We start from the raw sequence: 72,089 nt of genomic DNA on the forward strand, positions 1-72,089 counted from the left end.
ATGGCAGTCCTGTGAAATAGACAGCAAGGAAACCCAACATTCTTGGGGTTTTTTTTAAAAAATAAAATTGTCTGGTGTATAGGAGAGTTAACAGCTTGGAAGCTGGATCCACTGCCCATTCTTTCTTATTTAAATTCCTAGGAGCCAGCTCCTAGGGGCCATGGGAGCTTTGCCCCCCCCCAATAAAATATTTGAGGGGGTCAGGTTCCCCCAAAGTTGATGGGCACTCCTGTTCAAATGGTGTGTGCGCAGTGCTCCGCTCTATCCTGGCACAGGTGTGCGCTTAAGAGCTCTGTGTCTGAGCACTCTTTTTCTTGTCCTTGGTGCAAACATCAGTTTGGATTTTTTGGGAATTGCCCTTTGTTCTGATTGTGCTTTAAAGAGGAGATTTTCATGGGGAAAGCTCAAGGGCAAAAAAAAGAGGGCACTCAGACACAGAGCTTTAAAGCAAGGACCATGCCTGGAAAAAGCAGAGGAATGGTAATTGTGGATAAACCCCAAGTCTCAACCCTGCTCTTTACTGACCAGACGGATGCAAAGTTATTTATACTCAACAGAAATTTGGTACCTGACTAGCCTTGTCTCCTAGGTGCCAACACATGCACCAGCCACACCCTTCAATTGGTATCGGTCTAAAGCATTGCTCAGCTGCACATGTGATTAGTGGAGCACAAATCCAGGGTTCACATCCTCATGGAGGGAACCCTTTGCATATCCCATCATATACAGAGCCCCCTTGCTAGCTGGGGTACGTGTCCAATGTGTGTGATCAGTGGCATTGAGAGGGCAGGGCTGGCTTGCTTACACATGAGAGCCTCTTCACATCTTCATTCTGAATGCCTGAAGAGGGCTAAAATAATTTGCCTGGGTTCTGAGTTTGGATTTTCTTTAAAAAGCAAAACAAAAAACCTTTTACTTATGCAATTCTAACAGCTTTTATACGCACATTATACCATATCCGCTGAGTGTGGTTTAAGTTTCATGGTCCATTTTCCTTCTCATAGCTGTTTCCCACTCTGCCTTCAGAATGTCTGTTTGCCCATTATTTCTATTGCCTATAGGAAATTAATGGGAACTCAACATGTACTTGGAGAAAATGCACACAATCCTATTGCCTGCTTACAAGAGGCCGCAGGAAGTTTTGTGAAAGGGAATGAGTGCGTGTGTCATCCTCCCAGGCCCTTCCTGCTCATCACATTCCTTTACTGACTGCTGCTGGCCACAACTTTTAATGTTTATACATGAAGAATATAATGGAGAATTTGCTATGTAATAAAGCATGAATTATCCACATGGCTTAAGCTGCGAACATTGCACTTTTAGTGTTAAGTACCTATTTAGTGTATTGTTAACATGATTCTAGGCATGACAAATTAGCAATGGAAATAAGCCAGTGGAGGCATATTTACTTGGCAGTGTGCTGCCCACTGGGAAAGCAAAAGGCTGTCTGGTGTGTGTGTGTGTAGCTACATTTTCATAGGCAGAGAGAAAAAGGGAGCATTTGGGTGTTCAGAGCCAGCATAAAATCAAAACTCAAGAACAGCCTGCTTCTAATGTGTCCATTGGCAGGATGTTCCCCTAAGGGTTTACTGGGAATGTCTGAGTTTATGAGGGGGTCAGGGGATCTGGATACGCAACTGTAACTGCCAATCCTCCCTCTCTATCTCTCTCTCTCTCCCACCCACACCCACCCCAATAATTTATGAGTGACAGACCTGAACACTTTAACATATCCTTGTAACTCTTTCATCTAGAGATGAAATGTTGATGAGGGCCACACACAAAAATGTCTCAAGAGCTGCATGCAGCCCTCAGGCTGCGCTTAGGACCGCCCTGACTCAGACTCTGAGGTGGTCCAAATAGATATCTCCTGTTTTACTTGGATTCATGCCTCAGCCAAGATTAAGGGAAAGCCTTACTAAATGGCTGGTATCTGGGTAACTTTTTTGGTGGCAGCAGGGGGTTGTGTTTAAGAAATTATATGGTGGCAGCTTTCTGTTTCACTGACATATATAGGTGTCATAATCCTCTCCTCAATGCTGACACTTTGGTGTATGCTTCAGCATGCCCTGGATATTCCAGCCTGCCCTTTTCAGCATTTTCCACACTCAAAAAACAAATGTTCTCTTTCCTTTCATTAAATGAAGGAAATTGTCATGCTGAAGATCTTGCAATAGTTTCATTCTAAAGAAGCTTCTTTGCTAAAAGTTGCTACCAAGTTCCTGAATATAATTGAAGTCCGGCTGTGGAAATCATGCTGACCTTGTATGTCAAAGATGCAATTGAAAAGATTATCCAGGTCGAAATATATTTTCGCCTGAGAATCTTTTGGTTACAGGAAGGCATGATTTTGTTCCTGCCACTGAATTATTTTAAAAAATACACATCTCTTAAGTTCCTTTGTAAAATGGCTCCTAAAAAGAGCTAATTTTTTTTTTTTTTATTGAACAATTTTTAATATAACAAAAACAAAACATACATAAACAAACATCAGACAATAATAAAACATAAAAACAAGTACCATTTCATAACCCAATTTGTAAACCTTACTTCCTCGACCTCCCCTTACTTCCCGTTTCTGTATTCCAAATTCTTACAGTTATTCAGCGAAATCTTGCCTTATTTTATTATAAATTTATAATATTCACCCTTATTCTCTTTATCATAACCCTTACTGATAGTAACCATTTATTTTAATCCAACATCATTCTAACTGTCACCAATTTTATAATGTTTCTTTAAATACTCCTTAAACTTTTTCCATTCTTCTTCCGCCGCTTCTCTTCCCTGGTCTCGGATTCTGCTCGTCATCTCCGCCAAATTCATATAGTCCATCACCTTCATCTGCCATTCTTCCAGTGTGGGTAGATCCTGTGTCTTCCAGTACTTTGCAATGAGTATTCTAGCTGCTGTTGTAGCATACATAAAAAAGGTTGTATCTGTCTTTAACACCCCCTGGCCGACAATACCCAAGAGAAAGGCCTCTGGTTTCTTGGTGAAAGTATATTTAAATACCTTTTTCAGTTCATTGTAAATCATTTCCCAGAATGCCTTAATCTTCGGGCACGTCCACCAGAGGTGAAAAAAAGTACCTTCCTTTTCTTTACATTTCCAACATTTATTATCAGGCAAATGGTAAATTTTTGCAAGCTTGACTGGGGTTATGTACCACCTATAAATCATTTTCATTATATTTTCCCTTAAGGCGTTACACGCCGTAAACTTCAGCCCGGTGGTCCACAACTTTTCCCAGTCAGCAAACATAATGTTATGACCAATGTCCTGAGCCCATTTAATCATAGTTGATTTAACCATTTCATCTTGTGTGTTCCATTTCAGCAGCAGATTATACATTTTTGACAAATTCTTAGTACTGGATTCTAACAGTTCAGTCTCTAATTTTGATTTTTCCACCTGGAAGCCTGTTTTTCTGTCTAGTTTAAACATTTCATTTATTTGGTGATAATGTAACCAATCTCTCACCTTCCCTTTTAATTTTTCGAAACTCTGCAATCTCAGTTTGTCCCCTTCCTTTTCCAAGATTTCCCAATATCTTGGCCATTTCGACTCCATATTTAGCTTTTTAACTGCCTTAGCTTCCATTGGTGATAACCATCTTGGAGTCTTATTTTCCAGCAAGTCCTTGTATCTAACCCAGACATTCAATAGTGCTTTTCTGACAATATGATTTTTAAAACTTTTATGCGCTTTAACCTTGTCATACCACAAATATGCATGCCACCCAAAAATATTGTTAAATCCTTCCAGATCCAAAATGTCTGTGTTTTCAAGAAGCAGCCATTCTTTTAGCCAGCAGAAAGCTGCCGCTTCATAGTACAATTTAAAGTCTGGCAGGGCAAACCCCCCTCTTTCCTTTGAGTCCGTTAATATCTTAAATTTTATTCTGGGCTTCTTGCCCTGCCAGACAAATTTAGATATATCTTTCTGCCACTTCTTGAAACAGTCCATTTTATCCATTATTTGTAATGCTTGAAACAAAAATAACATTCTTGGCAATACATTCATTTTTATCACTGCAATTCGACCTAACAAGGAAAGCTTCAAGTTTGACCAAATCTCTAAATCTTTTTTCACTTCTGTCCACGTTTTTTCATAATTGTCTTTAAATAAGTTCACATTCTTAGCTGTCATGTTCACACCCAGATATTTCACTTTTTTAACCACAGCCAGCCCCGTCTCATTCTGAAACCTTTCTTTTTCAAACTGTGTTAAATTTTTCTCCAGTACCTTAGTCTTTAACTTATTCAATTTAAATCCTGCCAGTTGACCAAACTCTTGAATTATTTCCAAAACTCTTTTCGTGCTAGCTTCTGGCTCTTGCAGTGTAAGTACTAGGTCATCTGCAAATGCTCTCAATTTGTATTGTTTAACTCCGACCTGAATCCCTTTAACCAACTGGTCCCTCCTGATCATATTAAGCAAAACCTCCAGGACCGATATAAAAAGTAAGGGGGAGATAGGGCACCCCTGTCGTGTCCCTTTTTCAATCTTAAACTCTTCTGTTACAACATTATTTACAATTAATTTTGCTTTCTGTTCAGAATATATTGCACCTATACCATTTTCAAACCCTTGGCCTACCCCCATCCCCCGGAGGTTCTTCAGCATAAAACTCCAAGAAATGTTGTCAAAGGCTTTCTCGGCATCCACAAATATCAAAACGGCCTTAGTGTTTATATTCACTTCCAACTTCTCCAAAATGTCAATTATATTCCTTACATTGTCCGACAAATGCCTTTTCGGGAGAAAGCCCGCCTGGTCCCCATGAATCTCCTCCATCAAAACTCTTTTCAGTCTAAAAAGAGCTAATTTTTGTCCAAAATTGATTTTACAATAAAAATAGACCTATCTGTACTCAGTGAGAGTAGATTATTTTTTATTATTATTATTTGATAAAAAAGGTAAAGGTAAAGGACCCTTGTATCCAGTTGAATTCGACTAGGGGGTGTGGCGCCTCATCTCCACTTTCAGGCCTATTAACTGGTTATTAATTAATGTTAGTGACTATAGTTTTGAAGGAATAATAGATTTTTCAGTCTTCTTTTTTTTTTTTTTCTACATTAGTTTATAGCCAATACATCTATCAAAATGAAAATGAAAATGAAAATGAAAATGAAAATGAAAATGAAAATAATAATAATAATAATAATAATAATAATAATAATAAATATTTTCCCTACGTTTGTTAATATTGTTTTCAAGTAGGATATTTCATCAGCTACATTGCTGTCAGACAGCATGCATCTCTGGTAATGTGAAGTATTGATCAAGTCATATTTTCTAATGTTCTCTTGTGATTTGCTCTGGGGAAACATGCTCAGTTTTGCTTAGTTTTACATTTACCATCTTATCTCTGCATCTCACACAGAGTCATCCTAGAGCATCTCGGACCAATGTTTGTGTCTTCTTGTAGGCAACTGAGTCACTCAGGTTGTGATCCTAAACACACTTACTAAGGAATAAGTCCCATTGGCTATAGAGACTATATGAACTTTCAAGTAAATATGGGATGGTATTTAACAAGGTTGTTACTCTTGCTTCCATTCACCCAACAGAACTTCCTCTCCCTCTCATCCCCCTGCACATCCCCAGCACCCTCCCAAATCTCCTCAAGGGGGTGCCCCCAAACCTCTGAAGCAGATGGGGGTAATGGGGGGGGGGAGGAGAGGGAGAGGAAGTTCCATTGCATAAGCAGAAACTATATTTTGAGTGCAAAGACTTCATTGAATATAACCCATGCATAGTAATGCCCGTTCAGAAAATCATATTTCTCCCTAACATCTTTGTCATTCAATTTTGATTCTTTCACACACATTAAAAAAATATGCTTATTTAGATCTTGGCCTGATGCCAACATTATATTTAATTCAGCGCTTCCCACTTTTTCAGTGCTTGAACCGTGGCTGACCGCTGCTGAAAAAATTAACAAGCGACTCAGCCAATTATCGAATAACTTGTTGTTTTTATGGGGAATAATGCCTCTGCCAAAACAATCGCCACCAAAAGGGTGTTGAAAACACGCATGCACACTTTCAACTTAAAGCACACAGATTTTATGATCTCATGCTCAATCAAATTCAATTTTGTTTTCAATGCCGTTTGCACCCAAGGTTACAAAAATGAGACAGCAAGCTCCCTGTCTCATTTTGCCTGGTATTTTGATCTCTAGTGCCCTGAGGCAGATGATGTTTCACAAGACAATTCTCCCCCACCCTATGAATGCAGGCCATAAGTCTGTGACAGCTCTTGTCCTGGTAATAGAGTCAGCATTTGTAAGCACAGAATTTTATGCCAGGAGCTGCAGTCACGGCAATGCTACAGAGTCAGCCAAACTGCTCTTCCTGCTTCATAGTATTTGCATATACACAACTAAACTCCTTCAGGATGTGAGGCCATACAAGTTAATGAAGTCCATCTGTGCCTGTTATTGGTTGTGATGGTATAGGAAAGTTTAAAACTTCAGGAAGCTACTATTGATGAATCAGCGGGTGGCACTGTAAGCTCTGAAACCACATCGAACAAGAGCGTAGTGGGCATTACGTTTGCCTTAAAGATGATACCGAAGCAAATTCTGTGTTTTGCTTTCTCACGGTATTAATTCGTCCTTGGCTGGGCTATGGCTGGCTTTCCCCCCTCCTTGGGGCTTCTTAACGGGCTCAAGATTTGGCATAGCTTTACATCAGTCATATTTACACCAGCATGCTTTGTACCAGCTTCTTGTGTATATGATTGCCCTGTTAGGCTGTGTGTGTGAGAGAGAAAACTTCTTGTATAGGGATGAAAGGGATCTTGAGTCAGCCCGCAAACACCTAATTTGCACCTCCTGCATTAATGTGCAGATCAGAATTTAATTATCCTTGAGATTTCACACTTCTCTGTATTTTGCAATGCAATTTTTGGCTTGAAATGTACCAAACATGTATTTTAGGATAAACACAACACTGAGATGAAATATATATTTAGACAATATTATGTGATAACATGTTAAATATGGGGTTTTATACAGATTTTTTAATATTAATAATTTAATATTAAAAAACCTACAGATTAATGCAAAAATGGTCAGGACAAACTTATTAATGAGCACATGGGACAGACACAGGCTGAAAGTAATCTGATGTGCCTGTCTTTAGTCTTGTGGACAGCCAGAATTATTGAGACACAATTTTTTGGGCTGCCCTTAACCTTAAGTTGCAATAAATTTAGGGTGCTAACCAGCATCAGCCATGCTTAGAGTAGTCCCAGTTTTCAGTGGCTCTATTCTGAATATGGCTTAGTTGGATATCACTTTGATGTTAGGATGAAAAAGGAATAAAACTGGATCATGCATGTGAGGAGTTTTTAACTGCGTGAAAGCGTTATGTGAAGCATTATATTCAAACATGCTCCGCAGGCATGTAATTACCAGGCATGGTTGTTCTGGATTCATAATGCAGGAGCAGGCCTTGGTGAATGGCATGCTGTGCCAAGCCAAAATTTGGCTTCTGCCCCAATCTTCATGCCACCTTCTAAAAGCAAAGGAAGGACGGTGCCGGGCTTTGGGAAAGAGCCATGAGGCTCTGCCAGGTCCTAGAGCCCTCCCACCTCCTTCCCAAAGCTGGGAAAGCACTAACTAGGCTTTGAGAAGGAGGTAGGAAGAATCTAGGACCCAGTGCTTACTGGACTGTGGGAAGAAGGCAAGAAGATACCCCATTGGCTCCTGCACCCTGTGTGGGAGAACCAATTGTGTTGCCCTAAATCTGCCTCTGACTGATGGATACTTCATGTTCCTCCTTGGGGTGTGGCAGAGGTTTTTGCCCAAAGGTGGCAATGATTCCATGCCCTCTGCTCAGCCTTTTAGACTAGATGTTCCTTTTCGGTTACAAGCACTATATGGCAAGGACATCTTCTCAGGAATGCAAGGCTGTTTGCACCATCTTGCAGACCCCCCATCAAGGTGCCTTTAGCAAAACAGGCACATCTGTCCTGAAATGTGACATTCTCCTTCCAAGGAAGGTTGTTTTGCCATCTCATACTCTTTTTAATTTTTTTTTTAAGTCCTCCTTATTTAAGATTGCCAAAGAGGGATGGCTGCTGTTGGTTCTTTTGCATAGAGCTTGCATTCGTTCCAAAAATTGTCATTCATTCATGCAAAAAGCAGTCATATTATGTAAGTAAATTCACAAAACATTCCAGCTCATTTTGCAAAATAATATGGTGTGTGACAGCAGGTGCGGGAGAGGAGAGGCTGCAAGAAGAAGGTGCTTGCAGATGCCTCCACCAGATCAAAATCCCATCCATGAACATAAGGACAGCCTATGTCTGCAGAAAGAACTGTACTGGATCCAACCTAGAATTTATTTATTTATTTATTTATTTATTTATTTATTTATTTATTTATAAATAAATAAATAATTTAGAGGCAGAACTAGCAGCAAAAACCCAAGTTTCAAGTTTCTTCATATTTGCATCTCCTGGCACCTTACTCTAACTGGAGTCATATTGAACAGATGAACCCTATCATCACTTTAGTACATCTTGCAATTATTACCTCCCCCTTTCAGGATATACATGGTATCAATGCTCTCTGTAAAGAAAGCAAGAAGGTATAGTCCAGTCTCCCTCCCTCCCTCCCTCCCTCCCTCCCTCCCTTTCTCTTTCTCCCTCTTCTCCCTCTCTCTTTTTCCCAGTTTCACCCATTTTAATTACATTTTGAAGACCTTTCATTATATTACTTCAAAAATATTTCTCCCCCTCCGAACAGATTTTTTCCTCTCATCCTAATATATTGAATGCTTTCATCAAGTAAGAGAAATATGGGAGAAGGAAGATATATTTTATTGAAGGGTGCTGAAAGAGATCAGTAGCTATAAAGCAGAAGTTTAATGGGTGAATAATTTTGCCAACATTAAAAAAAAAACCAACCCAACTCTATTCAAATTAATTGGATTTTTTTTCACTGAGTGAACAGGTAGTTTGTTGGATCTTTTTTCTATTAATAGAGGTGTGCAGTGTTGCTTGTCTGCATAACTTTATGTTTTATCTGGACAGAAAGGAAGTTCTGAGGAAAGAGGTAGGTTTGCCAGCATGGCAAAGGCTGCTGCCTGTCTTGGATAGTTTATACTGAGGTAATGAAGAACAGGGAAACATACTGGACTGAGGTTTTGGTACAACCTGAGCATGCTCGACAACGGTGGGGAAATCTAAAACTGTGGTGAAATTTAATCCTGCAATAAAATCTAACAGACCACAAAGAGTTTCCTTTGTCTATAGACCACTAGTACGCATTCTCTCACTGTTTGCAATTCGGACCAATCACAGGAAGACAGCATGTACATACCAATGAGCTTTGTAAGAGAGAGGGAGAAACAAAAAGATCTGATTGGGTGACTGAATTTGTAATCTCTGCAATGAATATAAAAACTGTTGGATCCTTTATTCGAGGTCCAGTCTTTGCGAAGAAATCCCAACGGCTCAAACTTCTGCGCAGAAATAAACATTGGACTTCTTTTTCACCCCACCTCATGTGCTTTCTGGTTTACTGATGAGACAGGGGCAGGTTTTCCTGCAGCAGTATGTCAAAGATATGTTCTGAAATGTGAAGGCCCCAATCCAACTGAAGTTCGTCATGCTTAAATTCTGGAGAAATGAATGGAGGTTAAAGGCTGCAATCTGACGCCCTTTTACTCAGTGGTGACCTCAGGGTCAGATTTAGGTTTGATGAGGCCCTAAGCTACTGAAGGTAATGGGGCCCTTTGTATGTCCAGCTGTCCTTTGTCAACAAATTGTCGCTTTTTTGTGTTGAATATATGCTATATGGTAATTTATGGACCTAATAGGTATCTAAAGCCATTTGCACATAACAAAATATGTATTTTATCAAAGTATTTGTTGAACTGAAATACAATTAAGAAGAAGTATATTAATAGTGAAATACAATTAAGAAGAAGTATATTTTTGGGGGGGCCCCAAGAGAGTGGGGCCCTAAGCTATAGCATGTTTAGCTTACACATAAATCCGGCACTGGGTGACCTCCATGGAACTTAGTGGGCCTGACGGCCAATTAAACAAAGCATAGAGGAGTGTACATAAAATGTGCAAGCACTTCCAACATATCATAGCATAGGAAAATAAAAAGCTCACTTGTTGGAAAGGTTGTGATGGTATAAGAATAATAACTAACAAAGTTAAAGTATACCTCTGTTGTAGATATTTCTATTAGATCAGGTTGTCCTGTATGATGGATGTGTTTCATTTGGGGGGGGGATGGGGAGGAATGTGTCTATGTGTATGAACAGAATAGTATTTAGCTTATTTTTATAGCTATTTTATTAATGTTTTATAGACGATAAATTCTTCATTGATTATTTGTTAATTATATCATAGGACTTACGCTGTCATTGTAATGTTTAGCCCATTTCTTGGTTAATGCTTTGCTAATGCAAGCAAGTACTATTTTAGGCGCTGACCCCGAAAGTGGCTGGAAAAGGGGGCCTAATGGGGGTGGGGGCTGCCATCAACGCTCTGCAGGGTCAGGCATCTGCCAAGGGTCCACACCCCAGCCTACTGACAAGAACTACCCATTACAAGATGGGTTTCAAATTCTGCAAGAACCAGTTTCAGCAGCAAAGATACTACATTTTTTATTTAGCTTCCCTTCTGAAGAGCCTGCGTTAAAGTACATGGCAATAACCCCTCCTTCTATTCTTCTATACAGCTACTTTGTAAGTTACGGGACTGCCTTTCCACCCTTTATGGAAGCAGACTTGTTGCAGAAGACTTCCCTATCGTATAATTGCATAACCTAAATTTGCCAATATGTGAGTGGAGGCCCCATAAAACATCTGCAGTAGAATTGCATGATAGTCCCACATTGAGGATATAGTGCCATGTTGGTAGTTCCTTGTTTGTGCATGCACATTGCATTTCAGCGTGTCCCTGAGGCCTTCAGGACCCTAAAAGGGTCTCAATTGGCTTCTATCACAAGCAGAACTGCACAGTCATCACAGACATAGATCTCCTTTCTTGCAGCTATTTCCAGAGAAGAACAATGGCAGCCTCATAGCTGTTGCCAGGCGGGAATACATGGGCCAAGCTGATCCCTTAGGTAAACCGGAGCCAAGTTGTTTAGGGCTTTAAATGCCAAAAACAAGATCTTGAACTGTGCCCAGTGGCATATTGGCAGCCAGTGTGGATCCCTCAACAGAGATATTCTATGGTATGGATGAGATAACCCAATCAACCAATTTGCTGCTTCTGGTTTAAGTCCAAGGGAACCCCCACGAAGAGTGCCTTGCAGTAATTCAGTCTTCAGGCGATGAATGCCAGGACCACAGTGGCCAGGCTATCTTGGTCCAAGAGCTGCTTCCCCACCTGAAGGAGTATGTGCTACAAGGATCTCTGTAGCAGAGGGTACCTATGCTTGCTTCCCATAAATCAAGAAACTAAAAAGATAAAAGTTGAGTCATGATGAGTGGGTTTAACTTTTGTGTTAACAGTGATGGAACAGGATGACTGCCCAGTCACTCTTTATCTTTTTCGTGCTCCCATGTGTCCCTTTCTTCTTTGCTGGCTAGCAGCATTGAATTATTCTGCATTCAGTGAATTTTACTACCCGTTTGATCACTAGTTTTTATAGTTGCCATTCAAACTCATTAAACACACATTCAGTACAAAGTAGTACAATTCTGTTCCCCCAAGGGGAACACCAGATGGCCTTTTGCTCTGCCTCCTGCTTTCTTTCCCCCCCAGTAAAAGCTCTCATCAGCTTCCAAGGGCTCTTTCATGGCATTTTAACTCCATGAAGCTTGAAGCACTCACCCTGCCCTCTTTCAAAGGTGTCACTTCTCTGTCTGGGAGAGAAGGGTACGGGGGGGGGGGGAGCTTACTTTCATTTATAAAAGTCAGTGATCATTCATTACCTCCCAACTTATCAGGAAGTGACTCAGCCTGTTTATGGAGTGGTTTCCTCTGTCAGACAACTTTGGTAAAGTTTGAGTTTGTTGGGTGGGGGACAAGTGTGGAGCTACCGAAAAACTTATTGCATGCTCTTCTTACATATGATCAGAATTGGCTGGTGGAGAAGGGGTGTTGTGATTCGAGGACCATACCCCCTTTGCTTGGGATAAGAAAGACACATGGACACAGCATTTTAGGTTTATGGGCTACAAAAGGCTACAACTTTACTTGATTACAGCATGTGAGAGGTATTGGCTTAGGCATTGGAATAACAGCAAAGTTGACTCCACCCACTCAGAGAGGGGTGAGTCTAGCGGGGGTTAATCACCAGTAGGGGGAGCCTGTTGATGCAAATACAACTGTAAGCCCTGATGTCACTGGGGGTCGTGCCATGGCCACCAGCCCAGCAGGGCATCAGACAGAATCCACGACCGCCGGAACCCGATGAAGAACCCGGCAGCGCAAAGAGGGAAGGGGCTGCTGCGGCCGCGTTTAATATCACTGTTACTTCACTCCTCCTGCTTCTCGTATGCTGTAGTGATGCTGCTTCTGGGAGTTGTAGTCCAACAACATCTGGAGGGCACCACATGGGCTATTCCTGTCCTAAAGCAGCAAGAGAGCTGGCTAGTTGTGCATCCTATGAAGCAGTTGCCAACCAGAGGTTGTCATTCCTTAGAAGACCTAGGATGTACCTGCCTCAACTGTTCTTCCATTAATATTTTGCTTGTAGACCATGACAATGTGACTTTAATGTACATAGAGTTAGTGGTGAGGATCTGAACAGAGCCTCTCTTGCTCGCTCTGAGGACAATGGTTATAAGGCTTCAGGCCTGGGTCTTGAGGTAGGTATTTGCAGGGAGTTGGAGTAGATAACTCTCAGGGTTACTTTCCAACTCTACAATTCTATGATTTGCTGTGCTTTTGTGCTCGCCCCCTAGGTTACGAACATTTCATCTACAGGGGAATGCATACAATAAACAGATCTTTCGTCATTAATCTGCTTTGTTCTTTGAAAAAAAAGAAGGCTTTGAAGTCTCCAGCCACACTATGGATGTGTAAAGGACTCGTCTGCATTGCAAATCAGAAGGCCCTAATCTGCATTGGTAAGTACATTGTGTCCACAGATGGAAAGTATAGCGCTTAATGAAAGCCACAGTATTCATTTTGTTACTCAGATGCACAACATCAGAGAGAACTCTGAGCTTCCCCCTAGGGCATGTGTGACTTTTCCCTACAGCAGAAAAGAGTGGGTGGGTAGGGGAAAGAGAAAGGCAACACTGAAAGCAAACCAGGGCCTATTTTTCTTCTTTTCATCAGGGTTTGCCTCACATTGATGGCAAAACTCTTCCACTTATGTGACTTGAGCTCTGCTCTGACAAAGATAAAAGGATATGATTTTCAAAATCAATCACCGCACTGTGACATTATTTAACTACATTTAATGAATTTCCGCTTGTCTTTTATGCAAATGGAAGAATTAAATGGCCAGGCAGGCAATGCTGAAGTTCTGCTGGCAATTTGTTGCCTCCTCAGTAGAAGGAAGCATAGCCTTTCCAAAAAGGTGGTGCTTGATAGCCAGTGTTTTTAAAAGCCCATTGATTGCTGTGGGCTTATGTCTGCTGTGGATTGTTGCCAACAAGCATGCCGCTAGTACCTTATAATGGGTTCCATTAATCCAGCCTGCAACGAAACAATGTGCCCTACCATGCTGTTATAGAAAAGAGCTTTGTCTATAACAGTGGCAAAGAATGTGTGTCGGTTTTCTACAAAGCAAACACTTCGAAGGGAACTGCTTCTCAACTCAACACTTAACTCTCCCATGGAAATGGCTTTAATCTATTGTCAGATGGGAAGCCAGGGCTTACCCATCGGATAATAAAGGAACTGTGCTTCCTTTAAATCCAGTTGTTAAATCTTAGTTTTGCCATTGTCAGGCCACTAGTGTAAATCAAGCTTTGGGATGATATGGTCACTTCCAGAAATCAAGGGGATAGGTATGGCCATTTATACAGGCACCCATGAAGTGGGTGATAGAACCTATTAAAGGAGGAGCTCAGTCTTGTATGGGAGACTCCTCGGAAGCATTGTAGCATACCCAGGAATGATATAACAAAGCTCACAAAATTAACAAATTATTTCCAGTTTCTGAACTGAAGATGAATAATATCTACTGTACCTCCAATACATGTGGAAGATGTCATTGTTTCCCCACCTGCTCTTATTCTCATTGAAGAGTTTCTTTATAGGATTAGGAAAGATTATGATCTGTCAAGAAGCCTGAAAATGCAGAAAAGATCACATTTCTTCCCCAAACCCCATAAGTCTACCAAGGCTTCTTGTAATAGGTTTCTAATAACTACCAGTTGATGTATTGCCCTCACTCTTTTGCTGCTTCAGTGATAGCCCACCTGCGCAGGTAGAGTTTTCTGATGCTGGCTGTCTTGTGCTGCTGCCCAGATGCCTTACATGGCCTTTGTACAATGGCTTCTCCGTGGCTGATTTATAGCTCACCTAGCAGAGGTGATAGCATTGTTTATTGCGGCATGGCTGGGTTCTCTATTTCTTCAGATGTGCTTCGATGACAGATAATGGCTATTTTGAAAGGTGCAGCCATATAATAAAAATATCGTTTGCAAAGGGTACTGGCCCTTTTGACCTTTTTGTGGAACTGCAGTGAAGATGATCAACAGCTGATATAACACAGGTAGGATGTTGTTGCTGTGATCTGCTGCAGAACACTTGATGCAGGTCACCAGCTCTTAACAAATGTGCTCCTCTGGCTAGATCCTTAGAGGGTAACCAAACATCAGGCTTCCACTAACCAGATCTAACCACCATTTGAATGGACAAAAATTCCTGCGGTTTTAGTAGCTGAATAATGCAAACCCTCCAAGTGTCCTGGTTTTCCAGGAACACAATTCCCAGAATTACAGAAGCCATCCTGATTTCTGATTTGATCCTGGAATGTCCCCATTTTCCCTTTTAGTGCTGCTGCTGCAGAGCTCAGGGAAGCGGGTGATCTGGCACTCATCCTGAGCAGTCTTTAAAGCCACAGTAGGTGCTGTAACTCTGCAAAGTACTGGAAGACACAGGATCTACCCACACTGGAAGAATGGCAGATGAAGGTGATGGACTACATGGGCTTGGCAGAAATGACGAGCAGAATCCGAAACCAGGGAAAAGAAGCGGCGGAAGAAGAATGGAAAAAGTTTAAGGACTATTTAAAGAAATATTACAAAATTAATGACAGTTAGAATGATGTTGGACTAAAGTAAATGGTTACTATTAGTAATGGTTAAGACAAGGAGAATAAGGATGATTAGCTTAAATTTATAGCAAAATAAGGGAAGATTTGCTGAACAATTGATTAGAATTTGGAATACAGAAACGGGAGGCATGAGGAAGTCGAAGAAGAAAGGTTTAAGAAATTAGGACATGAAATGGTACTTGTTTTTTGTTTTGTTTTTGTCTTCTGTTTGTTTATGTATGTTTTGTTTGTATGAATATAAAAATTGTTTAATAAAAATATTATAAAAAAAAAACAAATCCCTCGCAAGGTGCTGGACTTTCCTTCATTGGAAGTTTTTAAGCAGAGGTTGGATGGCCACCTGTCATGGGTGCTTTAGTTTAGAGTCACAGGGGGTTGTACTAGATGACTCTAAGATGGTCTCTTCCCGCTCTACAATTCAATGATTTAGTGCCCTACATATGAACAAATATTGCAGAGCTATGCAGTGTTCCCAGCTATGCAGGTCCTCCAGTCTAATCCCCGCCCCCCTTTAGAGGACTGCACATTAAAACTCAGGGTGTCTAAATACAGTGCCAAATTGTTTTAAAATAAAGCACTGTCATACTAAAAGTTTGAGGAGGCTGAAGAGAACATGGGTATATTTCATTACCGTACTTATAACAACATGAGAAAATGCAGCACGTCAAATGCTTTCAGCAAAATTGGCTTTTAAAATGACTCACATACTTAGCCTTCTTATAAACTACTCAAACCATGTAAGAAATGTGTTTGAGAAGACACTCAAGCCAGCTGATTACTTCAGTTGTCAAACTGCTGTGTTGACTGACATTACACTGCACGTGAGGTGGTGCCAGATCTTTATGCACAGTTTGAGTGCATGAATCTATTTCCCTTTCTCATTTTTCCATAACTTTCCCCATCTATCGGAGGGTATTTTTTAAGTCCTTGTGAAAATTTATCAGCATTTTAGTGCAAATGTCTCCTGGTATATACACACTTTTGCAAAGCAAATTCCCCCAAATGATTTCTGTGCTATTTTCAATTAGCACATGCATTTTGATCCACACTTTTCCCTAGTATATACATTTTTGAGTACATTACTTGACTAGAGAACCACACTGCAAAATCTGGAGAAGTCCAAATTCTGAAGGGTGAAAGTATATCAGAGAGGTTTGCTTTTAATGTTGCTGGAACTGAATTTCTCCTCTCCCCCTTTGCACAGCAGATCAGAATGACTACACTGTTTATTTGGAAAGCTATCACCTGGATCTGCTTTCCTCCTGTGTCACATACTTTCCACCTTGGACATTCCAAAGAGATTAAGCACGTTTGCTTCACACATTACATTTTAAAGTCATTATCTCAGTAACGATACTGGCAAGCACCTACCACCCATTGTAAATATAGAGTTGTGGAGCTTACTTGTTTCTGAGTGCTGCTACAGTCATGTGAACATAACTGCACAGTATTAATGCATCTGTAAGGCTTATTGAGGGAGCTGTTCCATATTTTAGTATTGTTCACAAACTTTATACCCAATTTAAGGACATAGAAAGTTGTGCAAGCAAATCAGGATGAATGGTCAACAAACAGGTCATCTGGTGGAGTCCTTCATTATTTTACATATCAGCTTCCAAACACGTGTAATATTGGCTTGATGTCTGCTGAAACAGAATAATACTAAGCACTAAAGAACATTAATGAAGCGTTATTTTCCTTATCTGCAGAACCCTACTCTCCTTTGTTGCTCTCTTGGTTGATATGGCAAGACACAGAAATCATTATTATTACACTGACAGGAGAAGTTACCTTCAGAAAAACAGTTGCATTTTAGGCATTATCAGTGCAACCCTTCCCCCACCCTCTGCCAAGTTGCAGCCATGTAGTCTTTGTTGATAAGCGTTATATGCGATGATAGACACTTCAATAAAGTTCTGCTTCACTTGCAATCAGGTGACATGTTCATGTCAGCTTGATTTGCAGTGATAGGATGTAGCAACAACAACAAAATCTTTGAATGAAAGTATTTTAGCTTCAAACTTTTCAATTTGGGCAACCTTTGAAGGAAGCATAGATAAAATGTTAGCTGCCCAGGTTTCCCCAGGAATTAATGGGAATGCCTCTATCTGCAAATTGTGGATTAACTATGTGTCTGCAGGACACAGCCTCCTACTGTAAAACTTCATTTTACGTTCAAATTCTAGATCTCACAGAGTGGTTAAGCTTTGCCAGAACTCAAACGATCAGTGAGTAGACCTCAGGCGGAATAAAATGAAATAAAATAAAACTTCTTGCTTCCTGTTAAATCTGCTTCCTACATATAGACTATGATCGATCATAAACGGTTGTGATGTAGTTACCTCCTTGCTAACAAAATTAAGTTCTCTACAAAGGGAGCATAAGGGCACTGCATGATGCTGATGTAGTAATTTAGTTTATATCAAATCAATTATTCAAATTAATGCTCTATAATTGGCAATAATTCCCTGGCTTGGTTTTTTTTCCCCTTTTCCTTTTTTGCTTTAAACACATCTTTAATCTATGGGGTTTTAAACAGGAATCAACAAGAATAATAAAAATATTCAGGTCAATCATTATTTTGTGTTCTATGCATGTATGTGTGTCTGACTTTTTCCTGCTTGGAACAATTTTCAGCTGAGATATATTATAGCGGAGCAGTTCCTTAAAGAAAGGTCAAAGTTTGCATGACAAATGGGGAGGGGAAAGGGCGTGTCAGACCATTGCCAATCTGACCTTCAGATATGCACATTTGTAGCTATGCCCGCAGGGACCAAGGGGCTGACATGAAAGGTCAAAGCTGCAGTATTTCTTGTTGCGTACATGGCCACAGCCTGAAAACCAGATTCGTGTGGCAGAGCAGAATTAGTCAAATCCACAGAGAGGGTCAGCTTAGATGGGAGCCTCAACCCACCAATATTTCACAGATGAAACCAGGAGCACTCTTGCATACTTATTATACCTGCATTGGCAACCCAGGAGGTGCTAGTTGACAAATCCACAACCCCAACCGAACCACTTGCCACATAATTATTTGTATTTATTGTATCTATTTTTATTACAAGATCTTGAGTTGATTAATTTGTTGTATTGATTCTTGTTTTTATTGGCTATATTCAGATATAACCACAGAGGAAATTACTAAAACCAGTCTCATATGATAAAAATAGATGCAATGCATATAAATGAATATGTGTTTTGTCCCAGGTTCAGCTGCTTTATCCTCCCTTTCGCTGCTCTAGTGCAGCCACAATGTGGCTTTATGTCTCAGCCCTAATCTGTGGTTCATCATAGCTATGGTTTGTTGGTCTCCATCACTGTTAAATTTCAGGAGGAATTTGAAAGCATCCCTGCTTACCCAGGCATTTGATGGATGAAGAATACTGTTCCTTGAAACCCCAAGTTGGAATAGAGTTAACTGTCACCACTTTTAGACGTTTTTAACTGTGACTACTTTTAGAAAGCTTTAACTCTTTTAGTATGCTTTTTTCCCCACCCCAGACATCTTTATTGAAAGTTTAAAAGTGCATAATTATATGTGCACTAATCATGGTGAGGCGTAAATAAAAGAGAGAAAAAGAAAAAGAGAAAATGCACCCATGTAGAAGGGAAAGTAAAGGAGGGAGGGAACCCCAAAGCTGTATACTTTATAAAGTTGTTATTGTACTTCACCAGATCTTAACCTATTACAGCATTTGTAAGAATGGATTCCAAATATCATTGAATTTCCGTTTATATGCAAGTTGTTCATATGTTGCGAGTTTGTATAAGTCTTAAATCCAACCGTAGAAGGGAGCTGCATTTTTATTTTTCCAATTCATCAGTGTCAGTCTTTTTGCCGTGGTAAGGGCACAGACAGTCCACTCATATTGTCCTTTTGTGAAGTTCCATGTGCTGGACATATAATTCTAAAGGATATTTTGTTCTGTAAATGTAAGGTTGTTCCATGCAGTTCTGTTGATAGTTTCAGCTACCTTCTGCCAAAAATCTTTCAGTATAGGACAATGAAGAACATTTTTGTTTCTTTCAGTTGTGAATCTATTGGCCACCCTGGGCTCCTTCAGGAGGAAGGAAAATATATAATTTAATAAATAAAATTCAATAACAATAAGATAGCCTGCTGTCCTCAGAAAGATGCTTTCCCATTGCCAGTTTCCAGATAAGATTCAGCTGATATTCCCATCAGTTTCTGTACATGAGATGGCAGGAGTTGCCATTTTGTCCTTTCCCTCAGGCAGCAAAATATATTGGGCTTTGGAGACGTGTAATGGCCAATCAGCAGCCTGGAAGTAAGAAAAATCAGTCTAAGATAGGGATCGTCTCTCACAAGCTCCAGCATTCATTAGGGCCTTTTTTCTCTCTAGATACCCCCTCCCTGCCCCCCGCAAGTGCCATTTCAGTACTACAATAAATTATGAAAATGGAATTACAGCACTGGATCAGCTGTATGAAAAGCATCTAGCAACACTCAGCCTAAGAGTTATTCTGCTGCTCAGGATAATACAGTGGGTGCTCAGGTTGTGAACGTGATCCATGTGGGATGCACGTCCACAACCCACAGTGGCACGTCTGCACACGCGCTGGTTGCGATTCGGCACTTCTGTACATGTGCAAAGCACGATTTAGCGCTTCTGTGCATGCACAACCGCCGAAACCTGGAAGTAACCTGTTCCAGTACTTCCAGGTTCCGGCGGTCCGCAACCCGAAAAAACGCAACCTGAAGTGTCTGTAACCCAAGATATGACTGTATGTTTGTTTTGGCCCCAGTTAGGTGGCGCTGTGGGTAAAACCTCAGGGCCTAGGAGTTGCTGATCGTAAGGTCGGCGGTTCAAATCCCCGTGGCGGGGTGAGCTCCCATCGTTCGGTCCCAGCTCCTGCCCACCTAGCAGTTCGAAAGCACCCCTAAGTGCAAGTAGATAAATAGGTACCGCTTTATAGCGGGAAGGTAAACGGCATTTCCATGTGCGGCACTGGTGCTGGCTCATCAGTGCAGCTTCATCACGCTGGCCACGTGACCCGGAAGTGTCTTCGGACGACGCCGGCTCCCGGCCTCTTGAGCGAGATGAGCGCGCAACCCTAGAGTCGGTCACGACTGGCCCGTACGGGCAGGGGTACCTTTACCTTTACCTTACTTTCCAGGGCTGGTATACAACTCTACAATAGTATTAAGAAAAGAAAGAGGCTTGTGAGACAGAGCCAGTATTGAGTTCACTCAGTAAGGCAAATAATAGATTTTGCATACAATCAAATTTTATTTACTCTTTATTTTATTGAAGTACTTAATCCCTCACAGCTAAATTTCCTTACCCAGAGGATCCCGTAGGAAAGGGGAAAGGAAATGCAATACTTTTGCTGAAACACATTCGATTCCAGATGAGCACTGCTAGGCCTAGGATTATACAGCTTCCGTGCAGGAATTAGCAACACTGGTATCCTGTGGGAGGCAAGGCAAATATTCCACTACAAACATAAATAAATTTAATTACAACAAGGGTGCTACAGATAATTACTGGCAAAGCCAATTGCTTCTTGGTCAGTCATTTTAAATTGCCTTTCTAATGTCTAACCTTTTGATATTTATGATGGAGCCGCAGTAACGTTCTCTTTAAATATTGATTTGCTCTATAATTGTCTTGTCTTTTGTTTTGTGTCTTCAAGAAAATTGTGAGTTTAAAAACAACTCTGTAATAAAATATATGGCAGATTGGCAAGAGTGCCATTTGGCTTAGTCACGTGATAGCACTCATTAGTCAGCTTTCCATTTCTTTTGGCGTCTCTTAAATGAAACCTGCGAAGCTTATCTTGTAATTGCACAACATAATTATGCCGTGCACTGTTCGTATTGAAAATGTGCGATAAAAAGGAATGCCGATAATCAGCCTGTAACTTTTACATTTGGATATCTGGGCTGCTGGGCTGCAGCAGGCGGCGGCTGCCATCTGCAAAAGCAAGGGCGGGCTCTGTTTATACAAATAATGAGGTCCCAGCATCACTTCCTGCTTCAGCACAGCAGAGAAAAAGAGAACTCAGGGAATGTCGAATGTTGTTCTTGTAGCCATGTGGATGAAGGAGCATCAGGTGCTAACGTCCTTCGTGCCATCAGGCACACTGTGTTGGTTCTGCTCTCCGGTCTTCTTGAGTAAGAGTGCAACCTGAAAAGTGGGGGGGGAGTGATCTCTCCCCATGTAGACACATTTGTGTATGTTTCCCTTTGTTTTATTTTGAGCTTGGGAAAGAAAGAGGAGAATGATTCCAGTCAATTAAATTTGAGCTACAGCCCTGTAGCCAAATATGTGGCCTTTTAGTTAGTTCAAATCAATATTTGAATTTCAGCCTCCCTTTTGGCTCCTTTGTGCCCTTGGCCTCCTAAGCGGTTTTTGTTCATTTCCTTCTGGATAAAGAAATTCTCTTTCCCCAGCTTCTTCCTAGGCTTTGTTTGTGGTTTATGCAGTTCCCCATTGGCTTCCTTGAACCTTTCTCAACCCCCTGCCTGCTCCGGTTCTCTGCTTCTTATCCCACAGCAGGGCTGAATTTGTGCCAAGGCTCATGTAGGGCTCAGCTACAGAATCTGATGTCAGTGGCTTAACTCTAGAATCTAGGGCCTAGATCATATGAACTAAGAATGGGTCGAGGGAGCCCTGAATATTTATTTTTTTACTTTTTTTATAGACCTTTTAATCAAGAACAACAAAAATCTCTAAATGGTTTACATGAAAGACTGCACTATGAAACAGTGGGAGGAATTCAGTAACATGCTCTTCTGATGGTCCCATCACTGCAACATTCCCTCCCCCCGAGACAAAATGAACTCCCTCCCTTGCCCCCTGGGTGTTGCTCTGGGGGTTCTCATTGTCCTCCATAATTGATTGGAGGAGGTACAGATGGGCATGGAGAGAGAAGGGGGAAAGCCCTGTTGTGCTAGCAGGAACCCTTGTCCTGGCTTAGGCTAGTTTGTCCCAGGTTACTTGAATCCAGCCCAGTATGTAGGTATATTTTATAATTTAAAATTCCTGTCCTTGAAAAGTTAGAATAAGTGGAGTCTAGCTGTACATGATCAGGATTGTGCCATCTCAAAGCTATCAAAGGTGACAATGACAGCCATACTGTTGGAGAGGTGCTTTTCATATGCTACCTGCATTCAAGGATCAGAATGTTTCTTTCTTAAGTTATATATTTTGGTCCTAACTCAGAGCCCCATATGATTTTATTGCAAGCCCTGCACTTCCTATTCACTTCAGTGGCAAGAGCAGCTTCATGTATGTACATGGTTGTGTTTGGAGCTTTCTCCCACCAGGAAAGTTTGTAGGGAAACTTTTACAGGCAAGAGGTTTCTGTGTACACACTGGAGTTCCTGAATCCATAAGGAGTTGCTGAACTGAATATATGCCGGTATAACCATGGCCTTAAACTTCGAAGTACCATGGGAAAATGTGCACAGGCATGTTTTCCAGTTTCAGGCTTCTCCCTTGGCAATGGAGTGTACGGCTTTTGCGTCTTGTGAGAGCAATAGTATCAGAAAGGCGATGTATAAAAACTACAAATTGTCTTTTGAAATCTAATCTTCCAGTGAAACATGTATGTTCTCTTGTGGCTGCCACCAAAATTAGCTGCCGAATGCCTAGTTTTCCTTTCCTCCTCCATAGCTTGTAGGAGATGTTGTCTTGTGTCGCAACATCCAGTGTTTCCCTTATTGATGCTCCACATAATGGGCTCCCAAATGACAGCAGGTAGGACTAAATGGGCAAAAAGGAAACACTGTGATGTCATGATGACACAAGTTATTGGGGGGAGGGCGTCAGCTAGTCATTTGGGGCAACAGACCTAATAAACATAAAAGCTACCTTATACCGAGTCAGCTCATTGGGTCGTTTAGCTCAGTACTGTGTATACTTGACTGCCATTGGCTCTCCAGGGTTTTAGACAGGGGACATTTCTAGCCCTACCTGGATATTATAGGGATTCAACCTGGGCCTTTCTGCATGCAGAGCAGATGCTGTATCACTCACCTGCGACACTGTCCCATGTATTTTCTATCTAGTTCGGTTCTAAGACTGAAATCGGTAACAACAAAACAAAAACCTTTAAATTAAAGGCTAATGGGTGAGAACATTAACCATAACAAGAATTTATATCAACTGTTGTGCAGTTTGTTATTAAATCAGCCGAATTTATAGTCGTTAAGTGAATAAAAATTCAGAAATTTCCATTGCAAAGCAAATATACAGATTATTTATCTCAGTTTCTTAGCCTACAAAGAGAATCTTCTTTTTAGAGCATGGAAGCATCTAAACACATCACTGTATTTGATTCATGATGTTTTGTTTATTTAATCACCTGAGGGAAATATAGAAGACAGGAGCTTCAGAGAACTCATTTTCAGTGATAAGGATAAAAAGACTAAGGATAAATAACCTTGGTGGGCAATATAAGAGATTACAGACACATGAAAGAAAACTGGTCCCTCTTTCTGAAAGACTTTGCAAACCAACCAGATGGAATTCTGCCGCCTCAAGAGCATCTACGATCTCAGTTCAGTGAGATTTGCCCGGAGGAAGAATCTGGTGGTTATTTGATCTCTCCATGTAGGCATATTTTGAAGGAATGAGCAGGATGGGGTGCTTCTTAGAAGCTGACAGCTGATTATCAGGTAACATTGCTTTGGAGCTTATGGGAATAGGACTTGGTTTTGCAGTGAGATGTGATAGCTTCCTATATTGCTATTTTCCTGCACGCCAGTAACTGACATGTTTCATGTCACCCTTTCATTCTTCAAGAGTTGATGTCCCTCCCATGTTCTTATGGGCATATAGTTTCATAATGTGTACCACTTTAGGAGGAAAACTCAGCCAAGGGTACTCTTCTCCTGTTTTTGCAGATGTGGTCAACATCAGGTGAAGGCTGCCACCTGTGGAGCCAAGCTGTCCTCTTCTGAGTGGTGGTCTCAGGCAAATTGAGTTCCAGCTCAAGCAGGGAGGGGTGCTAAGCATGAGTTCAGATTCCAACAAGAGGACTGAGGTAATTTAAGCAAGTCCAAGATAAGGCTTGGGAAAGGCAAAGCATGACAAAGTGGAGGCTGATGTCCTGATGAGTAGAGGTCCAAGTTCTGACAAAGCAAAGCCAAAGGAACAGGCAACCAAAAACAACAACAACAACTTTTACCCTGCCTGTTTGGTTGGGTTTCCCCTAGACAGTGCCATGAGCAGTTCAGGCTGAAGTGCCATACAAGCAGCCTCAAGTGATAATGCTTCAACAAGAAGGAAGCCCAAACTGAGCCTTAAAAAGAGCTGCATTTCTATTTGGGTGGCTAAGCTCCACCTCCAATGAGTAAAGCCTTTTGAGTTGGCCTTGACTGCTTCAACAGCTGCTAACTCCAGTGCCATGGGGGAAGAAAAGGGGCTTCTGGGCAGATGACATCTAAGTCTGAGGACAGCAACAGAACCTTCTCAGATGGAAAAATGAGATCATCTTGTGCATCTGAGGTATAGTTTTAGTGACATCTGAGGCTGGTGGCGAGGGCAATTCCCTCTCCCACTTTGAAACCTCCTCCATAAGAGGGGAAGGTGTGACTGGACTGACTCAGATGTCATGACACGAGTCAGAGAGCAGAATATATTAATGAGTAAGCATGGAGGCTTGGCAGGCAAAGCCTTGCGCCCTGCTCTTGGCATACTATATATTCTGTGGAGCACATCCATCTTGTCTACATATGATGTAGCTCAAAAAGAAGGTGTTTTATAAATGTCAGTGGGTTGTATTCAGTGGTTACACACGCAGCAAGCAGCTTCTGCAACCGCCCTGCTCCTTTCTCTCCCATCTGGACCTCCCAAAAAGACTCTCCAAAAGACCAAAGGGCATAGGGGCAAGCATTTGCAAAGTCAATGAGCCACCAGTAATGCTCCACCTTGGAGATCTGGACTGCAGCACCCCTCTTCTTCTTCTTCTTCTTCTTCATTATTTATTATTATTATTAATATTAGTATTCCAAAATATACTTGCCGGTCACAGGGTGGTTGCAACATAAAATCACAATATAAAAACACTAAATACATACACACCATTGACCCTGTCACATTTCTAAAGGAAGCAGTGGTCACTATATCATCTTGTTGACTTTCTTTACCATGTACGGTAATCATTTCCTCTTTAGAGGCAATCATGACAAACCCCTCATACTAACCCCTGCTGCTTAGCTAAAGTCTTTTAGATCAGCTCCCATTGGTATGTTAATATCTCTATGGTCTCCGGTGTGTTTTCCCTGTCAGCTAATGTGTTCATGGGCCTCTATGCCAGCTTTTAATTGATTTTTTGTCTCTGGACTTGGATGGAGTCCCACTGAACAATTTCAGCACAGGTCAGTCTGAGCCCCTGGTGGGAAGGCTGTCAGTAAGCTATGCATCACCTCAGATTGACCCTAGACTGTGTAACTGTGTCACCCAGCTTGTCGGATGGTCTGCCATCTGCTCGTCTGTTTTCCAACATGTGGCAATGCAAATAGGTGACAGGGAAAAGGCTTTTTAATGTAAAAAGAATGAAGTGATTTCAATAGCATGGCAACTGTTACCTTGTTAGCAGTAATTTTCTTTTCTGTGGCTGAACAGGAAAGGTTGCACCTGTTTGTGGTTTTGTTGCTAGATAATGACTCACGTCAACAGCTCCATGGCCTTCTCTTCCTAAGGACTACTGGGCACCTTGGTGAAGCTACAGGGAGGAATGCTGGAATGCCAACTCATTTTCTTCAGAGAAAGAAAAGCTTGTCGGACTCAAGGTCAAGAAAAAGACACTGCAGGAGAACAGCTTTGAGCGGCTCTTCTCAAACGTCCTCTTAGGTGGGGATTCAAAAGCACAATTCAACAGCCCTGGTGTTTGGTTACCACTTGGAAACAAAGCTGCAGAACGAAACCTGGCAAAACTGTGTGCAGCTGCGACTGAAAAAGCTGCAGCCACATGGGAAAGCACTCCACAAAAGGAGATTCACACATGGCATTGCCCAGCCAACCAATCAACTTGGTTTCCATTATTCAAGCAGCAACTGTGCTGCATGCTTGGTGTATGACCTGCAGCCTCAGCAAACAAACCTGGAAATGAACCTAACTGATTGACGATTGCTGTGTTTGTGAGAAGTGAGGGCAGCCCAGCCAACAGATGTCCTGGAACTACTGGTGTGTGCTGTGAAATCTAGAGAAGAATGTGACAATTCAAAGGCTGATGGGGATGTCTATTGGCATGGATCTGCATTGTTTGCAGTAGATCTGCAAGGTTTTCTGACACCCATGGTTTAACAATATCAACAGCAAGCCCCCCCCCCACCTCCAAATTAGGTTGTTGAAATCCCTGATCTGTATTCTACAGCAACTCAGATGAAGTTTTGTATTTATCACATTTGGAGGACATTCCAATGTTGGTACAGTTGGTGTTGATGCCTGTAAGCTGCTTCAGAACTTGGCTAAAGGATGAAATATCAACGCTTTGGATGAATGCATAATTTCTTTAAAACATTCGCATACCACTTCTTCAGCAGCGTCTTGAGGCAGTGTCAATATTAAAAGGCAATATACAAAATAAATTAAATACTAAAATGCAGCAATATACAGAATCAAATGAAGCTGCAAAGGGTCAGAAAAACTGAACTGTTTGGCTAAACAAGCATGTTTTATTGAGGCGATGAACTACAGTCCAAGATGGTGCTTGCCTAAGTGCAGGAGGAAGTTGAAGTCACACAAAAGGTGCAATCATAGAAAGGCATGCAAGTGGGCATCATTTACACCTCTATTAGCTCCACCCGCTATTCCAGCATTTTACATGTGGCCATACCCTGCTCTCAAAACACTGTTTTGCACCTAGCATCTGTTGAAGCTTATAGTGCTGGCTAAAAGATGAAGTAGATGTCACAAGCCTGAAATCTGCCCACCCATGCTTTACTTAAGAAGTTGGGTAAACAACTCCAGGTGAATATTAATTATGATCTTCATAATATTAGGAAGAGTCATTCCTGTGCTTTCAGGGAAGATTGTTCTACTGGCTGCCTTCCTTCATTTTATTTACCCTGCAGATTATTCCTTTTCATTATCTGCCTCTGCTGATTCTCCCCTAATACAGGTCCAGGCAAGGTTACAGCCTGAGATGATGCTCCCGTGGGTGTGCTAAAGCCCATAGGTGTTAAGTTGTGGGTGAACATATCAGATGAGACAGCGATTCTTCAAACAGCTCTTGTTTATTCACAGGCCAGAACAGAACTGAACTGAAGGGTTCAGCCAGTGTGCTTATATAGAGCTCCACTACAACGCAACAGTAGCAACTTTCTGTAACTATCACTGAACGTCACTTTCAATCCCTTATTTGCATATGTGGACCTGAGTGAAAACTATCTACAGTATCCCCCTGCTGGCCCAGGGTGAGAACTTCAGTACATAACAATAGGAGTGGATGTGCAGGGCTGGTGCAGGACTACAAGCAGCTCCTTCATACTGAGAATTGAACTTGACCCCACCTGTAATCCAGACATGGTATGGGCAAAAATTTCCCATCCTTGTGGCATTCTATCTAGCCTTTCACATTTAAATTGGACCACCAGCCATAGTACCAAGGCCACAGATCCTTGACCCACTAACAGTGCATGGATAGGCACCTCCAGCCCAGTTTAATTGTGCCGCTGAGCACAGGGAATCCTGCAAAGGTCTTTCTTTTATTAACTCACCCTCCCATTGTGGGGAAGCACCATAGCTCAGTGGTAGCTCACTGTAGCTCATGCTCTGAAGGCAGAAGGACAGATGTGCAATTCCTGGCATCTCTAAGCAGAGCTGGGAATGTCCCTGTCTGAAACTCAGCAGAACTGCTTCCAGTCAATGTGGACAATACTGTGAATATTGATATGACTTGGTGTAAGGCAGCTCCCTATGGGCTGACGTTCCTTCACCAGGCTACAGATACACTGCAGAAGTGATTTGTGCAGCTTTGCCCAGGACAATGCCATTTTCCAGGCTGCATCTGGTTTCCCCCATAATGCACGCCGTTTTCAGTTTGCCATACTTCTCAACAGAAGTTATTTAGAGCTTTAGATTACTATATTGAATGGAGGCCTCAGAGAAGAACTGACTCCTCCTGTCCTTTGCTTTCATTTCCCAGCATTTTAATTAGCTATGTGATGCCGTGATGATTATTTCCTACCAAGCAGGTCAAACATGTGGAACAACTTGTATTTAATTAACCCTGACTATGTTAATTTCTCTCTGTTTTCAGATAACTATGGGAGCATTAAACACGCAACTGAACAATACCCGTGCCCTCTCATTTCAGAGTGGAAGACACTTTCCTTGCCTCTCTTGCACATGCTGTCTGTAGTAACACCACCAGAATACACAAGTTCAACATCTTGATCACAAGCCAGTTGTATTGGAGGGACACAAATGGGGGGGGACCCACCAATTCCTAGCAAATGGATAAAACCCACCAAGAATAAACGAAACTTTCTGAGCCTACTGAGTCCACCCAGCAATATTTGTTCACGTGCTGCCTCTGGTGCAGTGTGAGGAACTGCTGTGAAACCTTTGCTGCATTTGGTAAACATTAAAAGATAAAGGGACCCCTGACCGTTAGTTTCAGTCATGGACGACTCTGGGGTTGCAGCGCTCATCTCGCTTTACTGGCCGAGGGAGCCGGCGTACAGCTTCCGGGCTGCTTCTGGCGAACCAGAGCAGCGCACGGAAACACCGTTTACCTTCCCGCCAGAGCAGTACCTATTTATCTACTTGAACTTCGTGCTTTCAAACTGCTAGGTTGGCAGGAGCAGGGCCTGAGCAATGGGAGCTCACACCATCACGGGGATTCGAACCGCTGACCTTCTGATCAGCAAGCCCTAAGCTCTGTGGTTTAACCCACAGCGCCACTCGCATCCCATCTGGTAAACATTGCATGGACTTAAAGGGTGGTCTCAGCATCATTCCTCATTCCTGCATTTTCAGTAACTGAATGATATGAACTATTTAAAAGTATTGTATTCTGGACACTGATATTTTCCATTGATGCATGTCTTCAAATCATTGTAGTTGAGGGCCAAACTAGATAAGGCATTAAATATGAGTTTGCATTTAATGTACAACAAATAACCCAATAGCAACCAATGGGGACAATTAACAATATCACAACAGCTGGGAAGAGAGCGATGAGGCGGGTCCTGACAAAAAAAGCCTCCTCTCAAGCACCCTATTTGATTGTCTAGACCAGTGTTTCCCAAACTTGGGTTTCCAGCTGTTTTTGGATTACAATTCCCATCAACCCCGACCACTGGTCTTGCTAGCTAGGGATGATGGGAGTTGTAGTCCATAAACATCTGGAGACCCAAGTCTGAGAACCACTGGTCTAGAAACTGTAAATTCCCCTATTCCCAACCTGCTACAATAATTATCAACCTCCCCCCATCTAGCAGCTGTTTTTTGCCTTTAAAAACCAAAGCACTGTACCTCAAATGCAGAGATGCTTTTTACATCACATCTCACTTGGCCCTGAGCTTGATATGGCTCTGAATTAAGAAACAGACCCTTTCTCCTTGTGAATTACACTCCCCTCTGCACCACAAACACTATGTTTTTCTCTTCTCTTTGTCATTCTTTCTTTTTAATGTTTTTCTCCATTTAGAAAAGCAATTATCTTTATACCCCAAATGGTGTATACATTAAGGAATAAATGCAAATTGTTTAATATGAAAAACGCAAAACTTGAAACAACAGTTACCTGACATGGAGGCTTAAATACTTCATGTCCTATAGGACTGACTGTAACACTGGGAAGTGAGGGAGTCTTCTGTTGTTTTTTAAAAAACAAAAAACCTTTCAACAAATAATTAAGAACATATCAAAGAAATGGTAAAAAATAAACAGGCATATTTGCCTTTTCTCATCCTTTGGTGTCTGATTCTTTCATGGAACCTTTGCGGACTGTAAAATAAATAAACACAATCAAAACTAAGTACTATTCTAAGCATGTTTACCCAGATGTAAGTCTCATGACTTCAGTAGGACTTACTCCCAGGTAAATGTGAACAGAGGATTGCAGCCTTAAGCAATTTTTAAGATCCATGGATTTTAATGGAAAAGTTAAGCACAGGCTTGAAGCTCTCCCAATGAACTCAATGGGACTAATTAGAACTGATGAAGTGCTTAACTTTGATTGGATGATGCCCCAGATTCTGACTTCACTAAATATAGTAACATACAAATTGGCTACTTTTCTACAGTTAAGTACTCTTCCAAATACTTTTTGTTTTAGTAATTTATCAGTAATTTAGTAACGAATTTCAGTAATGCATCACTGATCCGTTATATCTTAGTTTCAAAATAGTCGGTAAAAAGAAAAATGCTGATTATACAGGGCTGCAAGAAACCTGTGGTCACTTTAGTTCCATTCCAGATTGATTTTATGTGGTTATCCAAACAAAATATATATCCTAGTGAATTTAGCTAGTGCAGAAATAACAAAATGGTTTCTGGAGTGCAATGACAGTTGCTGTATAAACAAGCATGTTTGCCAGTTTAGATTTTGTCTTCCCTTCATAAGAAATAACTTCTAAGTTATATTCCTCCAGATGCCTACCCAAAGCATATGTAAAACACCTGCTTATGATGTGCCAATAATCTACTTGGCAGGGGTGCCAACTTGAATAAAATATTGTGGGGGCCCAGGTAAGCCTCGCCCTGCAGAACTGATCACATGACGCAGTGCACACACACCAATTGAATGGGAATGTCCATCAACTTTGTGGGGGCCCAGCCACCTCAAATATTTTATTGTGGGGCTAAGAGTTGGTTCCTATGTTTCTTGGAAGTTACTACTGCCACAACCAAATATCCAAATATATGACATATTCCATTTCAAATGTCACGTATGCACAACCTTCTAAACACTTGGCAGGCATAGTTGATGAGGTCCCACAAATAAAGATATTTTTGAACTGGTTCCATGTGATACTGATGAAGCTAGAGAGCCATGGAGGCACTTGAGTTTCCAACTTGAAGATGAATGGGTAGAATTATTAGGATCATCATCATTATCATTTTTAATTTGTACACCATCTTTCTATCTTACAATACTCAAGGCGGGTTACAAGCTGAAGAAACAAAAAATGTACATCTTATAACAATCTAATGCAATACAAAAACGTGATAATAAAACATAACTTTAAAACAGGCAACCTACATCAAAAAAGTAACATTCAACAATCATTAGAATGGTATTAAATAATAATAATAACATATAAAAGTTAAACAGAAATACACTCAACAGTTATAATAAATAATTTCTAAACTATAATCAATAAAACAATGGCAAGCCACAGTACATAAAATAATAGAATACAAATTGAGAAGCAGAGACTAGAGGAGCAGACAAGAGGCCTTGCCTGATGGAGTCTCTCCCCTCGGATGTATCCGATTAACACTTTGAAAATGAATTCCAAGGGAGATATCAGAATGGGCTAGTTTGGGGAATTGGTGACATTGCAACTAATAGCTTTCACAGTTTCATAGCTGTAAAGTGTTGTAGTGGAAACTCCCAGGTGAGTGTGTATAGAATTGCAGCCTAAAATAAGGGCTGCTTCCACCAAAGGGCCAGCTCATTAGTGTGTCGGTAGGTAGGTAGAGTTAACTAATGTTACATTCTGTGGCACATGAGTGGGGAATCCTCGGATCCTCTGGATGTTGCTGCTGCACTGAAACTCCCATCATCCTTGACCATCGGCTGTGCTAACCAGAGCTGATGCTAGTTGGGAGTCCTATAACACCTGGAAGGCTGCAGGTTCTCATACCTGATACAGCAGAGCTACAACAGTTTACAGATCAAGGCACAGGAGAGTTCACATAAGTAACCTTTTTTAAAAATTGAAACATTTATTTTTCTACCTTCGCAAACCTCTCTAACTGAAGATGTTGTGTTGTGTTGTGAATAGGGATGAGACACAACTTCAATTCAGTGTGCATTTGAAGGCAAAGTGACCAAATTTTAATTTTCCAAACTATGCAAACTGAAACACAGGGATCCTTTGGAATTCGCAGTTGTCCGAATTTTGCAATGTAGTTATATAACCAACCAGTGTTTACAAATATGCATATATTGCAGCCAAGTGTGCATTGGTGAAAATAACATATGAAAATGTAATATATTAGGGACAATTGGAAGGGAACCATAGATTAGTAGCAAGTAAACTGTGTGACAAATCTGCTAGGAAGCTTTTATAGTTCCTGTTTTCTGATAGCCATCTTAATTGTTTTTATTTCTCTTTTATTCTGTCTTTCACCACTTAAGAAAGGGCAAAAATGGTAAAACATTTTCTGGTGAATCTATAAACAGAGATTTGGTATTGGGGATAGGGCTAGTGGTAGCAAACTATGGAAATAAATCGTGTTAGAAGATATGTACATCTGGTTAGAGATGGGTCACCTCCAACACCAGGCTTCCCACCAATTCACCTTGCTGCATCTTATCCATGTAACACCACACATCTCATTAGTAACTCAGCATTTCAATGATCTCATTCTTCAAGCTGTCTCCTGCTGTTTCGAGGACTAATTTACACTTCCATCAATTGCTGACTTTTGTAATCACATCTCTGTTCTGGCCAGACAGGCACTAAAGGAATTCTGCCTGAATTGCTTAAAGTATACATTAGTTGTCTCCCTGTTGCCAATTCTTGACCTCTTGCTGATTTCCTCCCCCCCCCCTAATTTTGTGTTGGCTTTAAACACTTGCCTTCCTTCATTCTAGCAATCTCTGAACTTTTCACTCAATTTGGAGGAACTTTTCATTGAGTTTAGTTTGTAAGAATTTATTTCCCTCCGTTGCAGGGGTGGCCAGCTTATTTAGACCCAAGGGCTGCATTCACCCTTGGTGTCTGCCAGTGGCGTGCATGTGTGTAGCCACCCTACTCTCACATGCACAGGACCACAGGCCCTCTCCTCAGTTGATCCATGCCTATCAGCGAAGGAGAGGGGTTATTGCACCCTCCCTGCTTGCCAAATGATCAATCTAATGATTGTCTTGTACACATTAAGACTTGTTCTGTCCACCACGAGTAGACTCTTGTGGCTCAGGGGAAAACCAGATTTCATGCACAGATACAGGGTTTTCAGATGAAACAAACTATTCGGTATCAGCATCCAGTTTCAAGCTGCATCTCCCAAGTAGCTGCTTAAAATCCTACAATGACACCCAACACCACAAAGTGGATAGAGGATCATCTATAACAGGAATCCCCAAACTTGGCCCTCCAGATGTTTTGGGACTACAATTCCCCAAATTCCCAATTCATCCCTGACCACTGGTCCTGTTAGCTAGGGGTGATGGGAGTTGTAGTCCCAAAACATCTGGAGGGCCAAGTTTGGGGGTGGCTGATCTATAGTCTTCTAGCACTGTTAAGTCCAGCATTACCAGCCTTTTGGTGATCCTTGGAATTATGGAAATAACATTGGACCTAACCGTGTAGTCAAAGTCTATGGCCAACCACCGCCTCACATTATAACAGGCACCACAAAAACTTTCAAGAAGTTGCAGCATGACTTAGTTTTCTGAATTTACTTGCAATCCAACGTTTTGTCAGAAGTATGTGGCAGCAGAATTATTTTTCTTAATAGCCTTCACCAGACTCATACACACTACCATAAATCCCTGCAGTTAGTTTCAAGGGAAAGACATCCATTTAAGCAAAAGTACCATATTGGGAATTTGTGGTAAGGTAGGAGGAACAGTGTTATTTTGAGGGAACTGAATTCATTCATCAATCTGCTCCCGACACTCCATTGACCAAACTCATCATGCTTCTTTTTGTATGGATTGATGGACCTTGGCGTTGGTTGTGGGATGGCAATAATCTCTGGACTCGATTTTGTAGCAGACAAAAGTGCTCATTGAGGGCAATGCAAAATAAGGAATTAGGAACCTGCATTTTATTGTTGCTTGGTATTTCAAGTACTCTTCCTTTTATTAATCTTCTGTCAAGTTTAAAGTTTCTCTGTAAGACAGAAACATGCAATTCTCTCTTTGGGAATGGAAAGTGAATGGCATACTTTTCAAAATATGATGATGTTACAGGAACAAAAGTTTTGATTAAGACAATGCAATTTTGAAAGCTGCCACATTTTTTTTTATTGCAAGCTTTTCGGCATTGGGTATGGTTCCTGGGACACAGAACATAATCTTTTTAAATTGTTACACAATAGGAAATAAACCACACTTTAGATTTGTTTCAAAAACTTGTGTGAAGTCCTGAGAATTATTTTTTTACAATACAAATGTGGTGAGTCTAAAGAGGTTTGTTTTGTCAGTTAAATAATGGAAAGCAAATGAATAAAGATGCTGAAATTGACCATTAATGGAATAATTGTTTGCTAAAGCTCCTCAGATTCAAAGAGCTGGAGACATTGCGTTAAATCAGGAATGGCCTTACAGCTGTCATTGGACTACAACTCCCATAATCCCTAACCATTATGTGATGCTGCCTGGGGCTGATGGGTGTTCAAGTCTCAGCAACATTTAGAGGGAAGGGTACCTCAGCATAACCTGAAGTGTGTCCAGAACAGCAACTGTAGAATATTAATACCTTCATATGAATCTGTGTTTTTGTAACTAGAATATGCAACTGGAATGGGTGAAAAGGGATGAGACATGTCTGGGTTGTGCTGGGACCACATTTTATTAATTACCTGTCTGTAGAAGGGAAAGCAGTGCAGGAGCAAGCAGATCTGAATCTCTTGGGGGAGCCAACCTGCATTGGGCAAGACGTAACAACACCATTTGTTTTATCTCCACCATTAAAGTGAGTAGAAAGGCTTACTTGACCCCACCTTTCCGGGGCCCCACAACTTGAAATGGGTGAGATAAGCCTCAAAGGTGGTCCATATCAAGCCCCCCTTGTCACATAACCCCAAAGCGCTGGCCTCTTTAATCATCCATCACCTTAAAGGTTGCCTAAGGGTGTTTGCTCTCCAGAACAACTACCATCATCTACTACACCTCCTTGTTCAAATGTGACTAGATCAGCCCAGTTAGCAATCCCCTCCACCTAACTTTGAAATGTCCCCAGTGCACAAAACCAGCCTCTAGGCCAATGCATGGGCAGATTTAAAATTCTTACTCAGGCCTGAAGTGACTGGTAAAAGCCTGTAATACAGCAAAGGGTGGCCTGAATAGAATAATAGAAAAGAAGAGAAGGGAAACAAGGAAATATGGACTTCGATAGCCCAGTGACTTCACATACGATCACAAAAATAAAGTGGGTCCTCAAAATATACATCTCAGGTGTCAAAAGCCATGGTAAAGAGGTTCTTGGGCGACTCCCCCTTGCTCTTTTAAAGTTATTTTCTATATCTTCATGGTCACCAAATTTCAAGTCAGAATGACATTTTGGCCTTCAAGATACTCCTATTTTTTCCTCCTGGAAGTCCCAGGAAATTATGGCTGCTGCCTGAAAGAGCCATTCAAGGCAATGGTCACAGAACAATGTCCCTGATTTTCAATTCCCCCTTTTTTATTTTTATGTGTAGCCATGAGGATTCATAGTAATCATAGCTTTTTGTCTAAAAAATATAGCCTTAAGTTGCACATCACAGAGGCGTTGCAAAGAGCCCCATTTGCTTTCTACAGTTTGCAATTCATGTGTATTTTCAGGCACAATTTGGGTGGAAGTGTTGTGCTGTCATCTTTAAGGAGGAAGGGAGTTTTGCAATTTATTAATATCTAACAACAGAGGAGAAAACAAGACACTGTAGTCTCGTATTTCACTGCGGGTCGCAGTGAGCCATCTCTTCTTTGGGCTTTCTGCTGTGTTCTGGCCTAGGCTCGCAGCTTCAGCAGATTCACAGGAAAGCAGCATAAGAGCGTAATGTGAGCCTTCAGGATCAGGCCAACAGCCTATTTAGCCCAGCATCCTGTTCTTACAATGGCTGCCTTTGGGAAGCCTTCAAGCTGGATGTGAGCACAACAGTCCAACTGCAATTCCCAGAAACTGGTATCACAGTCACGATGCATCTGAAAGTGCAGGCAGAGTCTATTCATCATTACAGGTAGCCTGTGATAGCCCTCTCCTCCATGAATTTGTCTAATACTCTTTTAAAGCTGTCTAAGTTGGCGACCATCACTGCCTCATATGGGAGCAAGTTACACAGTTTAACTATGGAACTCCTTTCCTCTCCTTTCCTGCAATGAAATAATAAACAACAAGGAGTTTTAGCTCATGCCAGTGGTGGCAAACGAGGCATTGCCCCATCAATCGCAGCCAGCTCCCACTGGCCTGCCTTCTTACTTAAATCCAGTCCAGGGAATGGCCCTGGTTTGACCACTTCCTCTGTTATGTACTGAGTTGAATAGGATCTCAAAAGCAGCAGTCTGATTGGTCCTAGAACAACAGGATTCAGAATGCAGCAGTCTGATTGGTCCTAAAACAATAGGGTCCAGAATGCAGCAGTCTGATTGGTCCTAGAACAATGAAGCAGTATGATTGGTCCTCAGTAGCCACCCAATCCAGCTCCAGGTGGAAGTGAATCCACAACCTGATTGGCCTACAGGAGAATCCCAGAATTAGCCAATCACATGCGGCCAATTGTGTAAATAATGTATATAAAGCAGATATTTTGGGGGAACTTTCATTCCTCACTACTATGAGCTGAATAAAGGGCATGAAATCCACACTCGACTCCGAGTATATTTCATCCTCCTTAGTCTCAGTGCTGTCACTGTAGAACTCAGCAGGGAAGAGGATGAGGGCAAAGTAGCGTCACATGGCTCTGGCTCCACTGACAGTAGGACTTTCTGCTTTCCCCTCCACCAGTCTCAGTGGATACCAGCCACCACTGGTTTATGTTAAGGCTAGAGTAGGCAGTTGGAAAAGAGGGGAGGGCTCTTGCACCTTTAATTTTTCACAGAAAAGGGGGTTCCAGCAGGTGTAGCTTGCAAGACAAGGTGTGGGAACCCTGTCCTTCCCCCCCTTACTTTCTCAGCTGGGTGGGGGAAACCATTTGGCTTCACCTTTGCTGCAAAATAATTTGGGTGACCACTGAATGCACTTAACTTTGTGCTGGCTTCTGCCATCATTTCTCCTGAAGCTGACAAACCAGTTGGTGGTATGTGGAGAGAGAGAGAAATGACCGCAGTCCTCAAGTTTCCAAATCCCTGTAAAGGAAGAAAAGCTAAAGATGCTGTGGTTGTGGATTTATCACAAAGTTATTAAAATTTCATAGAACTTTCGTATGTGAACCACTCACAAAACCTCCACAAATCCCAATGTGTTTTGAACCTAAGCTCTTCTTCAAGGAAGCTATGGAATAATAATGAAAGCAATCATTTCCCTGAAGGAGAGCTTATGAAAAAAATTTTATATAAAAAACAAGAGTTTAATATTTTTGCAATAAATCATATGCATTGTGTGGCATTTGTGTCCTGTCTTCTATTTGCTTGTTGCTGTTTTTGATTGATTGGCACTGTCCTTTTGTTGCTTTCCAATGCCGTTTCTTTCAGTAGACAGTACAAGGCATTCAGAAGAAATGGCAATAATAAACTGGACAGGTATGGAATTTCATGTCAATGTGCTCAATAATTTTTGTAACAAACTTGCATCACCTGCTCTTCTATTGCCATATAAAACTAGTGTGGACAAACATATAGTAGCCCTAGTAGTAGTAGTAACAAATAGCTGTCTGCCACAGGCTGCATTCACACAGCAGTGTATTCTGTTTCCTTGATAGTTCCCTGTTAATTTCCACATTATATTTGAGGTTTCGCATGATGCAAAGGCCACTTCTGGAAAACCAATGGAATATAAAGAACAAGTTTAGTGTTCGTTTCCACACTACTGGATCCCAGAAGAAATTTGTTTGCAGCCTCCTTAACCTAGAGTAAAGGGACACAATTTGAGGCAGTATTCTGACATACAGTTCTTCCTGCTGTTTTCATGGGTGAAACTTGGGAAAACAGAAGTGGAGAGGGTGGGGGAGTAGAAACATTGTTAAATGATGTTCATTGTTTTGTCATACCATGCCCACTGATGTGAACGAAATGTAGCATGACTTGCCAGTATAGAGGTCAAAAATCCACTGTTATACAACATGATAGGCACTGCAGTGTGAAAGGAGCATTAGAAAAGGGACAGAAGCAGTGGCATTAAATTCAGGAAAACTAGCACAAAATTCCCCGCATCTACAGTGAGGACCAGGTCCAGCTATATTTCTCAACTGTCACTGGGGGAGGGAGAAATTATCTCCAAGTATTGTAATGATCTTTGTTGGATGGCCAAATTTTATGAAATTAAAAGGAGGGGTCTTACCTTAAAAACCAAGGTGACTGAGGTTTTCTTATCTTCTTTGCATGCAATCTCTCTCTATTTTATGGGCTACCCACCCTTTGAGTGGTGGCTTCGGTGCTCCCGGTTGCATCCTAGGAGAAAATCCCCCAAGGATTGTGCTGTATCATGATGTTGCCTCATTCCAAGGGGCAATCACAAGAAGAAAAAGATGACTCTGCGGATCACGCCCCTGGGAATGCTGTGTCATGATGATGCAGCGTAGTTCCCCAGGCATTCAGACTCACAGCGTGGCTGGGAACAGTTATGCCACTTCTTTTCATTTAGAAAAAGAGCAAAGAACAAGAAAAATCATCTGATACCCCATATTTAGAGGTAACCCCCACAAGTCTTAAAATTCACGCATTCCTCAAATTTCATCCATCCTCACACTTTTGCATGGGATGAGTGGTCATACAAAAATCACCGAGCCATTAGAGTCATAACAAATGATCTACACCCACTGTTCTCTACATGTCTTTTAGTATATGTCTGAAGTTTGTTTTTTAATCTCTCCCTACAGTCCGATGTATTAGGTGTATTCCTATCAGGAGCTTGCACACCTGACAATGGGCTAAACTTGTTTTAGCTGGACTTGATAGAGGTCACATCCATACCATGCATTCAAATGACATGGCTTCCCCAAAGAGTCCTGGGAACCAGAGCAATTCACAGCAACCTTAACAAATTACAGTTCCCAGTATTACTTGGGGAAAGCAATGTACACTAAATGTTCTTTAAATGTGTAATGTGGATGCCCACTTAGACATTATAAAAAAGACAAACCAAGAACAGAAAGCATGAAATCAGCTGATTATTCCACACACACACCCTTTTTGTAAAGTCCTATGCCATTTTACTAGCTACAGATGATAATTTCTTCCAAGGCTTTGTGTGGTCCATGAGTAGGCAACCTAAGGCCTGGGGGGCAGATCCGGCCCAATCGCCTTCTAAATCCAGTCCACAGACGGTCCGGGAATCAGCATGTTTTTACAAGAGCAGAATGTGTCCTTTTATTTAAAATGCATCTCTGGGTTATTTGTGGGGCATGCCTGGTGTTTTTACATGAGTAGAATGTGTCCTTTTATTTAAAATGCATCTCTGGATTATTTGTGGGGCATTGGAATTCGTTCATTTTTTTTTTCATAATATAGTCCGGCTCCCCACAAGGTCTGAGGGACAGTGGACCGACCCCCTGCTGAAAAAGTTTGCTGACCCCTGGATTGTAGTCCCTTGTTAAAGTCCACCTGAAATACAACAGTAGTGGCCATGCCTTCATCTTCATATGAAACAAACTACAGGCATAAATTATCCCGTGTGTGTCCTCTATACGCTAGCCATTAATTTCATGGGATGATATCAAATGCATTCCCTTTGTTCAACTTCTCCACACTGTTCACAACTTTATAAAACTCCTTCTCACTCATTTGCTTCTTTTTCTTTCTTTCTAGATTAAAAAGGTCCAATTTTGTAAGCCTTTCTTTTCCCAAAGTCAAGTAATACAGTACTTTTAAAGGTATGGCATTTTCTCCCCTGGTGCAGCAAGTGCCTGTAACTTTAAGGAATGCTGGGGAAACACTGTAAGCTCATTACAGGAGTCCCACTGAATCATTTTGAAGGTATCTTGCCAGACAGTAGATAAAACCGTGTGCTTCAGCAAGAGGGGGGGAAAGGGTGCCAAGGATAACGAGTCACCTAGCAAGAGTAGAAGTAAATGGTGTGAACCTAGATGAACTCAGGGGAGCTGGAGAAGCCAGAAGGAGTCAAAGGACTCTTCTTCCAGAGGATGCAATGTACATTAATTACCCTTTAATGCACTTTAAACTGCCCTGTCACCCACACAGCTGAAGCGTGGGAAAGGGTGGGATTTTGCCCTCCTCCATTTTCAGTGCTTGCAGATAAAGAATCTAAATTTCCACAGTGGTTGCGAGTGCAGGAGGAGGGGGTGAAGAGAGGTTAATTAAGCTGGTGGGAGAGGGAGATCTTATTATGTGAGGCAGGTCCAGCAAGGTGTTCCCAGTGCAAAGCCCCGCTGAAGGCTGTTTGAAGCCATTTCTAGCCGCAAGCGAAGTGTAGGCTTGCGACTCCAAGGCAAAAGTTCCCGGTGCGGCAAGTGCAATGAAACTGTTGAAGGCGATGCAAACTTTGGAATGACCACAGTGTGCACTTTTAATCCGGAAGAGCTGACTGAACTGCTAAGCGCTTGTTTACACAAATTATTTCAGCCCTGCACACATGCAAGCACCTCGCCCCAACCACCACCATTAATTGCATAAGGAGTCTACTTTTCAGAATCTGCCAGCAAGCATCGCCTGGAAAGGGATCACATATTGACCCTCCACCCACAACATGTCTGCATGGGTACGTATTCCTATTTAGAGATGCCAGTTACGTTTTCTGAACTTCGGCTTGGAAATGAACTTTAGGGATCTGTAAAACTTCTGCAAAAGGAGAGGCAGGTTTGGCAAGTCCTGGATTTCTGCTCTGCTCAATATCCAAGAACAAGAAGAGGTGCCAGCTTCCTGATGCCTTTTGCTTCCACTTTCCCTGTCCCATAAAATCATGCCATACCCCCCCCAAAGATACTCACTGCTTCTTTCCCCCAACATTGGTGGTGGGAACAGCGGTGAAGCCCCACAATGCATAAAAGCACTGCTTTTTTCTGGGGAGACGCAGAGGTATGCAATCCCCTAAACATTTTGTGAATCTAAGCTTGGCCTCATTGAGGGGCAGTATTTCAATATGAGTAGGAAAACGAGAGTACCCCTAAACATTTTTTTAAGAAAAAAAGCACTAAATGCAGAGGGTTTTGTTTTTAATTCTCTTCTTCATTGCTCCTTTACACTGACTAATGACATGATGGAACAAAATGGACCGTGGGAGATGTAGTCTTCCTTCTCCCCATTCTCACCACATGCATTTGATGTTCCTGTCACCACAAAGGAAAGTGAAGTGTGTGTGTTTGGGTAGGGTTGTCATATTTCAAAAAATAAAAACCAGGACACCCCCAAAGTTGTTGAGCTCTTTTTCAAATGATTTGCCTAAGATCCAGGTCAAAATGCCGCCTTTTGGAAATTCCCCCAGACATCAATTCCGCCTTTGATATCCCAGTAATGTCCAGGAAAATAGCAGTCCTGTGTTTGGGGGATGGCAGGGGGCCTTGGCAGGCTTTCAGGTAGTAGAAGTTTGTGAAGGGGCTGGGGGGGGGGCATCACTCTGACCCCTCAGCTTAGCTTGAAAATTGTTTTGGACTTTTTTCCAATTGCGGAAAATTTTGGGCCAAACTGAAGAGAACTTCAGAAAGCTTGGCTATCTCAACAGATATTATAGAAGTGTAGCCATAAGAATCTATAGGGGAGAAACTGCTTTTAACTATGAATCAGTTTTGTGTGTGTGTGTGTGTGTGTGTGTGTAAGAGAGAGAGAGAGAGAGAGAGAGAGAGAGAGAGAGAGAGTATTTAATATTTGCACCAAGCCACATTCACCCTTGACCAGTCCTCCATTGGCTGGCTGCCAGCAGTGGATGTGACCATTAAACTCACAAACCTCTCTAACTCATAGGCACTTCATACACACAACAATTATATACAACACAGAGAGAGAGGCACACAGCCTCCCTGCATCTGATCCACGGGAAGGGGAGTTATCACCTGTCTCCATTCAATATATGATCCATCTGATGAGTGAGAAGAGGATGATCTGTATGACAATCAGGCCACTGGCCTGGGCAGAGAGATTAACACCTTCTGCCAAGACCACATCCCTGATGGAGATGAACATCTTTCCTGCTCCCCACGCACCAGATGATCTGGTGCAAAGAAGGCAATGAATGAGAACTTATTTGCATCTTCAGTGCTGTAATGGGGACAAAAAGTGCTATGTCTCCAGCTCACCCTCCACAGTCTTTCTCCGGCAAGGGCAAGCCACCGGTGAAGATTTGGTGGGCTGGATCAGGCCTGCAGGCTGGTAGTTTATCATCCTTGCTTTAGGCTCTTAGATGTGGCAGATAATTTCCAAACACATGTGAAGATGGAAATAATAAGACACAAAATAAGTGATGAATAAGTAAGTACTGATGTCAAAGAACGCATGCATCTTTAATGATATGTGTTTATCCAGAGAGAGAAAAATCACATTTCAATTCTAGAAGCACTCCAGTTTTCATAACAGCATGATGGAACATGATAAGCAGCTTGTTATCTGAACTAATATTTGGCCACATTATTTGCTTTGCTTGGTGCACTGCATTGGACACCTTTAGTTGCTATGGTAGCATTCTGTGACTATATGAACTTCTCATTGGCTCTCAAAAATGCATGGGATTGTGGATTTTTCCAAAACTTTGTGTATATTCACAAGCAAAGCATTGCATTAAGACTCTCAGGCTACAGCCCTATCCCACTTACCTGGAAGCAAGCCACACTGCATTTAAAAGGACTTACTTCTGAGGAGACCATTTCTTTGAAGCCAGGCGGACTACTTTGCTCTGGGTACCATGATTGTGGTTAAACTTTAGGTTTTTTCTTCAAAAAAAGAAATAAAGTGGGACATTAATGAAAAGTATTCCTCACAAAAGTATGCACCCATGCTTGCTAAGAGCATGACTTGATATTGTGATTCAACCCCCCCCCAAAAAAAATCATGTTTGCAAGTATTTTCCAAAACAAAAATCAATGCGACTCAACACCAATGTCTCAAACTCGACATTGGTTTTTCTTTCATTACCCTTGAAATGAAGGAAGATTTCCCATTATCTAAGAAAATCCAGAAGACAAAGGTTTGTTTTCTTTAATCAAACCCCCCTGACTTTAGATTTACAGGAGGAATTATTTACATAGCAGTTACAATAAATATTTTAAATATGTGATTTACCTTGAGTCACAGCAGGGGGGTTATTGCCTTCCTGGAGAAGGATTTCAAAGAAATGTGTTTCCAAGACCATTATTATTACACTGCAGCTTTTTTTTATTATCCTAAAGTTAAAAATGGACTGTTGCAAACTCTTGTGCATGTGTGCTTAGCCAGTTTAACTCATTACCTGTCTGTGTTTATATAGATTACCTGTGCCATGCCAGTTGTGTGCATTTTCCAGTGTTGAAGGATTAGCATCTCAATACTTCATGGATTTCCTATACAAGGAAGGTGTAAATGCTGTATATGGATTTGCTTTTCCGGTTGCTCTATCACAATTGTTTTTCTGTTCAGGGTGAGTAAGGACTAATAAGGGCCTTGGGAGCTTATTCATTGCAGACTAACTCAAAACCTTTAACTTTTATGGGGCTGGATATGACTCCTGTCCTTTATTTAGTTTTTGAAAATGTTTGCCGTGTGATATAAGGCATAGTGGGAGACAAACAGCTGCTCTTTGAAAAACACAGGACCAACAATGCTCCATTGGACATGTGTCAAGACTGCTATCACCATCACCACTGCCATTATTAATACAGTGGTACCTCTAGTTACTAACTTAATTCGTTCCGGAGGTCCGTTCTTAACCTGAAACTGTTCTTAACTTGAGGTGTGCTTTTGCTAATGAGGCCTCTTGCTGCCACTGCGCCCCGGCACACAATTTCCGTTCTCATCCTGGGGCAAAGTTCTCAACTCGAGGTAACTCTTCCAGGTTAGCGGAGTTTGTAACCTGAAGCATTTGTACCTGAGGTGTTTGTAACTCGAGGTACCACTGTATTCACATTATTCTGTTCATGTATATAAGAGTGGCCAACATGGAATGCACAAACCTACATGCCTAAATAAACTCCCCCCAGCCCCTCCTGAAACTAGACTTAATTCTAATGTAGCCAGTAAAACAGGTTGCAGTATGTGCTTAGTTGTGATGTGCCTGTGGTACTAATGACAGTTTCTCGGGTCTGCAGATGTACCCACAGACCCAAAAAGGTAGGTGACATGGAAGAGTGAACAAGCTCTGGAGGGTAGGACACAAAATAATGACTTCAAGTTACAAGAAAGGAGATTCTAACGAAACATCAGGAAGAACTTTCTGACAGTAAGAGCTGTTTGACGGTGGAATGGACTCCCCTGGGAGTGGTGGACTCTCCTTCATTAGAGGTTTGCAAGCAGAGACTGGATGATCATCTGCCATGGATGCTTTGGCTAAGATTTCTGCATTGCAGGAGTTTGGACTAGATGTCTCTCAGATGGCCCCTTCCAACCCTACAATTCTATGATTCTATGACGCCTGAATAATTACATGATGCTTGCTTACTAATTAAATATATTGCATTCTGTCAATCTCTGTGGATGGGTTTCTACACTATTGTGACTTCTATTCTTCAGATCCAGCCCAGGCTATCTTCCTCCTCAGATCTAAGGAGAAAGTTATTTCTCCTTACTCGATCTATGTACAAAACCCTACCAAACTGGCAGTTAAATCCATTTTCAGAAATGGTGATGGGAAAGCCTCCTCCACCACTCCTGATAGCAGACAACTTGCTCATGGGGCAAAGGCACACACAGATTGGTCCTCTAGTTCTGCTGAGGAAGTCAAGAGGAGCAGTCAGGTGGGCTGTGCCACTGCTTGCCATACACACCCCAGCAGTGACTGCCCGAGGCAGCTTCCTCACTGTGTCTAATAGCAGAGCCGGCCTTGTTTGACTAAAAGTTCTATTTTTCTTCAGCAGTTTTGATGCTGGCACAATTGGAATTGTGAGGTGAGCTTTCTATTTTATCCACCACCCCTGTTCTCAAACAATTAGCCAGCAACTCAAGATAAGCAAAATAAAAACAAGTGTTTCCCACCCTGATGGGGAAGTGGGGGAGAATAAACCAACAATTGATTCCATGATTTGAGTTCTAGTGAGTGAAGACCAGAAATACTGGTGTTTAAATTTTCCGCAAGTTGCTTTTGCACACTGTACTAGCAGACTTTCAAATATCCAACACCTTCTCTTTGAAATTATTATTGGACTCCACAAATATATGTTCCTATGATTCTGAGGCAGCAAGAACATGCCACTCACATAGGAGAGTGACTCATTGAACAGACGCAGGTTTTCCAAATGTAGAACGCCTCGAGATGTGAAAATGAAATGGTCAGGAACAAGGCACTAGACAAAAGAGGAACTCTATTCTCATTCAGAAGGTGAGAAAGTGTGGCTCTGCAACTAGAAGAAGCAAGGGTGGAAAGAATCCATAACTTATGTCTTTCAGAGACGGACAGACATTATATGGTAGTTAAGAAACTGCATCCTCACTTGATAGAGAAAGATGACTATCTTCCCTTTGTGGTATATAGAATATCTTCAGACAGTCTGTATATTGAAAGAGAGATTCAAACACTCCCAGCGGCCAATCCACAACCTTGCTTCTATCTTCTATCTTACCTGATTCAAAACTTCCAGCTCCGGCCTTTGTCTTTCTAACTACCAGTGAGTTAGACCCATTTGTTATCTGGCACAGAGCCACTTCTTTCGTAACCTTAGTGGCCCATACTTAGAGGGCCATTACCAAAAGACTGGTCTGGCTATTTCAACATTTGAATCCTTGTTTAGATTTTAACACTTGCTGTGTCTGGGAATTAGAAGGAGGCTCAGGCACACAGCCGACTCCCACACACAGAAACCAACCTCATAACAATATGTATGCAGTTCATCAGGCCAAGCTAGTGTTTAACAAAGGGGACTACTATCCATATGAAAGTAGCACAAAGTAACAACAACAGAATGAACTGAGACCCAAATAAAGCCAAATACATCATAAAGAAACTAAACGTTTGGAACTTTGTTGGCAAATGAGAAAGGTACAACTTATTGCTGTTAGCTCTACAAAATACTGGTGCTGGGGGGCTCCTTCTGCCGTTTTAGTAAGGGTTTGATTTCCCTGTAGCCACATATCTCTGCTCAGCATTTGCTTTGCTTACAGCTATAGTTTAGCACGGCATAAGCAGGGAGTTTACAAAGCAGGCCAAGAAGTATTCCCAGTGTCTTTGGCAATAATGTGAGCTTCACAATGAAAGCAGGCGAGAACAAAATCTTGGAGACGTTTGCTCTTTGATGCTCGTTCACTGCAAAGAACAGAAGCAGCACCTACAGCAACATCACATAACAGGGGCCCGTGGATGTGCAACGCCAAAGGATACAAACTTGATAATAATAAAAAAAAGAGTATGAGAGATAAGAAAGCAGGATAAGAAGTCTACAGCTTTTAATTTCCGTTCTTTTTTTCCCTTGTCAACCTTGTTGCTAAACTTAATAATCATCTGGAGAAGAGAAGGGGGGGGATGCTTCCTTTAAAAAGCATTATTGTTTGAGTTGCTTAAGATTTCATAGACAAAACTGAATTACGTTTCCTATATTATTATGGCATTGCACTAATTCTGACACAGAATTGTGTTCTACATCCGAGGACCAGATTATGCGCATAGATCAGGCTCCCCACTTGAGACCTTCCACCAATGTGTGGATGCTGTTGGGCAGGCCCATCAGGCAATGTCTGTTCCACGTGAAGTTATACTGTATTTTTTGCTCTATAAGTCTCACTTTTTCCCTCCTAAAAAGTAAGGGGAAATATGTGTGTGTCTTATGGAGCGAATGCAGGCTGCACAGCTATCCCAGAAGCCAGAACAGCAAGAGGGATTGCTGCTTTCGCTGCGCAGTGATCCCTCTTGTTGTTCTGGCTTCTGAGATTCAGAATATTTGTTTTCTTGTTTTCCTCCTCCAAAAACTAGGTACGTCTTATGGTCTGTTGCGTCTTATAGAACAAAAAATATGGTATGTTGCTCACAGATGAGGGAGAAATGGAATTCAGTGAGCATCTGAAGGCAAACCTACCGAATTTGCGCTTTTTTAAACACAGCTATCCTTTGAAATTTGTACTTTGCCTAAATTTGCAATGCAGTTCTCCAACCAATTAATGGGTACAAAAATACACTGGGGTGAAGCGTGCAAAAATAAATAAATGCATATGTTAGTGAACATACAGAAGTGCATTGCATTAAGGGAAATAGCCTTTCCAAAATGTGTGTACTAGGAGAAATTTGCATTAAAATGTTGAGGAATTTTCATGAGAAGATTTTTGTTCAAAAAAATTGCCAACCTGTGTGGAAACATGGAGTGCTGAAAATGAGAAACCGAAGGAAACCAAAATCAACAGATTTACCAATCTTTAGTTGAACGTGAAAAATCCAGAAGCTGCGCTTCTCAAATGTGAAGTTGGCAGCTGAGAGCACATGTTTAAGAACTTGTCTGTAGAAACAGAATAAAGAACACCTGTATTTAAATGCCCACATTTTGAAGCAACAACGTTCACATTTAAATTCTCAATTTGTCGGTGTTCCATGTTGCCATAACCTTACTCATGAGCTTTTAAGATATAGTTACTGAAAGAAATGCATTTTTAACCTCCATTTGTGTAAAAGGCTTTCAGGGAAGTAAATGGCAAACTGTTCTGGGCAACTGGTATTGTCGACAAAAGATGGATGTGATCATTCCAAACATTGACTGCCCAAGTACTTGGTGGAACAGAACTTCAACAATATATTAGAAATGCCAGCATCTTTCAAGCATTAAATGTGCTTTCTCAATTATCCTTAAGTCAGCCTTCCACAATCTGGTGCTATCCAGATATTTAGGACACCCCAAAAGTTGTTGAACCAGAACAAAAACTTGCCTAAGATCCAGGGAAATCCGGACATATGGCAGCTCTAAGATATTTTGGACTAGAGCTGGCTGAGCTTAATGGGAGTTGTAGTCCAAAACTTCAGGAGAACACTACTTCAACAGTCAAGCTAAATGTTTCATAGATAGCTGTGTGTCGTTGTTGTTGTTTTTTACCTTTTTTTAGTTCTAAAGCACTTGCTCAATCATTGGCAAGGCAGAAGCTCAAGTGAAACTGAACAGCTCAGAGTGCTTCCAGTAGATGTTCTGCTGTAATGAAAGATTTAGTGGTTGCAAGGACCTTAGCTGATTGGTTGGCTTGTTGATAAGGTCTGACTTTCTCCATCTCTTGGGCTCATTCAATAATGCTGATTGGCAGAAAACTCAGGACAGACAAAAGTAAATACTTCTTTACAGTGCCTTATTCATTTCTTGGATTTGCTGCCACAAGATTTGATGATAGCTGCTAGCTTTGATGGATTTAAAAAGGAATTGGATAAATTTGTGGGGGAAGAGTTCATCAATGGCTACTAGTCATGATGGCTACAGGGAGCCTCCATTTTTATGGACCAGCATTCACAATTGAAATTTAAATCTTTCTGTATTACATGATGTAGTAAACTAACTCACTAGTTTTTAAAAATGCAGCTCCTGAAAAAAAGGCATTCTTAAGTGTCACTTGTGAAATTGCCTTAAGGGAAGTAAATTGCAAACTGTCCTGGGAAATCAGTGCTGTCGCCAAAGATGGATAGGATCATTCAGAGTATTGGCTGTTCAGTTCAAATACTTGGTGGTTTCAGTGGAACTTCGGCAGTGTGTTAGTAACTGCCAGTATCTTTCAGACAGACACAAATGTGCTTCCTTTCTGATTTTTTAAATTCAACAAGTGGCTTCATGTGGTGCCATTGAATACCATTTGCTGGTAGTCAATGGAAACGGTCTCGTGTCCTGATTCTGGGCAAGCAGCACAAGCAGCATTGGGCTTTTCATTCAACTTCATGCTTGAAGAATCCAGTGCCAGCATTCCTCTGCCTGCCCTCCTCTCCGAAGGGGAAGAGAGACTTATCATGGGGAAGAAGGAGTGGGTAGCAGGCAAAGAAGGGCTCCAGGGACAATGGGGAAGCCCAGGCCCAGTCCATCCATGAGGCTCAGTGAGACAGTCACTTCAGGTGTCAGACTGGGGACAGCTGAGAGGGGTGGCAGATCCAGGCCTCCAATGAGTCTGCCACTCACCACCTCCTGTGATTGTCACCCACCTCCTCTGCCACCACGGCCCCACCACCTCTTGCTCCTCTCTGACCTCCTCTTTTCTCCCCTGCTGCCTTCAGTGTGCCAGGGCTTTCCCAGGCTGCCTCCAGTCACCTCAGGCCGGGGTGGAGAAAGTGGCAGGGGTGCCATTTCCTCATTTGCCTCAAGTGGTGAAGCATCATGGGCTGGCCTTGGGGAGGCCTATTTGATCTCCTGCCCAGCAGGAAATGATGCTCTGGTTATCTTTTTCCATTGTAATATCGGAAGAGGTGTACTGTTTCTCATACCTCAGTGCATAAAAGCTCTTTTTATTAATAGGTCTACAATCCACTGTGAATTGAGCTCTTTTGTCCAAATAGAAATCTGACTAATTATAATAACATCAAAAGCCGAAGCAGTCGTTCCATTTTCAAGGTTAAGTATTCATTTCAACGGGAAGAGTATGTGTGACTTTCTCATCAAGCCCAGTGGGGCCTCAGGTGTTTCACTGGAGGCTGGGCTCTGCTCTGTTGAAACCTTCACATTCACTATACTTTTTAAAATTTTAAGTAAGTTGGGACAGGTTTCTCTTTTCTTTAAATGAAAGTCACTTTTCCTGCACCCCACTATTCCTACCCACTGACTCCTGCCCATGGAGGTGTGTGAGAGGAAGGTGAATGGGAGAGTCAGTCTCATTGGATAAGAAGTTTCTCGCAGTGTTCACACACCTATAACACTCTCCCCACAAAAAGCCTACCATAGGAGCTAACACCTAGGGGCTGAAATCCATTCCGTTTCCTTCAAGAAAATATTTGAGGGGCCCAATCACCCACCCCTCAGAGCTGATGGGCTTTGCCATTCAAATGCCGTGTGTGTGCTGTGTCTTAAGATTGATTACGTGGGGCAGGGCTTACCTGCCCCCCCCCAATATTTTATTGAAGTTGGAACCCCTGAAGCCAACTGTATTAACTTTGTTCTTCAGCAACAGTTGTGTAGCAATTTTAAATAAGTGGGCCAGATTTGCAGGGGACCTCCTGTGAAGAAACTGTGAAATTTGTGAAGACTGTGGATGAAATACAACACTAATGGTGCCATGGTGTATTGTAAATGTCACACAGCAAATGAACAAAGAAGATCTATTAGCAGTGAAGTGTAATCTACAGTATTTTAAACTCAGTCACTGGACTTACAACTCCCATGTCTCCACTGCAGGTCTTTCTTTGAAAAAGTATTACAATATTTCCACAAATAACTTTGAGGCTATTCTATTTATGGAGAGCATAAAACCTATAGTGTTTGGCAAATTTAACATATCATAGCTTCTCTGAATTCCCCTCTCTCGGTCCTTCTTTACTTAAATGATGGTTTAGAGTAGGGATACAGAACTTGAGAAATCCTCCAGATGTTGGGCTACAACAATCACCAGTCCTAGACAGCATGGCCAATGGCCAGGAATTATGAGAATTGAGTTGAGCAACATCTGGAGGGTGATAGATTGCTCATTGCTAGCTTAGAGAATTTAGAAGTATGGCATATTGTGTACTTTGCTGAAAATTTCAGGATAACAATTAAAGCACTCTCCTAGTTTTCCCCAATATAGTGCCCTCTGGATGGCTTGGACCACAACTTTCATTTAAAGTGGTCAGAGGTTATTGGTGCAACATCTGGATGGCATCAGATTGGGGGGAGGGCTGCTCTAAACACATAAGCTCTGTGATCACGTGGAATTTTGATAATCTGTGATGTGGAGGAGCTTTTTACAAAAGGTTTCTCTGGTGGATCAGTTTGGAAGGTACTTCTGGAAAAGTCAGTCTGGAAAAACCGAAAGAGCATTTTACCTTGATTTCCCAAGTGGCAGGATACAAATCAATAAACTAAAATGAATGAGATAAAAATCACTTAAATGACATCGCAGTTCATTTCATATGATGATTAAAAGGATCTTCATAAAGAAATGTGCATAAACATAGAATGCCAAGGTGAGTGTGGTAAAATGAGACACTTTAATTTTTCTCATAGGAATTACTTATATTAAAGGGATTTAACTTGCTTGTGATATATGATAATTCCTTATTAATCCTCCCATTATTCACATTCCTCCACTTTAATTGATATATGTTTAATTTATTTCAGTTGAGTAAGTGGTGCTCAAGACTGCCAAGCCTGGCAAGCTGAGAGAAAGATTTTGTATTTATTTTTTAGTATTCTGGATGGGTGGCAGGACTTAAAGCAAGGATAAAATGAACAGGATTTTGCAGTTTTCAGACAGAATATGGTTCTGTACATTTCCTCCCAAAGTCTCCAGGCTTGTATTTTATCCCCCTGAGACCTTCTTAAATTGATTTTGCCTCATTTGTCTTGAGTTGTTTCTCAGAAAATGATAGCATCACAATGTGACAGGAACATAATTTATATGTTAGTCACAGTTGTTTGGTCATTCCATAGGCTCAGCAATGCTCATGAGGACTTCAGCTGGCAATCACACAAAATGAAAAATGGCTTTGTACACTGATTCCAGCTAAGCAAACCTACTAAATGTAACAGCCACGATGCACATTTCATAGTTCATATTGTAATTATATGTGCCAATAGTCAGGTATAGTCAATGTGATGGTTTCCAGATTTTATTGGAACTACAGCTCCCTTCCCCCTCAGTCGGCATAGCCAATGGTGAGGGATGGTGGGTGATGTAGTCCAGCAGCATTTGGAGGGCATCACATTAGCTACCACTGGGGTACGTTTTGTCCATGTATCTGTTCCCGGTCAATATGTTGCTGAGTTATGCAGTGGGATAGCTCAGTCAGTAGAGCACAGGACTCTTAATCTGAGGGGCTAGGTTTGAGCCCCACATTGAGCAAAATATTTCTGCATTGCAAGGTGTTGTACTAGATGATCCTCGTGGTCCCTTACAATTCTATGATAACAAGAAGTCTTGTGTTCTTCCAAATTGCCTCTATCCAACCCAGACTTCTTATAGGAGGCTCAACTAGCCAATTTCTTTTTCCCCTGCCAAAGAGGGGCAATATGGTTCTTTTCTAGAGTTCTTCACTCCTCCAAAATCAAACAACTGACTAAGAAGGTCATCTGTTGAAACCTGCAGAGGTTCATGCCTTGGATACAAGGAAACATCTAGCAGCTACAGAGCTTGTTTTAATTAACTTGTTACCAAAACACACACCATTAGCATCAATGTATACATTGAAATTCATGTGAGGCTTGATAGCCAGAAAGGTTCAAGAGTTCCTTGTTTTGTTGCAATGAATGGTAGGAGTTTCTCCTACTATCTGCAAATGTTTCCACTAGGAGTAAGATTGATTACCCAGTCTTATTATAATCTGTCTTTCTCTTGATTTTAATTTCCACCCAATAAAAGAGAAGCCTCATCAAGGGTGCTATGATTCTTTGATCATTTGTAATCAATATTCTGGAGAACGGAGTCAGTTCATATGTTTACTTTGCACTACAACATGTACATGGAGAAAAGGGAATCCTCTGCATCACATCCTGCAACTCAGGAAATTCTTCCATATTTTAATGAGTTTAAAACCTAATCCTGAACTCATTATTTAGAAATAAGCTCTATTGATTTCAGAAACTAGTACTCTCTGTGGTAAGAAGTGCAGCTTCAGTATCTTACGGGAAAGGAAACATACACTGTAGATTTGTTTATCTAGCAAATATGGTATGACATTATGAGTACTTCCAGTTATTTCTGCATTTTGCCCTGACTTTTTGCAATGGATGGCTATAAAATTGAACGAGTTGGAAAAGAGAAAAATGCTCCCCATCAGCAGATAATAAAAGTTTTAAAAGCCAGTCTCCTTGATCTTATAAATGAGGTTATAGTTTGATTACTGAAGCAACAGCCTTATTTAGATATTAATATATTTGGAGATAATCTGAATCCAGACTTCCAACAGACTCTGCAAAACAGAGTAAAAAGGCAGAGAATGACAATGCCACGTTTAATGTGAATTGCAGAGCAGTGTGGAAAATGTTCTGTCTCCATACAAACATCAGTTACATGAACAACAGCAGTCCAAATGCCCCAAGGCAGACATGGAAGGACCATTTATTGGGAAGCACATAAATAAGCATAACCAGGACTGGCTCTACCATTAGGCAGAGTGGGGCAGCCACCTCAAGCAGCAGGTGCTTCGTGTTGTGGAAGGTTCATTATTTTATTTAAAATTATTGACTTTTTAATGCCTGGGAGAAGAACAAGCACTTGTGGGATCTGTGGCACATGCCAGAATATCTTGACTGGCTTGGGGTGGAGGGAGGGGGCATTTGCTAATCCATCCTAGCCAGTCCTGGATATTCAGGGAAGAGCTAGTGACTGAACTTTGAGTCCTATTGATTCTTGGGACACTCCAGATTCTAAACAGCCATTATCACAATAACTGCTGAAAATCTATGGCCAATTCTATGGAATTATGTTCTGTAAATACCAAGTTGAAAGCTCATTGCAGAAAAAGGAGAAACATTTAATCATTCTTTCTGGTCAGCTTTCTAGAAATATCCCTTCTCCCTTCCCTTTCTCTTTTTCATTCGATGTGTGCCGTTATATGTTAAGCACAGCCAGTTAGCACAGCCTTTCTAGAGTGCACACCTTGCTGTATGTCATAGAACATGAGGCTTTTAATCTCAGGGTCGTGGGTTTGAGCCCCATGTGGGGCAAAAGATTCCTGCATCACAGAGAGTTGGACTAGATGACCCTTGTGGTCCCTTCCAACTCTACAGTTCTGTGACTCTATGATTCTATGTTAGGTAAGAGATAGCAGTGGCTTGATTGATGGTTTTTATGTTTCTTCTTGCAGAGCTAATTGGCATTCCTATCATATATCCAGTGTGATTTATTTGGGTTTTTCTGTTTTTTGCTATTCCAACTCTACAATTCTATGGTTTCTCTATGACCTGGTCGTAGTCTAACACTCTAACCACTACTCAACACAGTCCTCATTTCTTTTGTATTAGGCCTGTCTTGTTTTTCTTTCTTAATGCTCTATTATGGTTGTGCGCCTCTTTGGGGTCAACTTGGGTGCTGGAAAAGCAGTATACAGAGCATTCATTTAACCAAATGTTTATTTGTTTAAGCAAATGTCAAATATTTAATTAACAGTGCTTGGTGGTGTTTCATCCCCTTTCCTCTCTCTGCAAGAAGTAGCAAAATGTTAGCTGAGCCCTCACGTCTTTCAGTAACAAATGGGTGAATACAGGTAGGCTAGCTTTAACTTAGACAGGTATACCACTGGCAAAGGGGACGCGGGTGGCGCTGTGGGTTAAACCACAGAGCCTAGGACTTGCCAATCAGAAGGTCGGCGGTTCGAATCCCCATGACGGGGTGAGCTCCCGTTGTTCGGTCCCTGCTCCTGCCAACCTAGCAGTTCGAAAGCACGTCAAAGTGCAAGTAGATAAATAGGTACCGCTCTGGCGGGAAGGTAAACGGTGTTTCCGTGCGCTGCTCTGGTTCACCAGAAGTGGCTTAGTCATGCTGGCCACATGGCCCGGAAGCTGTATGCCGGCTCCCTCGGCCAATAAAGCGAGATGAGCGCCACTACCCCAGAGTCGGCCACGACTGGACCTAATGATCAGGGGTCCCTTTACCTTTATTACCACTGGCAAGCCTGTTCTTGCTGATGTGATATGCTGTCACCTTATATCATGCAGGTGCAAGAAACAGCACATACCATCCTATACTCTCTTTTTCTTCCTTTTTGTCGTTTCTGCTAGTGTGAGAGTCAAGGCTTGCGCTGTTTCTACCAGGAGAAAAAATAAGTTTCCCTAAAGTAGAAGGGAGCTCTAGAAGAGTGTCCTGGATTGCCTATGTTCAAGCTGAACACATCTAAAGGTTGGATAGATTATTATGGTCCCACAGCATGGTCTGAAGGTCTGGGTTTTGTCAGTACCTGAGTGGGAGACTGCCTAAGAACCTTCTAAATGTGAATCTGGACTTCCATGGAATAAAAATGGGATACAAATCAGATAAATAAATAGCCATGAACTGTATGAAGTAGTTCAGAAAGGCTGGGATGTTGTACCCTTTTCTAGAAGAGCAGATTGGGGAGGAAAGCGTCTTCTTTTTTGATTACTGTGAGTCTTTCCCCTTTTCTTCCTTGTAGCAGAATTCTCTCTAGTCAGGACAATTCAATCACATAGAGCAAAACATTCCTGCCGAAAATGGCCTGCTCTCCCTTGGGTTCAGCTACCACGTTAGAAGCGCCATACATACTTTTAGTGTTATATTTGTCACACAGTTGTCAGTGAAATGGTGATGGTGTTTATATATATCATCATGACAAATTGTCCTCCCTCTTCTCTGTAAAGCAAGCGATCTGTCAGCTTGTATCTGAACCTCTCTATTCAGCACTTACCTGAATGCTTTTCAGGGACCCTAAAAATAGAATATCTACATTATTAGTAGCAAATCAAAACGATTAATGATGGACGATTAATGATGGAAGGTGAACAGATGCCTGTACCATGTAGGGATCCTGGGTATGCAATCTGCTCTGGTAAAACTGGGTTGGGAGAACAGGGGAAGTGGTTTGCAATGGGGCACCAAATCTTTTAAAAATATTGACTCTGGCTGGGTGTATATGGAGCGGCAGGCAGCAAAATCTCCAGGGGTAGCAGTGAACATATATCTGTGAACATACCCACCATGATGTGCCACCTCTTCATCCACATTATTTTTTCCATAGAGCAATGTTTCCAAAATGTTTTGAGTGTGATGCTAGCAAAAGAACAACAACCCTACTCTACTTTTTGAGCCATGCAACCATCTACTGTCAACTAAGAGTTTGTGATATAAATGAAATAAATAAATAAATAAATAAATAAATAAATAAATAATACTGCGGTCACTTACCTATCTGCTTCCCCCCTTGTTCTAGAGCCCTGGAATCAGGTCAGATAGATAAGGGATTGCTGTCGCAACCTGCTTTTTATGCAGAGGCTATGAACATCTAGAAAACCACAAGTTCACATCACTTCCAACCAGTCAGTGTTTCCACAGAGTTGGGTGAGGTCAGGCTTCCTCAACCTCAGCCTTCCAGATCTTTTGAGACTATAATTCCCACCATCCCTGACCACTGGTCCTGCTAGCTACGGATCATGGGAGTTGTAGGCCAAAAACATCTGGAGGGCCGAGGTTGAGGAAGCCTGGGTCAGGTGAATAGCAGTGAAGGATGCAAGAACAGCCTTTGTGCTCTCCCAACATTGGTAATGCATTTCTGCCCAGCCCCGGCCCCCAAACAGAGGTGATATGGTATGGTCACCTCTTCTTTGAATAAAAGTGGTAAAAGGCTCCACTTAGCATACACCAAACAGTGCTTGGAGAGCAGGCTAGGATCCATCGCTGATATATGAGCCATCCCATCCTTTTCCCAGGGCATCAACTCATAAGTTCATTCTGCCCCCAGAGGGTAGTTTGTGCCTTTTGATTTTTAAACCAATTCATTGCACAAACAATAGTATGACAGAATATGAAGATTTTAGCTGCAGGCCTGGAGGGGGGTGGTTTGAAAAATGCATGGGGGCGAAGATACTTTTCCTTGTTGTTCTTCTTTTGAGCAATGTGTTGTTTAAAACTGCTTTGGGAATCTAACCAAATCTTTTTAATGATGAAAATTAGCTGATTTCAAGCTCCCTAAATGAAGTTTATCTTGTTTGTAAAATAAGTCAAGTGTACAAAGAAAAGATGGGGCGAAATATAAACACAGCTGAGTACACAGATGCAGTGGTGGAGCTCTTTTAATTGCTACATGATTCAATTACACTTTGTTATTCTACTAAGCCAAGCAGCGTCATGTCTATGTGCTCAAATGACACTCGCAGGAGATACAGTGATTTATGGGCTTCCTTTTAAACATCATGGATCAATGGGCATCCAAGCACTTCTCCCCTGCCCATGCTATCATCAGTGAACTGTCCCGATCCCTTTATGCACATTATCTGTAATCCATGCCACACCTGCAATGATGGACAGTACTACTTCAAATTGCGGGTGGACCACCAGAGGGTTGAATGGCCGTGCCAATTCAGTGGCTTCTGACTGCCGTCCTGTGCTACTTTTTCATCAACTTCAGTTCACCAAAGCTGAACACTGAGGAATCTCCAAATCTAAAACAGCTCACACCATCAACAACAGGCCACCCAGAAGCCACACAGGAACTAGATCCTGCACTAGGTCTAGATGCCATCCCCATATCTACTCAGGCAATGCGTTTATGGAATCTAATAACAGCTCCCCCACTTTCAGTCTTCCTTGTGGCCCTGATCTAGGGGCCCCTAATCAGATTGACCTGCCTTGCAGTCCAGTCCTGAATTAGTCTGGAAGTGAGACGTCTCCTGCCCACCCCACTCCCTCCCCAGAGCAGGTGGGTCAACTTTGTGGGGCTTTGTGGAAGCTGCTTGAAAAGGAATATCCTGCACCAAGGCAGTGGAGGTGCTGATTCTGCGCTGTGCTCCTTTGCAAGTGACTTTTCTGCAGGGAAGTTTCTTGCAAAGAAGCACTCTGAACCACACAGGATCAATGCCTTCGCTGATGGACTTCAGGCAAGAAGGGGGCAGTGGGCTTCTACCATCTCCTAGGAAGATTGTCACAGTGGATTTCAACCTTTTTATGGGATTTCCCCCACCTGATGCCTGCCTTTGCTTCCACCCTAATGCCCCATCCCCTGAGCCACAGATCACTCTGCACCATCCAGTGCATCCTATAGGAGACCATGGCTTTCTTTACCTGACTTGTTCAATGCCTAAGACCCTCTGAATATGCCCAATTTGCCTCAGGACTCAGTTGAATCTGGTACACAGCTCTAATAACAATAGCCATACCATCAAGGGTTCATTCACCTGCTTATCTTCCAGTGTGACATATCCTATAATTTGCCAATAATGTTTTTTTCTACATAGGACAAAAGGGGTCTATATGCAAAAGAATAAAAAGGCACAAATCTGACACTAGACATTCAGAAACCAGAAACACTTCACTTCATGGGACATTTTGTTACTGACCTTAAAGTAGCCATTCTTCCAAAAAGGAACTTCAAGGGGAGACTTCAGCATGAAACTTCTGAGTTCAGTACTATCAATTCTAAAGCCTGATTTTGCATATGTTTTAAGTCTTAACATACCGGTAAGTGTCACAGGCCGTAGTTTTTGCACTTCATTTCCATCCAACCTTATAATTTTATATAACCCACCCTCCTGGCAACCTCCTTATTTTCAAGCATCTTGTGAAACCAAGGTCCAGGGATGGGCAGACTTCAGTTTTCTCAGCTTTACCAATGAGAGCCAGACACAAACAACATAGCATTAGAATGAAAGAACAGGGGTTCCTCTGACACATCTTGAGCCTAGAGATTTGATTTCAGTACCAGATCTGAACTGAGCTTACCGCCTTTTCATATAGAACTCCCCTCACAGGATGAAAGGACACTGAGTGGAGATCTACCATTGGTTCCTAAGCTATCTTCTGCCCAGTCCTGATCTTGTCCATGAAGCTCATGCCAAGCTAAATGCATTTGTACTGAAGTGCTGCAAGATTCTTATTGTCTCAAATTAAATTAGACACCAATGAGGTGAAGAAGATGGTTGCTGGAGTCCTGTGATGATGACAACAACAGCAAAAAACGTACTCACAGCAGGAGAGAGCTGCAGCTCTGAGGCACATCCCGCAGGGCAGCATATATGGAATGGCTTTTCTTTTCCACGTTCAAAACAGCAAATATTGCTTTCGAGTCATGATAAATAGTAGCGTAAGTGGCACCACAATAACTCAATCAAATTCTCTGATTGTGCTGTCAGTTGTTTAAAACTGATTTGAAACTCATAAAATAATGAAACCAGAGCTTGTTGGTGGGGGACAGTAGAGGCTTTTAGACTTGTAATAAAAATTCAAGATAACCTTTGCTTTATTGCTTTATTTGCATGCAGTGTGCTTGCATGTGCAATTGTAGTGAATGGAGAACCTGGGGAGCACAAGCTGGTACACACAGAACTCTTGGTTGGGCTTTGAATATAAGTGTAGATTTGGGGGAAAGGTAGACAAAATTAAGACTGTACCAATACGGTCATACCTCTGGTTGCGAACGTGATCCGTGTGGGAGGCACGTTTGCAACCTGCAGCATTCCCAGCCTGAAGCTCCGCATCTGTGCACGTGCATGACGTCATTTTGTGGTTCTGCGCATGCACGAGCGCAGAAACTCGGAAGTAACCCTTTCCAGTACTTCTGGGTTCAGTGCAGTCCGCAACCCAAAAACGCACAACCCGCAGTGTTCGTAACTTGAGGGATGACTGTAGTAAGGTATGGTTCATTTTAACTTAGGAACATGGCAACATAATTAGCTGACTTATACCGAGTCATACCATTGGTCCATCTACGGTAGTTCAGTATGGGCTACACTGATTGGCAGAGGCTGTCCAGGATTTTATGCAGGGATTGAAGCTGGGAGCTTCTGTGTGCAATGTAGATGGTCTGCTACTGAGCGATGGCTCTTTCCATCACTCGATTGTTCTTTTAATTGTCACAAAACAACATTTGAAACTAATTACAAGATAGGCTGAGTTTCTTTCTTTCTTTTTTTAAAGGAACTATTGAATAGTTGGGGGGGGTGGCACAAAGACCTGATCCTGACAGCACTCCCTAAAGTGCTAAAGGTAAGTGTTCTTTGATACACTTGTTCTAAGGGATTGCTTTGAGGTTTTTGATTTTTTGTATATATAAAAAATGTGACCTGGTTGTTCCTTTGTATAATTAAAAAAAAAAAAACACCTTCAAAAGCAGCTGACATTTTTTACTCAAAATGTCAAAAAGTACAGGATTATTAACAAAGTGGATGGCAAAAAAAATTGTACAATACTGCACCACTGTGACCTATTCCACTTGCAAATTTCATGACTTTTTGACATTTATAAATCTGTCTATAGCATATCATGCCTGAGATATTAGGATGTAGCTCGGTAGAAGAAGCTTTATTACATTATCTAGTAAGAGGAAAAATTAAGGCTGAGTTTATGAATGTGATAATGTTTTTGAATGCGGCAGAACAGCAATGTTAAAGAGACTCTTGAGGAAGTAGATCAGTCACTCGGTGGCAGGGGGCGGGAGGCAGGATCAACGAGGCAATCCTGTAGTCATGCTACGTTAACATATCTTAGTTCTGCTCTTGCCATTCTGCCTGTTCTATGAATATATGTTTTTTCAGCAGCCTTCATTACTGATTGATTCAGATCTTTAATATTCATTAATTTCTACTTTCCATTTCTTGGGCATGAAACTGGGTATGCTATTTGGTTTGACAATTAGATTTAGGCACAGCTGGGGGAGGGGCTAGAAAATACTTAATATAGAGCAGGGTTTCCCAAAATTAGGTTTCCAGCTGGTTTTGGACTACAATTCCCATCATCCCTGACCACTGGTCTTGCTAGCTAGGGATCATGGGAGTTTTAGTCCAAAAAACACCTGGAGACCCAAGTTTGGAGTCTCTGTTCTAGAGACAGAAAAGCAGGAAGTTGACTTAGACCTGGTCAGACCATTTGTCTTGACTATCTATCCTGGGATTATCTGTTCTTCTGACTGGCAGCAGAAATCCAGGGTCTCTTCAGCAAGGGTCTTTCCCATCATCTGCTACCATATCATTTGAAACGTAGATGAGCAGGCATTAGACCTGGGAACTTCTGCATGTGAAGCAGGGCATTCGGCTATAGAGTTACAGTTGCCTGTTTTGCACCTGTCTTGTCTGCTTTAACAGCTCCAGCCATCTATTTCAGAAGTGAAGAACCACAAACCTTATAGATGTTGCTGGACTCCAACTCCCATCATCCCTCACCATTGGTCATGCTGCCTGGGGCTGATGGGAGTTGGAGTCCAACAGCTTAAAGGACTACATGTTTTCCATCCCTAATCTGTTTGGAGGTGAAGCCAATGAGGAGGAAGAGTCTGGATCCAATTCAAGACTGAACTGGTGAATGATCAAACCAGGAAAATACCACACCTAGAAAATAGGTTATTATCATGTGGCTTACACAGATTATGAAGCCAGGCTGATCATCAAAAATTACAGGCTGTGTAAAGTTGGAATAAAAACATGCTATCATTTTTATATTGGGTAAATTTTAAATTGGGTGAAACTCCTAGCAAAGTTTTTTTTAAAAAAAATCTTGAAACTTGGTGTCACTGTCTACCCTTGATTTTGCCCAGGATTAAAGCACTGAAGATCACCAGCCATTATCTTCCTGACCTTCAAAAATTTCTGCAGCCTATCCCATTTTTCATTCCATGCTAGAACTCCTATAATGAGTCCACTGCTTGGGGCTGGCAAGGAGTCTTGAGCAGTAGCTTAGAAAAACGTGACTTTCTGGAGTGCATGTCCCCCCCCCCCTAATGAGATTCAAATTCTATGCATTTGGCTCCCTAGGAGGGACAGGTAAGAGATTGTTTAAGGTACGTGGAACTGAACTGATTTTCCTAAGGGAATGAGTAGATTAAAAGAGCAGAAATTTTAATGTTCATCTCAAACTGCCTGAGCTGAAAGCCTGTGGAAAGGAGAAAAAATATAGTGCAAGCCAAAATAAAATAAAATAAAAACCTTTAATTTATTTACGGCTAACTAGGCTCCTATTAATAAGTGTATTTACCTTGGCAGGATGATGGGGGAAAGAAAATGAGTAGCTGGCTATTTCCCCCCATCTCAGTCCAAAGCTTCATGTGTGCCCTTATTTGCTAATATAGTTTTTGTATGTAAGGGCTGCTCATATAAATGGATCTGCCCATCTCCACTGAAGCAAATGGGAAAGCCGTTGTGGGCATAGGTCCTGTGCATGTATAAGTGCCCTCAAGTCAGAATTACAGTTCTGGAACAGGACACCCAGGGCTGGTCCAAGACATTTTGCTGCCTGAAACCAAGAACAAGATGGCTCCTTCTTCCACATACAGGAGCTGCCCGGACTGAAAGTTGAATATTGCTATAAGACTGGTGACACAATGACATCCTCCACCACACCAGAGGGAGCAGTTTAGTTTAGGAGGTACAAGATGGGACACACAAAAACTCTGTCGTGCGAGAGGAAGGAAGGGCTGAGAGGCCGCCTACGCTACTCCTCAGTATCTGCCATCTAAAGTGGTTACCTCACTCTGCTAACGGCAGGATCGACTCTGAGGACACCTGCCTTTTGAAGACTATGGTGTAAGTCAAAGGCTTAATGTGCTACTGCCTCTGATAAAATGTAATCCAGCCCATGGAAGTTTAAGCCATAATATATCTATCAGTTCTTCAAGTGCTATAAGACTCTGTTGTTTTTACTGCAATTGACTAACATGGCTACCTCTCTGGAGTTGGTGTCAACATGGTTATCCAGTGACAAGTGTTGCTTGAACCTCTTTGGAGCTCATCAATATTTACTCACAGAAACACAAACTTAATGGTGGAGCACATGCTTTCCATGCAGAAGGTCCCAGATTCATTTCTTGATGAATTTATTCCGAATGATCTCAGCTAGCAAAGCTAGAATAGCTCCTTTGGATACTTTGAAGACCACTAACTGTCAGAGGAGATAATACATGAGCAGATAGGCCAATGGTCTTGACCAAGTATAAGACCACTTTGAATGCTCGGACCTTAAGAGCTGCCTTATAATGAGCAAGACCATTGCTCCATCGAGCTCAGTATTGTCCACAGAGACTGGCAGGAGCTCTCCAGGGGTTCAGACCCAGGACATTCACAGCCCCACCTGGAGAATCTGGGGACTGAATCTGGTACCTTCTGATTGGCCTTCAAAACAGCACATGTAATATTAATGTGCATGTCTGCAAAAATAACCTTGTGTCATATACAGTTAATATTATTATTATTTGCAGAGCATCTACATTTTCACTCCTACTTGTCAGTTCTCCACAGAAGACTAGTAGCTTCAGAATTGAAAGAAAGGCTATACATTTATTTGGCAGATCGATACCGGTTAATGTTACTGTGGAGGCAGTCGTTCCATCCTGACCTTTTTCAGAAAAGCTGAGCCACCAGACAGCAATTTACTTTTGTCAAACTATTTCTCTTTGGTAAGGCTAAGTGCAGTCTTATCCAAGTCATATTTAAGAAGATGAACAGAGTGCTTTTATCTGTTGCTCAGCTGCCTCTAGTCAGCCAGCACCTCCTGCCATGTGGTGATAGGATCCTTGTACCAATGCTGCAACTGCTACACCCCTTAGAGATCCATCCCTTTGAAGACTACAGTGGGTAAATGAATTATCACACGGTCATGCTCCTTTTTTGTTCTAAATGAAGATGTGGCATATGAGCATAGATCAATATGACAAAACTGAGCCCAGCAGAGGCTATTCCACTAGAGCAGGCATAGACAAACTTGGCCCTCCAGATGTTTTGGGATTACAATCATCCCTGGCCACTGGTCCTGTTAGCTAGGGATGATGTGAGTTGTAGTCCCAAAACATCTGGAGGGCCGAGTTTGCCTATGCCTGCACTAGAGCTACTAGGGCATAGCCCTCCCAAGTAGAATGTCAAGAAAGTTATAAAATTCTCCTGCCACAAGTTTCAAAGCCACACACTATTTTCTGTCTCCGACATATTTTGAACTCAGAGAAGCTCCTACTGTTATCTGGTCAATCAGGTATCTGCACCACTTCAAAAGCAGTCTTCCCTGTCTTCTGAGCATTCTCAAAGCTGTTTCTTTGAAGGCCATACCTCCAAACTCTGTAGTCAGGACTGCCTCTCCCCATATGAACCGACCTAGACCCTGCAATCATCATCTCATGCCCTTCTTCATGTGCCTCCTCCATGAGAGGTCCGGAGGGTGGCAACACGAGAATGGGCCTTTTCTTAAGTGACGATGCAGAATGCTCTCCTCAGGGAGGCTCGCCTGGTGCCTTCATTATATATCTTTAGGCACCAGGCAAAAGCATTCCTCTTTAACCAGACCCTTGGCTAGTGAACTTTCTATGTCCTTTTAAATGTGTTTTGTGGATTTAATTTTTGATGATTCCTTATTTATCAGTTTTGAATTTACATCCATTCACATTTCCTCCGAGGAGCTCAAGGTGGCATTATGGGATTTCCTTTTCCATCCATGTTATCTTCACAACAACCCTGTGAGGTAGGTTAGGCTGAGAGGCAGTGAATTTCACAGCTCATTTGAACCCTGCTTTCCACTTAATATGACATGGATTTATGCTGTATGCCCCTCTAATACGTAGGATGGAAAGCAAAACAACAGCAACCACAGATTTCCCTCCACAATGCTTTTTCTGTTTGATCATTGGGACATGAATCTAGTCATTTCATAAATCTTGATATTTTTTTCACACATGGTTGAGCAGAGTGTATAGAATATATTAACAAGCTGGTCAACTTTAGCAGTTTAATTTACATATTTAGGATTCAACATACTTCATCAACAAACTTCATTTTGTGTAAAAGTTGTAATGATACAATTGTATCTTCCTTTTACACTGTCAGTGTATATAATGGAATTTCTAACTAATGGAGCATGTCTGTCTATCTCTTCTTCTTTCTCTCTTTCTGAAATGGGATTCAGCAATTTGGAACGAGATTATAAGACAATGTGAGCTCTGGGAAGAAAAGGCTTGTCTTTAAAATAGAAAACCTTTTAGTACCAGATTCCTAATGGACAGTTGTTGCAGTTCAGTAGGGAGGGGAAGGCCTATGGAATTATAGAACTTTTTTTAAAAAAAAAAAAGTGGACTACTTTGCTGCTGTGATAAAAAACCTACATTCTGCTCATGTATGCCAAAGGAGAGAGAATAAGTGCTGCAGTGAGCTGCAGGAAGAGAAGGCTCCCCCCCCCTCCACCAGTACTCACATTTGGATTGGCCAATCTTTAGCCATAATATTCCCTTTCAAATTATGAGGGGATAAATTGGCATGCTTCAGGTTTCTGTCAGTTTTAACTATCAAATCTTCCCACAAAGAAGGTTTGAAAATTCCCTGTCCCTAGGACTCCCCATTCTCACAAATCTACATTTCCCCTGGTGTGTGTGGAGGGAAATGATTATTAAACCAGTTCAAATCTGCAGTGTAGACATGCTCCCGGAAGACTGCAATAACAAGATAAAATTACTTGAATTAAAGGATCCCTTAAGATATCAAGTATTCTCTTGCCTTGTAAAATCAAGATGATGGGTGGGGTTCTTTGGGGGGTGGGGAGAGGGAATTATCCTCCCCAGATATCTCTCCAGAACAGAACCATTTTTACGGCTATTTAGATGCTCCCGTCACTGTGAAAATATAGTGGATGAGTCAGTTTAAAACATTCATTAGAGCCACCTCCAAAATAGCATTTTAGATGAAAAATGGCTTTGCTACATAGGGAGAGTGATTGGAATGTCAAGAATTTCATTTCAGGCAGCATTTTTGTTATTAGAGTGAGCTCATGTTGTCTACACATTGGTTTTGTTCAAAAGATATAATGCAAGATAGGGGAGGAGCGAGGGAAGGAAAGCCCTTCCCGTTCCCTTATTTGCTTCACACCACTTCTATTGTAAGCATGATAATAACAATTCTAATATGCTTTTCATTTCCTTGGGTGCTGCGTCTTATGTCTTATAATGCCCTTCATGATTTTGCTTCTCCGGGAATTGGGAAAGTAATCAAAAGGGTCTATTCTTTAGTAAGCAGTGCACTCCTATATTAAAACCTTAGCTCTCCATGTCTTAAATGTATCCCATGAAAAAACCGGGTTTAATGTGTTGATAAATCAGAGAAGCTCCCTCCTCATTTCTCTCTCTCTCTCTCTCTCTCTCTCTCTCTCTCTCTCTCTCTCTCTCTCTCTCCTCCACCTTTTTGTGTCTGTTTGGATGGATTGTCTGTCTGACATTTGTATTTCTCCTGTCTTTGTAGTATCTGAATGTCTCTCACACTCCAAGATATTTATCCTCACAACACCTTTGTGAGTAAAGGGGATAATATTATCTCCATTTTACAGATGGCAAACTGAGGAACAAAGACTAATTGGATTTGTCCAGAGCCATTCAACAGCCTTTGGTGAAAAGGAAATTAATCCGAGTCTCCCGAGATCAAGAACAGCATTCTAGCCACTAAAACTCCACAAAGGCCAATGGCTCAGCTTACTGCCTCACAGAAGGGCCCGTCCTTCAAAATCCTTTGAGGAGGGCACCTCATCAAACAAAACACAAATGCCTACTGACTTCCATTTTACTTTGAACAAAGCACAAAATATGTTTCGATATTTTAGCAGCTGCTCCAAGTGTTGTTTAGCATATACATTATCTTAATGCAGTGGCAAGAAGCAACTTGATAAAAAATACATTTCCCTCTTTCTCTCCCTCTCTCTTTTGAAAAAGCCTATTTAAAAGCCAACTTTGGGTGGGTGAGGAGACCTGGAAGCTTATTTGTTTTCTCTGGCTTTTAACTGAAAACTCCTACAGTATATGTTACTATCCAAAGTGGCTTGGGGAGGTATTTCGAGTGTAAAGCTCCCTGAGTAAGCCAGCTGGCTAATCTGCATAATATTTTATCTAAGGGGCTAGGCTGAGAGAAGGAATGCTCAAGTTAAGGTGCCAGTTGGAGGGACAGTTCAATTGTCCTCTTGACAGCTTTTTATGCTGACCTTCCTCCCCACTACTCCAGTCCCACTCTTCAGCCATCCAGGCACCCCGAGAGGCTATACATAAGTCAGTGAAACCCATAAAAACAGTAACAATCAATAAAATCATAAAAGCAGAGCCAAAAAACTCCGGCAGCAACCATTGTGTGTGCACAAGGGACAGTTTATCTAAAATGACCTAAAAGGTCTGAGTGAAACCTGGCCCTGAAAAGAAAACAGACTTGGCGTCAAGCAAAATCTCCCTGAGGGGAATGTTCTAAAGTCAGTGTGCTGCAACCAAAATACCGGTAAGTTGTTGCCTGTTACCTCTACCCAAAACTCACCTCTCCTCCAATGGTGTTGGAACCTAGAGATGGATTGAGGGCTCAGAACATGTTTGAGTTTCACCTGAGAATCTCAGGGGGCCACCAGGCTTTCATTGAAGGGAGTCAAACACATAAGTTTGTGCTATTGAAAAGGATTCAAGTGCTCTGTCAACCTAGCGCAACAAACCTGCTTTTTATTTTTTAAAAAAAGAAAACAAACCTTTGGGTGTTTTGCAAAGTGATGGTGAAAGGCATTGAAAAGTGTGGGAGGAATGAATGTTTAACAGGATGTGTTTCCCAATATATATGTGCCCAAGGCTGTTGTGATGCGGCAGTTTGCTTGGCCAACAGATGGTGCTAGAAGCTACAACACGATGACCGCCTTCTGAGAGCTGACAGGCCATTGCAGCAATGTCAGAGGACAGCTGTGGTAGGCAGCCTGTTCTGCCTCACTGACATCACCACTTCAGCTTCAGTGGCAGAGGACAAGGGCTTTGGGAATATAGGCTGTTAAACCTTTTAAATATCCCATCCTGTGTCACTACCAGCGCTTCCTCATTTCTATCCCTTCTTGCAATGAACAGACCACATCGTTAGTAAGTTTAAATGTTTACTTACAAAACTTCCAAAGGTCAAATTCATATGTTTATCCATGCAGCAGCAAGTAAACACAGGTAGAAATCTTGGGATACAAAATATAGTGTAATGGCTCTAAGCACATACTCTGAGTTTGTAGTGAACAAGCTCAGGTACATCCCGTCTCAATGAGTTCACATGATGAAAGAGTAATGAAGAAAGGAGGAAACTTAACCTCCTTCCTCTCAAGTGAGGGGTGACCTAGCTGAGTCTAGCAATACAGCTCTGTGGTGTTAACCCCTTCACACATTAACCAGCCCCAAGCATGCTAGTTATGTTTGGCTGCAGTTTCCCACAGACACATCAGCATGTTTACTTGGGAGTAAATCCCAATGAACTCAATGGGAGTACTTCTGATTAGACACACATAAAAGTAAACTGTTAATTCCTTAGTCCCATGCCCTCCCTCTCCCAAAAATATAGACTTTTAAACCTTTGGATTTACATTTAAATAAGAGCATTTCTGGTTTTTGCAGGTTATTCTTTTTAAAACAAAAAGCAAAAAGCAAATACTGGTAAATACAAATGTCAAAAAGTGTTTCCTAAAATTTCAGGATAAAAAATAGGGTTGCATAGAATGGCACACTGTGACTTTGTAATCTTAATAGCCCTGCTTCAATCATAGCCCTTTTCTTTGGGGGAACATTTAACACTACACTTCTCAAATAAAATGAGTTGCTGGAAGAATGATCCACCCACTCTGTGAAAGTGTGTCTTTTTCTGAATGTTTTCAGCTGCCATCCAATACAATAGATGCTCCCAGTGAACAGCAAATGAAGCAGTCATTCTGTGATGACAGTAGCCATTTTGAATTTCCCCAGATTAAAAAGAAAAAAAGCCCCATAAGAGGATTTTCTGGCAAAAACAAAATGGCAGCTGTTCTAGTTCTATTTCCCAAAAACAAGTTTACCTCACTCTCCCAAGTTATTAGCCAAAACAAAGCAGGCAATTTTGAGGTTGCTGAAATGGCTGAGAAATTATCTTTGCCAATTCAGTATAGTATAGTTTTAGTAAAAGCATTGCCCTTCCCTCACCAAACTGACTGAGGAGGGGTGGGGGGAATCAAGAAGACCTGCATTGTTCCAATTCATTAGGTTTCTATTAAGGGCCAGATATATCCACTTCTAAAACCAGCGGTGGAATAATAGCCTAATTCACAGATCTTCCAATAGTAGCAAGTTGCACACAACTGTGTGTGCAGATATCTGCACAAATAAAATATATTATTGGTGTTCAAGTGATAGGTGTGCGAGGAAAAGGTAAGATCCATATTTACTCGAGTCTACTGTGCCATTGATTCTAATGCGCACCTCAATTTTCAGAACCTTGAAACCAAAAAAAGTATTTTCTGGCAAATGGAAATGTGCCATCGAACATAATGCACACCTTAATTTTTGCAGCATAATTTGGCCCAAAAAAGTGAGCATTAGATTCAAGTAAAGATGTTACATTCAGAAGCAGGCCCCAAGTTCAAAATATTTGATAAAACTGTTCAATAACACTGGAATAAGGCAGCTAGTAGTGGTTCTAGAATCACGTCCCTCTAAGCATGTACTGGCGGCTTGCCAGGATTTTGAGGTGAAGATATTCTGCTGTAGGCTGGGCAATTTGATTCACAAAGAAGTTTCACAGCATATTTTCACAGCTCAGTTTGTGGATTGTGCCCTATATGGTTGATTTTTAGGGAAGGAAGGAAGGAAGGAAGGATGGATGGAAGGAAGGAAGGAAGGAAGGAAGGGAGGGAGGGAGGGAGGAAGGGAGGGAGGGAGGGAGGAAGGAAGGAAGGAAGGAAGGAAGGAAGGAAGGAAGGAAGGAAGGAAAGAAAGAAAGAAAGAAAGAAAGAAAGAAAGAAAGAAAGAAAGAAAGAAAGAAAATAGCCAATGGAAGAATGTAACATATCAAAGCATTTGTTGTAGCCATTCCTCAGGAATAAATGCTAGATTTTCTCAAAATTTAAGTTGTTCTCATTCAACTTGTTCTCATGGCAGCAAAAAGAGAACTTGCAGAAAACAAAACAAAGCCTCATAAAATTGGTGGGTCAGTGCTTTGGCAAAATGTGGGTGTCCCTTGTCATGGAGAAACTGTTGTATTAAACTGAAGAAATAATGGATGGGACATCCTAGTCCTAGAGCAGGGACTCCATAGAAGTTGTTTCACTATGACAGCTCCCATAATGCCTGATAACTGACCATGTTGACTGGAGCTGATAAGTCCAATATCTGGAGGGATCACAGGTTCCTCATCCCATTCCTGAAAACTTCCTTCTAATGTGGAAGCATTCTCTGGCTCATCCAGAAGCTAACAAAGCATTTGCCAGTAAACTCGGCCCTACTGTTCTGCATTTAGATACTGAGAACTCTCATTTCCAACCTGCAATAAAGATCCTTAACACAGCAAGGAATGATCTTAAGAATAGATATGTGGTGTTGGAAGAAATAAGATTGTGCATATTTAGAATGTTTTGACTGTTTCTAGAATGCTTCAAAAAAGTTTTTGTTATTGATGTGTTTGCTGCTCCAGGCTCATTTGGGAGGAAGAATGGGCTACAATGTTTGTTTATAATATTTGTCCTGTTAATTCTTTGTTCCCTTAAACTGCTCTTGTACATTATCTTATACATGGCAGTACATAAAATTATATTTTAAGGGCTTCTCTCAATGTACTGCCATGAAGATCATTCTTGGCAAGATAGGACTGCCATACATCCAGATTTTCCCATACGTGTGACATGGCAATCAGTTCTTTTTTGGTTGTTTTCATAAAGTTGTCTAAAAAAAGTTTTTACTGTGTATACTGTAGGGATTATTTTTTTGCTTAGTATGTCTTTTCAACTCAAGCAAAAAAAACCCCAACAACCACAAATCACTTCTCTCCATAATATGGAGTGTTGGTAGTCATTTTGGTATTTGCCATACATTTCAGAAGAGATCCCATTACTGGCCAAACTCTACCAACAATCTCTCCTGAACAACTCAGAGTTTAAAAAGAAGAAGAGTATTTTGCAAAAAGATATTTGTGCACACCATTACGTCACATTCCTATCAGCAGAACGTGTGCAGAAAAGAATTACACAGACGCACAGACTCAAATAGATAAATAGGTAATATACGGTACATTTGAAATGACAATGTTTGGATAGCATCCAGCTATTAAGTATCATATTAATTTAACATGTTTATCTCTACAGTTCATTCTGGGTCTTGAGAATGAAAGATGAAATGTAAGGTTCTAATTACCACAAATGATATATATATAAACTGCTCATTTTTTATAAGCCTTCAAAAAACAGCTAAGGCGGAATATCATTCCAAAACGAATGGAAAATCAGGCGAAAACACCCACATTTGCAATAATTGTGTCACGCATAAAGCCTGAGAAGTGATGAATTTATAAACCTTTTCAACCTTCACCTTGACTTTTCATGAAACCTTGAATGGAGAAAAGCTGAAACAGATGGTTGTAGGGACTAAGTCATCATTAGGAATAAATGAGTAATTGAAGAAGAGAGCTGCTGCCTAGATACTTCTTATGTTGCATGCCTCAATCTATACGTCTACTCCTGCAGTCAATGTATAATTACCTGGAATTCCCAAAAAAGGATGCCATCTTTCCCAGTGCCTCTGAAAGACAATGCTATGTCATGACAGACTTTAATTTCAGAGGCATTGTGGGAGAACATGGCAGCAGGTTGGTTTGCTTTTGACAGGGTGTGTTCAGATGCAGGGTTTATAGAGTTGATTTTCCTGATTATAATGCTAGCACTTCTATCCTAGGTTCTAACATTCCTTTAATACTAGATTACAAGTTGATTTTTCTGCTGCTCTGGACTCGAGCCAATGGCTTCAAGTTAGAAGAAAGGCGATTCTGACTAAATATCAGGAAAAACTTTGTGACAGCAACATCTCTTCGACAGGGGAACAGACTCCCTCAGGTGGTGGACACTCCTTCATTGAAGGTTTTTAAGCAGAAGTTGGGTGGCCATTTGTCATGGATGCTTTAGCTAAGATTCCTGCATTGCAGGGGATTGGACTAGACGACTCTTGCGGTCTGTTCCAACTTTACAATTATTCTATGATTCTATGGCTATGGAACTGTGGCTTTTTAATTGATATATCACCATGTCATGCTAAATCTTAAATGGCGTGAGAGAACTGTATGCTGGAATACTG

The sequence above is a fragment of the Podarcis raffonei genome, chromosome 3, assembly GCF_027172205.1.
Source record: "Podarcis raffonei isolate rPodRaf1 chromosome 3, rPodRaf1.pri, whole genome shotgun sequence".
Lineage (NCBI taxonomy): Eukaryota > Metazoa > Chordata > Lepidosauria > Squamata > Lacertidae > Podarcis > Podarcis raffonei.